This window comes from Varanus komodoensis, unplaced genomic scaffold (assembly GCF_004798865.1).
Source record: "Varanus komodoensis strain SLA01 unplaced genomic scaffold, ASM479886v1 scaffold5, whole genome shotgun sequence".
Classification (NCBI taxonomy): Eukaryota; Metazoa; Chordata; class Lepidosauria; order Squamata; family Varanidae; genus Varanus; species Varanus komodoensis.
This window is the reverse complement of record NW_025336087.1, coordinates 30,342,303-30,414,391: the sequence shown is the minus strand read 5'-3', so window position 1 is coordinate 30,414,391 and position 72,089 is coordinate 30,342,303.

Here is a 72,089-nt window from a genome sequence, read left to right as displayed (position 1 = left end):
TACCGGTATGTCGCCAACATATCCCCTCGGAGTCTCCTCTTCTCCAGGCTGAAGAGACCCAGTTCCCTCAGTCTTGCCTCATACGGCATCCCCTGCAAACCAGCCACCAACCTTGTGGCCCTACGCTGCACTGACTCCAACCTGGCTATATCCTTTCTGTAATGAGGGGCCCAAAACTGAACACAATACTCCAGTTGTGGGCGCACCAGAGTCGTGTAGAGTGGTAGTAATACCTCTCTTGATCTTGAAGTCACACTTCTGGCTATGCAACCAAGGGTGGCGTTCGCCCTCTTGGCCACCGCATCACACTGCTGACTCATGTTTAGCCTGCAGTCAACCAGTACCCCGAGGTCCCTTTCACAAGTGCTGCTCTCCAGCCACTTGTCACCTAAGCTGTACTTATGACAGTTATTCCTATGCCCCAAGTGCAAGACCTTGCACTTATCCACACTGAATGCCATCCTGTTGTCTCCTGCTCACTTCCATAGTCTGTCCAGATCCTTTTGGATCTGGAGCACCTGCTCCTCAGTTGTGGCCACTGCTCCAGTTTTACTGTCATCTGCAAATTTGATCAGCAGACTGTTCACCCCTTCTTCCATGTTGTTAATGAAAAGATTAACCAGGATCCCTGGGGGACCCCGCTTGTCACTGGCCACCATCCCGATGATTCCCTGCTAATGGTTACCTTCTGCTTTCGGTCAGTCAACCATGCCCTAATCCACCGGACAGTGCTTTGGTGTATCCCAAAACTCCTCAGTTTCTCCACCAGGATATCATGGGGCACTTTGTCAAAGGCCTTGCTGAAATCCAGGTATACCACATCCACTGCATCCCCTCCATCTAGCCATTGTGAAACCTTCTCATAGAATTCCACAAGGTTTGTCTGGCAGGACCTGTTTTTGCAGAAGCCATGTTGTGTGGCTGTCAGCCTCCCTTCCCTATCTGGCATCACTAGATCTCTCTCTATTATGAGCCTTTCCATTGTTTTTCCTACAATGGACGTAAGGCTAACCAGTCTATAATTCCCCATGTCCTTTCTACTACCCTTTTTGAAAATTGGGACCACTGATGCCACCCTCCAGTCCTCTGGAACTTCACCCGTTCTCCACGAGGTCTCAGAAAATGGAGGCCAGCGGGCATGAGAGAACCCCTGCCAAGTATTCTCGGGTGTAACCTCTAAGTACTCTCTAAGTACTCTCAGGTGTAACCTGTCAGGGCCTGGCACCTTTGTAATGTCCAATGCCCTGAGGAGCCCCTCGACTTCAAGGGGGGTGACTCTAATCTGTGCCCCTAAGTCCCCAGCCTCATCTAATCTCCTATGTGGATATCCCCCGTCCTGCTTTGGGGAGAACACAGAGGCAAAATAGTCATTTAGCATCTGTGCCTGTTCCTCATATCAGTCACTGGATCTCCTTCCTCCTTATTTAGTGGTCCCACCACTTGTCTCCCCTTCCTCTTCCTATTTACATACTGAAAGAAGCCCTTTTTGTTGATATTCTTGGCAAGTCTCAGCTCTTAGCCTTGCAAAGAATCCTTCAGCAACGGGCCTCCTCCTCCCAGTATACCCTTTTGTCTATTTCCCCCAGTACCCATTTCCTACGGAGGTTCCTCTTTAGTCTAATCCCTCTAACCACCTCCTTTCTCATCCATGGCAGCACTCTCCTCTGCCTCCCTGCCTTACTAACTAGAGGTATCATCAAGGCTTGCGCCTCCAAAACCTCCCTTTTGAGTGCTATCCACCCCTCCTCAACTCACTTACCTTCCAGTAACCTGTCCCAGGAGACTTTCCCCAGTCTGGCCTTCAGTTGGCCAAAAACATGATTGCTTCCTGCACCAGCAAATAATTATGGGGAAATTATTGCAGTGGTGGGTGCAATTTTACCATATCCTCTTCCTTTCATTGTTCATTGTTCCTCTAAAAACTGCTTTTCTTTAAAATAAGCTGTTGTTGGTGTTTCAAGAAACATTTATATAGAACATACAGTTGAGCCCTAAGACTTCCATATAGTTTAAACAGGTTCCAATGTTCAAATCTTCTGGAATAAAGTCAGTTTTTCCCTATCTTGCCATGTATTGCTGAGGCAAAATGGAATCCATCTCCTTCTCAGTCCATAAAGGTGATAAATGGTGACCAAGTATGCTCAATATCTAGATGATATTTTAGGCAGCCAACTTGCTGGATCAGTTTTTCCAACACAGCCAAATTCCATACTTTCCCACACCATTCACTCAGTTTAGGGATTCTGTCTTCTTTCCAGCTTCGGAGCAAAATTTGTCTAGCAGCCAAGAACAGAAATCAGATCTTTCTGCAAGTATTTAATGTTGATCCCTTAGTTAAATTAAGCAAAGCACCACCTGGATCTACAGAGATCAATTGGTTAGTGCTTTTATTAATTTCATTTTCAATCTTTCCTCAGAAGCATTGAGCAAATGGGCATGTCCATCAATGATGAATGTGTGTGCCTAAGGTTCCACACCCTCTCCAGCATAACAGAGAGTTACTTTTAATCATTCTTGCCAACTATGGAGTACCTTGATTGAACTCTTTCTAATATGTGCTGAGATTGTTTTCAGTGGATGGGCAGACCAATTTTTTAGTCAGTTTTTATCGTTTATTTCATACCCTAGATCTTGCTCCCAGGCTATCCTTAAACTTCTTAGATTGTAATTAGCAATATAATTTAGGATTTAGAAGGCATTTATAGATTTTGGGACAATTGTTTTAGAACCCAGGATGTAGCTAAGGAGGTGTAAGCTGTCTTCCAGCTTTCTGTACAACTAGTAGAACCTTTAAAAAGTGGAGTAGGCTTAGAGCCATATATTAGAGATATTAGAAATCATGTCTTTAATTTGTTGTCTTGTTAAACACAAGCCCTTTTGAAAAATGAATATAACAACTTATGTAAACCACATTGCTTCCAACCAGCTATTTTATCTTGGTGGAAAAAGAGGGGATGGATCAAAAAAGTTATAATGGTGAAATTTTGAGCATTAAATACTTGCCCCATTTCTTCCAAATTCATAAAGTAAATTAGAAAAAATGGTTTTGCAATGTAGCTATATTTCTGTTAGAGTTGGACAGTAAGATTCTCTAAGAGCTTTTTCCACTCTTCCCTGGAAAACAGCCTTTGCACACCTGTTAGTATTGGTAGTAATGACATATGTACTTACGAACTTATCTGTTTATATTTGTTTGTTTGCCTTTTAATTAATAATAAACAATTTGGTTGTGATTTTAATAAAAAATGCAAAAATAGCTCCCAGATGAGTGCAGCATGTATTTATTTTAGCATTTGCCTTTCAAAACAGAAGTAGCTCCACTTGAATAAAGCCCAACCAGCTGAATTTGGAGCAGGAAGGGACCATCCCTGAGCAAACCAAAACTCATGCTATTCAGCATAGTCTCTTGGTTAACTTTTAGGGGAAGCCTATTTCCAGGAAGTCTGGGTATATCTGGACCCAGCCTCACAACTACAGAGCTAGGCCAACTGTACATGTCTCTAGCTGAATAGCTGCACCAAGTCCATTCATCTTTCTGTAGCAAGAGCCAATTTTCTCTGCCGTGTCCTCTGAACACATGAGCTCCCTTATGCATAAGAATTAGCAAGCCTCATCGGTGGGGCAAACCTCTTTTCAGTCACTCTAATAGATTGAATGGGTCTACCAACAGATTTATTATTCCACTCTCTAAGCATTCTCTTATTCAGGGATCAGAACATGGTACTAATTGATAGCAGCAAGGGAGAAATTACAGTGTTTACAGATAAATATTTAGAGGTTGATTTCAAAATGCTCTGCAAGGACATCATGCATCTTGCCGATATTAACAGAAGTGGGCTCTTTTTCATAACAAGGATTGCTCTTTTGCTGCCTCTTGCAGACTGTTAAACATAATCAATAACACTTTCCAGCGTGATGCTACAGACTGAAGCAGCAGGTTCTTCCTTGAAAAATGCCTTGGAAGTGGGTTATTTATCAATGGCATACACTTATTTAGATGACTCGGAAAGCCTACCTAAGTTTGCACCATAAATGGAGAGCTAATGCCAGAAATTTATACACCATGGTGAGTGGGCCAGCAGCCAAGCCATATTTCATGGAAGCAATAAAACCATAAATGCGGGGGTGGGAGAGCGAAAGAGAAAAAGCAAGAGGTGTGAAAGTGCCTCTTTGATAAATAAAAAATCAATTTCTTTGAAAAGGCACACTCTTAAGCCCTAGCCAGCAATGGTTGGGCACATGCCAAATTATTATTAATTTGACAGGGCACTGAATAATCATAGGCTTCAGTTGCTAAATAAATGTATGGTCATAAAAACCAGGACACAAAATCCATTAATCTAGCTGGGATATCAATAAACAGTATTTGAGGCTGCAATTCTATGTACACATTACTGAGAGTAAGCCCTACAGAACTCAGTGGAAATCACTTCTGAGTAGACATGTAAAGCAGGGGTCTCAAACTCAACTGACCTGGGGGCCGCTGGAAGTAGAGTCTGGGGGAGGCTGGACCGCATCAAGTATTCCACGACCACGGTGGTGGTGGGCCGCTCATCCCACGGCTGGCCCGGGTGCCGCCGGCGCTTTGAAAGCCGCAGGGCCCCTCCCCCGTGCCCCGCCCGTCCCGGCAATTGGCCCGCGGGCCGCGAGTTAGAGAACCCTGATGTATAGGCTTTCACTAGAAATCTGGCGCTTAAGCATCAGTGCAATTCGGTCTTTTGAACATGCATGAAAATGCCTCAACCAGCTGGTCATCCATTGTTCAGGCTTCACTACACTGACTGGCAGTGGCTCTCCAAGACTGTGGGCAGGAGCCTTTCCCAGTGCTACTTGATGATGCTGCGGACTTAACTTGAATCCTTCAGTGTGCTGCATATGTGCTGCATGGTCTGCCACTGAACACCACCACCTTCCCATTTATTTGGCATTAGCTAATTCTCATCTACCTGATTTAGATATACAGTATAATCAAATAAGTTCCCTTTAACAGTAAGACTTAGAAACACTCACAGTTGTTTATGTCTTCCTTAGCCAACATTGTGTCTTACCGGTTTTGTTTCAGTTTTAACCAGCACTGTTGGCTTTTATTTTATTTTATTTTATTTTATTTTATTTTATTATTTTAATTTTAATTTTAATTTTAATTTAATTTTTTTATTGGAGTAGGGCAAATGCACTATTCTCTAGGAAAGTAAAATCACTTTCCCACCTGTGTGTTTGCACTGTTTCACTCAACCATATTGCCACCTAGAGGTTTTGAAGTGAAAAAGCAGGAAAAACCATTTTCTTCAGGTACTACTCAGATCTCAGTTCTGTGGGGATACTGAAAGTAGATTCAGTCAATTAACAATCTCCTGTGGAAAACATCAATAGTTGATAATTACACTACATTCACTCGTGCATGATATCAGTATTCTGCTGCATCACACCAAGTTGAAATGTAACAAGGTGGGACAACAAGGGGTAAGTTAGCTATCAGATTTTGGGACCCTGGCAGCTTTATCTTGTCTATTACAATCTTTCAAAGAGAAATAAATCTATGTTTCACATGAGAACCTTGATCCGCAATATATTTATTTAGAAATAAGGACGGGCAGATATGCAGACTTTTATGCAGACTTTCTTCTTTTCCAGCCTATAAGTCCTTTCCATGACAGCTCGGGGAATATTTTGTATTAGTAAAAGCACCCATAGGTATTTTTGTACACATTTTTCACATGGATACCTTAATAGGTATATTAATATATGCATGTTCCCATCAACTAAATTGTGTTTGTTTGCATTTTTGAGACAATTTTTCAATTGTGTTGTTTAATAATTTTTGTTCAATAAAAGCCCAGAAATGTACAAATTTATGACTGCAAATTGCATCAATTTCAAGGAAATGCAGAGCAGGTAAACTGTAAAAAATAAAAGAGGAGAGAACAAAGTGCTTTTTTAAACCTACCCCTATTTAAAAGAAAGCTGCAATGTATTTTCATCAAAGTATAAAGCTGGATAACCAGTACTGTATTTACATCAAAGTAAAGGTTATGCATTTCATAGTTGCATGACTAGCTAATGAAGGTCTTTTTCCAGTTTATTACTGTCTCTCTGTGAATCTGTAGAAGCTGAACAATAGCTGAACTTGGAATGTTCTTCTCACCTAGGTAAAGGTACACAAGGCATACAGAAATGAAGCCTGAAAGTTTGGGTCTCAGGGTGGTATATGATGAGTGATTCCTTCTGTTTTTAATGTGGACATAATCATATGGAAGAAGAATTTTTTTTACAGACTATTGTAAAATTGCTGCATTGAAACTATTTGCACAGGGTTGTTTTATGCATTTAATGTATATTATTTCAGCAATAATCTGATAAGATAAGGCAGTACTGTTTGTTGTCGCTTCTATCAAGTCATCTACAATGTAAGGCAATCCTATGAATGCATGTCCTAGAAAATGCCCAATCTGGCCTCCTGGAAGCATTGCTGTTTGCTGTACAGACACTCTCAAACACCATCAGAAGATTAAGGTGTGCATCCAAGTTTGGAATGACATTGTTATTCTCTCCTTATTACTGATGAAACCTTCTAGCAACTTTTTCCTTTGCAATTTGATTGATGATTTCATTGCGATGCAAAATGGATTGGATTTGCATCGTTAATCCAACAAACCCATTTATGCTTGACAAACATAAAGCTAGAACCTCATTAGTGTCTGTTAAAATATCTATTTCAGCTCTGTCCGTAGTGGATAGGGTCAAGCACAACCTGTTCCTGAGACACTTGTAGTTTTTCTGCATACAAAAAACTAAATGCAATTCAGTGACATGTTTCATCTGACCTTATGCACCATGGAGAGAAATGAAACAGTTGATGAGAAAATAGCTATGAAGCCTCCACATTGTTAGAAACAATTAGGAGGAAGGATTTTTGTGGAGGAAAATATTGGTGGGAAAAGAGATGAAAGCTTTTCTACAGAAGGCTGTTAAATACACTTATCTACTTCTGGCTTCATCACAGAATTGATCTAAATGAAGAATGTCTCCATTTGTGCTTTTCCACTACATAACTTCAAGGTGGCATTGCACTGTATTGGAATTGCATGAATACTTCACTTTCACAAATAATATTGTATTTTCCCTTATCTAAGAAAAAACCCACCCAAAGTATTCTTTAGATATAGAACTGAAACTGGAGGGTCTCATCACCATCAAAGAACCAGCAAACAACCATAAATAGGGAATGAGAAATGCGCTCTATATGCCTTGTGTAGGAAAGCTCAGCAGTTCCATTGCTGCTTATATTTCCATATTATGTCACCTGTACCTATTTATGTGCCTTCATGTATTGAGAAATTTAGATGCTTGAGAGGTAGAAAGATAGAATTGTAAAACCTATCAATTCAATGGGATTTACATCATTTTTTTCCAACAGACAAAATTCTCTGCAGCCATTTTTCTCAAGTCATAGTTATAACATGGTTATGTTATATTTCATGGTTATGTTATAACTCATGGTTATAATAACCATGGGTGGAGTAAAATTCTTCACTAGTGGGAGCTGTTCTATGTAGACAGCTTTCTGTTCAAATTATGCACTCAGACGCATGTAGCTTTAGCACTGTGAGATGCTGCTCTGGCCAGCAAAAGCTGTGTGCTGAGTGAGTCTGGTTTAAATGTGAAGCTGGCCCTGAGCCACATGGCATGGGCCACACATTTAGTCTCACTAGTGTCATTTTTAAATTCTGCTTTTAAAGCTTCATCTAAGCAGAATTTGCTCCTCAGTCCAGGGGAAAGTAGGAGTGGCAGGAGCAGAATGAAACCAAATGATAAATGGACAAGAGAGAATGAAGAAAGTAAGGGTAGGAAGGAGACAAAAAGATAAGGGAGTGTGGGGAATCTTGTGAACTCATGAAATAATTGCATTCTGGAAAAGCCACAGGTGTACAGACTTGAGATAAGTTAGTGTGCATTCATCATCCCTTAGCATCTTCTAGCCATCTTGATTTGGTTGAAAATAAAGGTGATTAAATATTGGGAAATGCCCTGATGTGTTCCAGCTTTGCAAGATAGACTGCTAGTCTGATCAGGATTTCTAACAACACAATCTTTTATCTTTCTGCTCAGAAATAATTTCCAATGAAATCAGTTTACTATAAGGTAAGTGAATATAGGATTACATTCTGAAACATTTTAGTGATTGTAAGTATTTAACAAGGGCTTGGTAGATATTCCAAAATGAGCATGGCCACTGCATAAAATAAGGTTTTTCAATATAGGGATGATTTTCTTCTGCTTTGCGTCTTCCAATCAATGAGGTGGTTTCTGAGCAGGGGGGAATCACACTGTCCTCAACTAGTCCCTTGGGCAGGAGTGAGAAACTTCTCACTTGCTGCATCTCCTTTGAGTTTTACTAGAAGTCCAAGACCCACCAACTAGATTCTGGTGCAAAAGACATATTTGCATAATTAAAGGATTCTAAAGCCAGCTTTAAGTACCAGTGAGTAGCACCCCTTTGCCTTTATTCCTAGTTACCCCAAGCTTGCTTCATTTCCACGGGCTTATTCAGGCTAGAAGAGAGTAATCTTTTTGTTGGTACATTTAAAATAAAACCCTTCTAATCGTTCAGAGATCTACCGGTACATCTAGCTCTAACCTATGACCACCCCTCCTTTAAGAGATTTCACAGTCATGTTTTTTTAATAAAGCATTTAAAATCAGACTATGTGAAGTAGAGGAAAGAGAGCCCTTTTACTCCCATCTAGCTGATATCCCTTATTCACAGTGGTTTAGGGTTGTAAACAGTAAAACTGACTTTTACACAAGGGGCACACAAGGACGTAGCGCAAGATTTTCCAAAGTACTTCAAGTACTTACTAATTCTGTTACTCAGATAATCCCCTCATCTTCACTTCTTTCTATAAGTGACACAGCATTCTCTGCAGAGGACACCTTGAAATGGAGGACTGTCCTCTATAAATAGAGGACTGCTCTTACTGTTGCTTTTTTTTTTCTTCCTGCGCTCTGCAAGTGAGAACAGGAGAACAAGCAGCAATCTTTGCAGTAACATTTGCCTACTGGTTTCAGGAGAGGCAAGTGAATGGGCAGTTGCAACCCCCCCCCCAAAAAGGAAGGGCAAAAAATGGAACTGTACACCTTCCGGGAGTGGCATTAATGACAGTCTCTTCCCCCAGAACTGGGGATGGCTGAACATTTTACTGCAGGTGCTGCTGTGAAGAATTTAGCAAAAGTCATACATGTCTTCACAGAAAGAACTTTAGATGACAAAAAATGAATATGAAACTGAAACTGACAGATTTGCCCATCCAGGCTACAGGGTTGAGTAATTAGCTTTCAAACTAATTTGCTCTTGTCTTTGGAAGAACTTTTAACCATTTAAATGCAGGACAAAGCAAAACGGACGGATATGTGCATCTCTGTCCTAGGCCCGCTAAAACCTTGAAGCAGCACAAGAAGGAACAATGGACTCTCCCTTGAACACATGAAGACTATTAATTATTCAGATCTGATCTTTTCCCACTGAATTTCAGTAAACATTGAGAGACTTTAGTTCCATAAAGGAGAAAAAACTGATTCCCTGTGAATAGCAAAAATATTTATAATACAGATAAATTATATCTAGGGGCAATTTTTCATATGTGGTAATTGCACATTTTACAAAGAAATGTTTTTGAAGTTGCTCTGGTCATACAACATCCATGAGGAAAGTATTAGTTGAGGAAAGCAGCCAAACACGTTGCTCTCTTAGCAGTAGTCTCCTATGAAAATATCTGTTGGGAATTTCTCTGGCCTCTAACCTCCCTCTGTATAGGAAATCATTAAAAGGAGAAGTCCCATTCTCAGAGGAAAAAAAATAAAAGCAACTAGACATTGGAAGTTCACAAAGATCAGCCATTTAACTGAATAGGACTCTTGCCATTTGAACATTTTCCTTTCTCACTTTAACACTTTGATGTGGCAAAAGTGATGCTCTGAGCAGCTAATTATGAGAATTATAGCACGCATAAGTGGTTGTGTTAGCAATTCATGTTGCCAGCATTAAACTCTGTGAAAGTGATATGATAGCCTTCCCTCTGTTGTTTGACAGGTCAAATATAGTTCTATTTTTTAATGTATTGCTCCATCAGTTCATGTAACAAATTGCATTGATCGGATTTTTATAACAATAATTACTTCATATTCCCAGAATTCTCACATAGTGCAAACATATATAACTTAGCCATTTTTTCTGGAGTTATATTCAAAGAAAATTATTGTGCACGAGTTTATAAAATTCAGCTCCCTATCACTATGGTTCCCCTTATCAACCCAACATCACTCCATGAAGAAACTTGTTCTAGGTCTTCTCAAAGGTCATTGGTTACTTTTTTATTCCACAAATGTAAATTTCTAACTCCTGTGTTGTGTCTTTCCTCCACATATTATACAAAAAGATCAGATTTGGCTGGTAGTTTCATCCCATGCTGTTATCTAGAAATAAAGTATGACAAAAGAGGACTTCAGTGTGTTTAATAATTTTGCACAAGGAATTTCTTCAGGGTCTGGCAACAGTCCCTGGAAAATAAAAGCCACATTCCCTGAGACAGACTTAAGCTATGACTACAGGTAGCAAGTCATATTGCTCAACATCCCAAATACTGTTTTCTCAATTAATTTTTCCTCTCTTTGCTCTGTTTCTGTGTGTTTCTGTTTCATGATGCTGGGTTGTTGTAGTGCCCATTATTGTTTCCAATTATAATTCAATATTAAATATTAAACACATTAAACCATAATCTTTAAGCCAAACAAACTAGCAATGTAGACCAGATTATTGGCCCAGAAAATAATAATTCTTTCAGAATGTTTAATCTAACCAAATAAATAAATAAATAAACAAACTTTTCCTAAAGCTAGCCAGCCATGATCTCTCTCAGTAAAATTCTCTCTTCTGCCCCTTTGTTTTGTCAAGGCAGCACATGTATGAGAAAAGAGTAAGATCCCATAAGAACACAAAACAACCTTGCTGAATCAGACCACATGTGAATTATGTCTGGCATCCTTTTTCTTACAGTGACCAGTCACATGCTGTAAGGCCTCAAATAAGTTGACCATTGGTCCTCTCCCACTGCCGCTAATGCTTGGTATCTGTTATTCAGTTACATATTTCTCCAAACCTACCATTTTTCCAGTTACCATAATAATTAGCCATTGATAGATCTTTCCGCCACAAATTCGGCTAATCTCCTTTGAAAGCTATGCAAGTAGTGGCCCTCACTATCCTGTCTTGCAGTTTGCTTTCCTCAAACCACAGACCATTCAGCCAATTTGAAATAGACCTATAAAGGAAACAGTTCATCTCTCCAGGCAAGGAATTCCCAAATGGTGTTCTAAATATCTCTGCAGGATGCAGAGAGTAGGAATAAATGGACACTTCCTAGAGTAGAGGGACATAAATTAATCCAATGAAGTTGAATGGTATGAGATGCAGAAGAGATAAAAAGGAAGTACTTTTTCACACAATGCATTTTTAAGTTGCGGTATTTGCTACCATGAGACTGCTTCCTGCCAACCTGGGTGACTTCAAATGAGCATTAACCAAATTCCAGGAAGAGAAGGCTGTCCATGGCCCCAAGTCCTGATACCCATATATTACATCCAGCATGGTAGACCAGATGCTGGGGAACATGAGAGAGAGAGTGCAATTTCTTCCAGGTGGGCTTCTCACAGACATTGAATTCTGAGAACAGAATGCTGGGCTTGATAGGCCTGGGGTCCAATTCAGCACATCTCAAGTTTTCATGAGACAAATCAAAATAGTTAAATAATTAAAGGAGGATGACTAATTTCAGGTAGGGGGCCAATCCCATGCACACACTGGACCCTGCAGAGCAAGCACAGTTGACCTGAAAGCAAGCTGAATTTTTCCACAGCAAGCACCTGCTCATTTTTGCCTTTTTTTTCTCCTTTCCCTTCCTCCACTTTTTTGTGGGGAGAGAGGTGATGGGAGGCAGTGAAAGCTGCACTGGACTGTCAAGGCTACCTGGGGCCTTTGAACCACATGTTTTCCACCTCTGACTTAAAGGTTCCTTTGAGCACATGCCAGGAAAGCAGACAGGATATTTCTGGTGCATCTCTGCATGATTGATTGCTTTAGCTTTGCCTTCTTCCTGCTAGGTAAGGCAAAGCAGCAGCCATGCAGAGATACAGTAGACTGTCTCCAGTAGGGTCAATGAATTCCATGGGGCCCTTTTATGAAGGAAGCAGTGAGTGAGGAAGCAGTCACCCCTTTTTTTGTGCTGAAATCTCAGCAAAATTTCATGCTCTGAGAGGAGACCACTGCCTGTTGCATGCGACTGCTCCAACCTGGCCCCCATGAAACCAAGAAGGCTACATTCAGCTCATGTGGCTCAAGGATTAGGGTGTTTGTCTAGAATGGAGGAGGATCCAGGTTCAAATCTCCTTTCAGCCATGATGCTTTGTAGATACCCTGGGCCTAGTCACTATCACTCACCACAGTCCATCTCACTGGGTTGTTCTTAAGATAAAACTGGGGTGGGAGGAATTGTGCATACAGTTTTGAACTCCTTGGAGGAAGGGAAGATAGAAATATAGTAAATGAATAATGAGGAACAGTGACATAGCCCCCTGTCTGTGAAATGGTCACAGGGATCTCTTTGGATGCTCTTGGGCACAACATGCCATAATAGACAGGCATGTCAGATCCAGCAGAACATTCTAGTCATCCTGGACTAGAAAGGGTTTGGGACAGACCCAGCAGGTAGACCCAGGTGGAATTTTGGCCTGATGGAGCAGGGCTGCTCTTAATTTCTCAGCACTACATGAGGTGGGATCCTCAGCTAGAAAATAACTCCTGTTCCTCACTCTAAAATTAAACCTTTTTCAGGGAAACCCTCTTCCTGCAAGAATGCCTTAAGAATTACAAGAGTAATACTGCTCTAGAGTCTATAGATTGTTCAAATGTAGAATATGAAAGTGGAGCACATCATCCCCCCACTTTTAAAAATATTCCATCATTTTATGGCCAAGGGTTATCCTTTTATTTAGATAGCAGTGGCACTTACCATGTGACTGCAGCATGCAGTAACTAGGGATAGTTGAGAAACTCACTGGGTTCACATTTTGAAGCACACGTACCAAATTTGGAGTTCACAAGCCTAATGAACTCGAATGCAGCTTGCAATTAAAACCTGTACATTTCTAAGGTTTGTGATGCACTTTGCCCAAATAAGCTGCACAGGAAACCACACTTCTGAAGAAAAATGTGTACCCAAAAAGTGTGCATCTTTAAAATGCGTGCAAAATGTTAGTATCAAACATAATACAAACCAGCCTTTATTCCATGGGAAATAAAATAAGTACATTTGCAAAGTGCAAAGAAAAATGTGAACTTTTGCACATTTGTGCATTAAAAACATACACAAGACTTCATACAAATATTGCTGTTGATGAAAAATATGGAAAATATCAAAATTAAATGGAACAAACATAAGTGAAAAAATAAAAAAAAACTGGTGAAATCAATTGATAGATTCTCACATTCCTAGAAGTAATATAACATGACAGTTAAATTCTCACCCTGGCTAGGTTAATAGGTACTCCAAATATATCCTTTATCATGACCTCAAAATGTACACATTTTCATTTTTAGCACACATCATTTCATTGGCGCTGAAACCAAGCCCGGATTCCTTTCCATCAACTCCCACTGTGCAGTGCAGTGAGAAAGAAAAATGCTGTGGCAGTGTTCAAGGAGCATTCTGTACATTTTAAAAATCAATTGCATATGCCAAAAGTAAATGAGGAAAAAAATTATGCATGCTATATTTTTGAAAGCTGGTTTGTGAATATGCATTGCTGCACATTTATGGACACAAGCCTGTTTCCTCAATCCATCAGAAGAGTCTTGGGAGAGAATCAAATTAATTGGAAATTGTAATAAGGCTTAGAGGAGGGACAGTTTAATAGACTTGCAGCTGACTGGAAGGCTGGTTATTAGTGTGCCTGAAATTACTAGATTTTTTTTTAGTGATGTACAGCATGTGCAATTTCTTCAGCAGCATGAGCAGCAGAACAACTTTAAATATGATGGCTCTGCAGATGAATGCTTTGGAGAGGATGAAATTACCAGAAGAAATCATCTTCTCAGTTACCGAGAAGAATTCCCCTTGGTTTTCAGAGGCATGTTTGACCCAGCAATGACAAGTCATGTACTGTAAGTGAGGCTGCCCTTGACAATTTGGAAATGGCTCTTATCGCAGAATGGCACCACCCAGCTGGTGCTTGCTGTACGGCAACCTGCTCACTTTGTGCTAGTGCTTAATCACTATAATGTTTCTAGTAGAGCTGGACAGGGAATTCCAAAATGGATACAAAGAACTTCGGATTTCTATCAATTAAAACACAGGTTCCATACTAGACCACCATCATCCAGGCTGCACCGAATTGTGGACCTTTAAAAAAAACTTTCTAAAATTGTACACAAATGGGGGGGGCTCTTTCACACATTACAATCTGCTCAGTCACCTGATTTTGAGGGGGGAGGCAGAAGGCGGCAAAGAACCTGCGGTTTCAAGGTTACCTAGTACAGTATCTCAGGCAGAGTGTGAAAGCAACCCACCTTGGAAAGGGGATTTTTTTTTTTTATTGGGGCAGGGGGAATAGATGCAGGAAGAAGTCCTTGAGCTGGTCAGGCAACAGCAGGTGGAACAAGCAAGCCAATTAAAAGGTTTCCAGCATTCCCACCATTTATTCTTCAGGCAGCAAGAGCCACCCTGCAGCTTTTCTGGCAAGGAAGGAAGAAGAGGAAGCTTCAGCTTGGAATCCACTCTTTACATGGTCAGGTGCCTATCCCAAGGTTTCCGTGATTCATACTGTCCCATGACCGTACATTTCAGTAAAAGAGCTGTACTTCTAAGGTTTCATTTTTGAGTTTGATAAGGAGAAGGAAAGAGGGAAGTTACCTTCTCGTGCTAATACATATGGCATTTAAAGACCTACATCTGCAACACATTACACATTGTGCAAAGCTTCTTTCCTACCTTCAGGTAGTAACCAAATCTACCAGCTGTTGTGAGCATAACTCTGCCCTTTCCCCCTTACAGATCGAGATCAAGACATGTTTCTAATTATGGCTCTTTATTGAGTTAAGCTGGCCAGCCAGAGTTGACTTTGTAACTATATATAAAAGTTGTTAACAAGAAGTTAACCTTCATCCTAATTTGAACATTTAGTTCTTGCCCGTGTCAGAAGTTGATTCCAAACTAATTCCCCTTCTCCTTGCTTTCCACCTGAGGCTGGCTCCACACTCAGGGAGTCGCACAGTTTGTGGCCCGATGGTGGGAATGCCAAGTGCTACTGTCTTTAGTCCACTTGTCAACTCAGCAATGAACAACTGGACTGATAAAATCACCCTCCCACCCCCCCTCCAACCTTCACCGTCCTACAGTCTGTCCCCTGGGCCAGAGGCAGTCTGGTTCTACCAGCTGTTTGGCTTTTCTTGCAGCTTGTTAGCTTGGTCATTTCTGCAACACATTCTGACTATGACTCTTCCTCTAGTTCATATTCAGTCTGAAATCTGAGGGCCCAATCCCTTCACTAGCAGCAAAAGTTGTAGGGCATTTTCAATAATCGTCAGGAGCAAAAGATGTACTAGTAAAGGTGGTGACAGCAGCATTTCTTTTCCATTTGTCTTGTTTCAAAATAAAGTTAGTCTACTGCTCTTCAAGAATGGACTCCTGCCATTTCTGATCACAAGGACTAACATATTCTGTGTTGATGCTTCACTATGGAATCATAGATTTTCCTGGGTTGATTTAATTGCAGTATTTTCAATTAGGTTTAAACTTCTTTTTGAATAGAAGGCAGCAAGCAAATATTGTAAGCAATGAGAGCTATACAACAGTCCATTGTCCTTTTTACTAAATTCACTAGTTCGTATCATATTACTTTTACTAATGTAGTGCAATTTGGGCTTCTGATACATGAAAGAAGACTGTCTTTTCCCACCTGTATCTCTGCCTCTGTTAAACACTTTCAGAATCCTCCTCCAGATTCCTTCCAAAGTAGGATATGTGAGAACAACCAAGAAGGCCTTTCCTTTGTGGTGCTCCCATTTATGTGGTGCTTCCCCACTGTCCCAGCCATGGGAACCTGGAACAGACAAGACAGCTTACTTTAGGTTTAAGGATTTCGTGAGCTGAGCTTCCTCCTTTGTGCATTCACAGATCTTTTTCCTTGCAAAGCATTTTTTATTGACCAAGCACAAAACACCAGAATGAATCTCTGAGTGCACACAGAGCAGTCTGTTGAACCAAAACAAGTAATCGCCTCCAGGAACTCTCGTTATGAGAATGCCTGGGCCCCATCCCTTCAGCAGGGGCCTTCTGAACACAAGCACACCTCTTCTCTGTGCACCCATCCTCTGATTGGGCCACCTTCTCTGCTGGCAAAGCACCATGGCGTCAAGAACCACGCCTGCCCAACCTGAGTCTGAGAAACTTCTCTGCTCCAAGTCCAACTGTACATCTTGGTTATTCCCAGAGACTGCAGGCCCACCTGGGGAGTCTGGCCTTGAGATAAGCACCTCTGCCTCTCTCATCTCAGTGTCTTGGCGTGACCTCGCTCCCAGCCCCACAGCCCTGTTCGGAGTCATGCAGTGCTTCTAATTCCTCTAAAGTCCCACCAGCAGTCCTTGAGAACGAGCACCCAAAGCAGCCAACTTTCTCACTCCCAGCAAAGGATACTTGGGAAGACACAAAATCAACTGTGTCAAAGATGATATACAGTTTACTGAATGCAGGGATAAACACCTACACTCCCCTTCTGTGGATTCCCTGAAAACGCCAGGGTTTCCAACAGCCTCCATAGCTTGACTGGGTGATCAATGCACCAATACCTTCCTGCAGGCTGTGAATGAAAGTTAATGTCTCTTGTCATAGGTTTTATATGGTTCCCGTCTTCCACTATTTCAAAGCCTGTCAGGTGTGCCCAGGCTTCCTCCCACTTCCTGTGAACAAAGCTCTATCAGTAATGTAATTGGCTTTGTTCCCACTGCAAAGGCAGGCCTTATCTACAGAATGATTGTGTAAGGGAATGTCAAGGCTAAGATCTCTGATGGGCATCTTAACCTGAAGGCCATGAGGCTTTGGCAGGCTTTCAAGACATTGTTTTGGTTTTTGGACACTGGAAAATTTCAGAATACTACATGTTGAACTTAAATAGCCACACTTCCTTCCTGTAGAGTCTGAACAATACACACCTTACATTCTTGGATTTTCATTTTGTTTTGTTTTTACATTGGTTTTAACCTTTTAAACATTTTATATTATTCTATATTCTGCTATATTTTATTAATTTAAATGTTGTAAATGACCTGGAGTATTTTGGCAATTGAACAGTATAGAAATATGATAGGTAAATAAATAATTTTGATGTCTGGTAAAATGCTTGCTATTTTGTAGGCTTTTAAGGTATCAGCTGAATTGTTCATAGCCTACAATGCCAGTATTCTTTATTCTACACTTGCTGCTGCTGTGGAGAACCAGAAAGCTTGTATTCCCTTTTATGACATTTAGGTTGGTCTAGGCCCAATTGCAGAAATTGTCCCCCCAATTTCATGGACTGGAACAGCTATCTCATTCTCTTTATTCCTGATACATCTTCTGATTCAACTGTATAGCCTGAAATGTTTTAGTAATTTTACATCACCCTGCAACTATTTTTAAGGAAAGGCAGGGGATAAACTTTCTAAATAAACTAACAGATGAGTGGCTCATCCACATGCACACACACTTTGCAATGTTATTTATTTATCTCACTGTGACAAAGTTCTATTTATATATTTATTAAAATATATAGACTGCCTGTTCCAGAAGAATGAATGAAATGAAGTAGTGGGTAGAAACTGAGTAAGTGATAGGTGGACACTGAGAAGTGAGCTTGAGAAGTTGAGAAGTGAGAGCTGAGGAAAAAAGAGTTAAGTGGTGGGAAGAAAGGAGGAAAGAAAGAATGAGACAATAGGTTGGGTCTTACAATAGCTGTTAAAGTTTAATCAGCCAGGTTAGGATAAGAGTATTTGTTATTTTCATCAATAAATATAATTACAGATTTTAATTAGTAAATGTGTTCTGGTATGGGGAATATCACCCCATGTGCTCACACCACCAAGAGTATAAAATGCAGGGTCTTAGTGCCCTGAGTCACTCTCTGTAAATCAGTAATTGAGAACAACTTAACTGAGCTCTGACTAGAATGTTACACTTCTCACCAGACATGTTTATCTGTGATTCAAATAACTTGAAATAGGAATAATAAGAGGCAACGAAGGACAGAGATTATAATCATCATCACCACTATCTTTTAAATGCATTCAGCATTAGAGATATCTTTAGAAAGGCAGCCTCTGTTCCGAGTTCTAGGGGAGATGAGGGTAGAGGAAAAGCAAACTCAGGTACCATTTGTTATTTCCTGATATTTTTTATTCCCAGTTTGGATAGAAACTATTCAGGGACTGGGGGAAGCCAAATAGTGCTTCTGGTCGTCTCTCAGCTAAACCAATCGAGTGGGGTTCTGACCTGGCGCTCTCTTTGCATGGCTGCTGATAGGTGCCTGTTGAAAGAACAGAGAAACCAGAAACAATATGATGTCTCATGTTACTTAACTCTGGTGGAGTTTAAATAAAAGTTTTCATTGTTATAGCTTTGATAGTCAATTTTCTACAGACACCATCTTTGCTTTTTCATGACACTTTAGAGTGCCTTCTCAGTTATTTGATGCATGTTCATCATGGCCTGAATAAACATTTTGCCATATAATTGATGTCTTTGGTGATACCTTACTGTAATGAAGCAGATAAGACTGAGCACTATTTCTCTTGTAAGCCCAAGGTTCATGTTGATAGCTCAACACAATAAAAATAAAATAGGTTTCATCTGGATGCTTACCATCTGCTAATGCAGAGACAAATGTTTGAAAAGAACCACCTACCAGATCTTTTAAAATTATGCATCCATTAAGCAAAACACTTCTGCAAGCTGCAATATCCCTACTAGAAAATGGAAGTTGTTCCCTTTTTATTTTATACACAGAGAGAAATGTCATGTTAGGGTGCCATTAAATTTCCCAGTTTCGGTGTGCTGTTGAACATAAAGTCTGGCTGTGATGCATATAACCAGCAGGGGAACATCAGTGCATGTTCCAACTGCAGGAAGCACTGCTGCAGTGCATAATTTTCTGTATGTGCAGTCTAATTCTGGTATGCCTTACAGATACGACTGTACAATGAAACTGTATTACAATGAAAATGCAGCTATTGCCCATTGCCGAGATTCCCAGTAGAACTCCCATGTACAAGAATGTACCATGTTCTCAGTTCCTTAGTGTTTTCTTTTGATATTAGATTATTTATTTGTTGGTGTGGCCACAATCCATCCCACGGTAAGTACTTTACATTGTTATCTTATCCATGTTTACCTGGAAATAAGCCATACTATGTTCATGTGGATGAGGAAAGAATTAGTACTTCACAGTTCTGCTGGTTCCACTGGGAAGGATTTAAGCACATAATTCCTTCACTGAAATCAATAGAATAGAATGTATGAAAGAGTACTGGATTGTGCTGTGTGTGTTTACTCAGGAGTGAACATCAAAAAGCAAACACACAGACAAAATTAACCACCATGTTATCACATAACAATTGCAACATCAAAGTGTAAGCAAATCCAACTCTTAATAACCAGTGGGGCTACTAAATGGTAACTTAATTGTGACACTGACTAGTAAAAGGACATGGGGATTTTATTGGCTGTCCATAAAACCACTGATGAATCAGGCACTATATTTAAGGTAATAAAACCTAAATTTTAAAGTACAGGGCATTATTCATCCTGCTCCTACAACTGGGAATAACTGCTAGCGCAATAGAAAGACAATGCCTGATGGCACAACTGGAAACTGGCCCAAAACCATATTTCTGGAACAGGACAAGCCAATGGAGTTCAGAGAAGGCAATGCCCCTGGGACATTCCAATGCTAGCCTGCGCTTTCATCTTAACCTGCGTATACAGAGCAGAGCTGCCTGATGCCTCTATGGAAGACACACTGATACGTGTCAGATTATGGTCAGTGCACTCTGGGGAAAACACACTCTGAGTCTTTGGTTAAGGGAGAGTGAGAATGGAAATGGGTTAAAGGGCTACAATGCATGCAGCTCATAGGGCTTCAGCCAGGCTGAACCAAATAGCCTGCCCATCCAGGTGAGCATCTTTGGTGCCGCCCCTTTCCATTTGCTCATTATTTGTTGACTGCTCTCTGTATTACATTTGCAACCCATTTCACAACTTTTATTTCGTTATTCATCTGTTTAATTTTTCTGGCACCCAATAGCTGAAGCACTTCAGGTGGTTCACAGAACAGTTCATAAAAATATAAACTAAATCCAATAAAAGCAGCACAACATTTTTCCAATGTATAAAAGTTAAAAACAATTTAATGGCAAAAACTATTTTTAATGCAAAACTAAATCTGTTAAATATCATTAAATGCTAGGAGAAAGGAAAAGTCTTTACCCAGCACCAAAAAACACCAGGAAGAGTTGGCCACACGCAGGCCTTGGTCAAGAGATCATGTTCTAGCTGTGGCTGCTACTTCCCCTTGTTTCCCCCTTCCTTGTTGACACCTGCCAAGCCTTTTGGGGTGGTGCTTGAGGGGAGGCCCTTGATATTGATCCTAATGTCCAGGTAGAGTCAGGTTGGGAGAGGTACTCCATCAGATATTGTAGCGACAGGTCATATAAGGCTTCAGAGATTAAAACAAGCACTTTGAAATGGGCATGGTGCATACAGACAGCCAATGCAGGTAAGACAGAATTGGTGTAAGAACCTGAGTTTTTCTGCTTCCCATTATTAATATGGCTGCCACATTTGGCTCAAGCTGCAGCTTCTGAACCATTTTCAAGGGCAGTCCCACACAGAGTATGTTGTAGCCATCTAACTTGGAGCACAGCCTACCAAAGCCAAATTATCCTTGTCCAGAGACAGGCATATAAGGGCTACCAACTGAAGTTAGTAGAAGGCAATTTTCTCATTTGATTCAGCTGCTGTAACACTGGAGTCTAAGTCTCAGCAGATGCCAAAAAATGTCCTGAAAATGTTTAATATGTTATAGCAGGTCTCAAATGCAAGTACAGTGTCCTTAAGGTATTGTGTAATAGGCTGGCACTTTGGCCAATTAAAAAACTCCACTAGATGACAAATGGGGATTGAACAGAGTCAATGACATGTTTCTTTACCACTCCCATTGTCCCTAACTGTACCTGATTATATCCAGATGCCATCGTTCAATTGCATCCATTAGGAGAGATTTTTCCCCCTCTGCCTTCCAGCTGTCTCCTGTTTTGTTTCAATGTGCCAGAGCATAGCACAGTCATATGAACTCTATTACCAAGAATATACTTAGGTGTAATTGTGGCAAATGCCTGCTCATTTTTGTATTATAGAGATCAACCACGTTCCATACCAGCTGGAAAAACCCCTAGTGTCCTCTGGAAGCAATCTGGATTCATTAGCCTCTGGGGATGGACCCTCCGAATTGGATCCCATTTTTGCAGCAGGCAGTGATATGACCATGACAAAGGGACTGGATCAAAGTCACTGTAGGGCTTGGGCCCATCCCTCCTGTAACACAGTCATCAAAGGATGTTGTCTTGGATTTTGAATCAGAAGTGGAGGAGGGACTGAAATTCACAGCTGGAACGCCAAGGCCAATGGACACGAGGATAACCCTGAAAGATGATAAGCATGAGACAGTTTCAAGTTTGGTGGGAAATTCTATTGAGCGAGCTGACATAGTTAGAGTCAGTTTATAACATCTTTAAACATCATTTCACAATCCCTACCACATCAGATTAAGAACATGGACAAATTAAGAAGTGGCAGATGTTCCATAAGGAGCATGATCCACTGGAAGGAGCAATACAGTCCTTTTGGTTCCAAAGGTATTCATTTCCCTAATTGCCAGTATTCTAACTTTCCTTGTATCTTTTGATACTGTCTTCTACCATACTCTTCCTCTGTATCATAAAACCAGCCTAGCTGGCTAGTCTTAACATAATAGAGACTTCTATTTAGAAAGCCTTTGTTCTGATCTGGTTGGTAGGAAAGGTTGAAGACCAGCCTATGACAATCTCTTCCCTTCAGATCACCTTCCCTGTGCCCAGCAGGGGTGTGAGGACAACATGTCTTCAGTGTGCCATGCTGCATGTTTTGGGCCAATGGCATGTTGGAACAATCATGGTTGTCATGGAGTCCATGAAACCCTGAGCCATCTCAGTCAAGGGAACTTCAGCAGGAAAATTAATGTCCCACCAAACCAACAACCTGGGCAACCTCAGCACCACAACTGAGTTCACCTCTGTCAGCTCAGGTGAGTGGTTTGTTGAGCAGTTGGGTAGGCAGTGCACCAACAGAATAGCCAATCTGACCTGCCAGCTTGACAGAAAATGGAAACATTCTAGACAACTAGTCAGCTGGGCTAAGATCCTAGAGAATTCTAATCAAGCATGGAAAACTCCATCTTCCTAGCCTTCAGGTCTGCCCTTGTGTGGAACTGAATGCCCCGGTAGGCACAACTGGGAGACATGTCTCAGTTACGTATGATAATAAATTAATTTTCTGTACCAACCTGGCATTGGAAAGTAGCATCCAAAGACCACAGTGCAAGCTCATAAGGTAAGCACTTAACCAGCAGGGGCAGCTCTTCACCTGCCTGAGATATTTCCACTTTCCCTCCTCACTCTATCCATCACTCTACCCTACACTAACTGGCCCTCTTCCATCCCAGGCACACATTTGGACATGAAGAAGGGACATCAATCCTACTCCAAGAACTCTGATTGGCCAAGCTGTTAGCTGGCTGGTCTTTGCTCTTGCAAACCCATCTCCAAAGTGACTCCTTCCAAAATGGAGTCCCCTTTGCTATCATCCCCTATGGGGTCATTGCTGTCAAGGAGTCACTGCTCAATTTCTGGGTTGGCAGAAAAGAAGTCCTCCCAGAGACAAGCATAGCTGGTTGGCATCACAGTCAGGCCTGCAGGACATTCTTTGCTGTTTTGTCAGCTATGGCAGCTTCCCCCAGAAGCAGGAGCAGCAGTCCAGTCAACAGCGAGCAATGTCTGGGGGAAGTGGGGCAGGGGCTGGGAAAGGGACTTGCCTTCCCTAGAGAGTGTCCCAATTGGTCTGAAACCAGCTTCCAGCTGCAGGTCTGTTTTATTAAATTTGTAGCCCATTTCAGAACTTCAGGTGCATGTTTTTCAGGCATGATTAATCCCTGTCACAGGAAATGATTCATTTGCATCCACAAATCTTGTTTTTTTTAAAAAAAAATCTATATTAACTATTTGTACTATATCTTTCAACTATGGAGTGGATAGTTGTGCAGGCAGCCTATCCCAAGTGCCCTGAACCCTGCTCACCCCAAGCTCCTGTAGCAGAAATGCATGAATACAGATTTAAGCTATTTCAATGTAATGTTAATAGCACATAGACCCTATGCACAATTGTTATTGTTTCCGCAAAATCTGCCACTTCTTTGGTTCAACTCAGGAGAACTTTCTTGTCCTTGTGAAAATGGAGAGGGGAGAGACTTCAAGTGTCTCAGCATGACTTTCAAGGCACATTAAATCTGTTCATGCGCACCTCTTGGGGACCGTTGCAATAAAACAGGATGAAAGAAAAAGAAAAGCAGCATAACTTTGGAAATTATATCAGTCTTTCAGTTGACACCCACATATCTCCAGACAGCAGTAAATGACATACTGACTGACATAATATATGACTGAAGGACATCCACCAATCTGAGAACCTGGAAATCAAACAACTGAAAACTGGTGTGTAATGTTAGCATTTGTAAATGTTGTGCTTAGAGTGTAAACATTGCCCTTGTTCACGTGTTTGGCCCTGTAGGTGCCAAATACATGAAGGGGCCTCTCAAGAACATACTGTCTTGGCCCCCCTGCTGATGTCATCATCTGAATGAGATAAGAGAGAGAGAGGTCTAAAGCGGGTCTTGTAGTGTGTGCACATAGGTCTACATGCACAATGTTTTTCCCTGTCTTTGAGTCCTCTTTGACCCTATGGACCCAAACTGTCCAGCCTTTGACAGTTCCGCTCAGTTATTGCCAACTCAAAGCTTTATGGGATTAGAATGGTTTGTCCAAGTGTATTTGAGCTTGCCCCTTCTTCTGCTTTCACCTTTCCCTAGCGTTACTGCTAGCATTATGCCTAGCATTATAGTGCTTCCATGAGAACCCTGGAAATCAGGAACCCATTCCCTGTGGAAGGAGCCCTAAATGCACTGCCTATGACCAGGGGAATATGGCTCATATATATGACAGCACCTGTGCATAATGAGAATGCCCACTCATTCATGACAGATTCCAGTTGTGAAGAGGGCTATTGTGAAATTAGAAGGGCTGCCCAAGTGTAGAGGCAAAGATTAAGCACTACACTCGGAGCTCTGCCTGCAGTCCCCATTCACGTCTAAGAGAGGCAGCTTTCCCTGCCAACTGGCTACTACAGGTCACAGGCTCATTCAGGTATTCGCAACCTGTGTGCCTCCGAAAATACAAGTTGCTTGAAGGGAAAAAAAAGTATGGACAGATCAAATATTCAAATATATACGTATTTTATCAGAAACCTATAAAGCAAAATAATTCGTAGCCACAAAATAATTTGTAGCAATATGTACTTAACAACAGAACAATTGCAGTTGCATAAGAGGGTGTTCTGCACACAAACCACACATTTGCACAGAGCATCTACATGAGAGGTAAATTAAGAAAATACCACAAGATGCTTTCAGGGTCTTTAGTTCCATACAATTTATCTTCTTCCATAAACTGATGCTGAAGAGGGAGCCTTTTGCTGGAATTATTTAGGCCAGTAAAATTAGGGACAATCTCAGGCAATTAATTCCTGGCCACAGGCCTTCCCCCTTTTCTTTCCTATTCCTGACTGGGCTGACTGCGTAGTTTGCCACCCACTTCCATGATCACATGGAAAGATCTTCACTAGGCAACCCTTTTCTACATACAAAAATCACAATGCATTTAATGTCTGGTACTGGACAGAAACAGACAACACTGAAAATTAAAAATAAACCTTTATTGCAGGCTCAATTTTGGTCCCAAATGTGTTTATCCCATAAAGTAATCAGGTTCCTTAAGGTGAATGTTATTCTTTACAATTATGTCTACTAAATCCTGGGTAAATCTCCAATCCTGTTCATAGCAAAATGGATGTAAAACCCATTGGTTCAGTTCCTAAAAGGTGAACAGAAGTAAATTCCAGAAAGTTTCCTGTCACCCTCCTTGATCCTACATCTGCCTGTTGTTGTTGTTGTTGTGTGCCATCAAGTCATCTTTAACTTATGGTGACCCTGTGGATGACTGCACTCAAACTGTCCCTTCTCTGACAGTCCCGCTCAGCTCTTATAAACTCAGAGGCGTGCTTCCTCTTTGGAACTGAGCGATTTCATGTTTGGTCTTCCTTTTCTTCTTCTGCCCGCAAGCTTCTCTAGCATTACTTTCTTCTCCAGTGAGTCTTTCCTGTTGCCTAAAGCATGGCAGCTTCAATTTCATCATTTTTGCTTCCAGGGAAAGTTCTGGCTTGATTTGATCTAGGACTGACTTATTTGTCTTTCTGCTGGTCACATCTACCTGCAGTTCCCTGAAAAAAATTCTCTGCAGGGGCCTTTTTGAACAATGTGCCATGGAACAGCGAAGCAGCTGGAGAAGAAGGATCTCTATTCAAGCCATTGGATTGGATCCAGATTTAGTCATGCGTCATCCCATTTAAATCAATAGGACTTAAGTTAGTCATAACAAACACCCAGTTCTATTCAACTGAGCACAGAGCAATTTAATTCTGAGTAAACAGACATAGGGTTATGCTGTTGGACAAGGATATTCTAATGACTTCAGAAATGATTCTTTGAGTGAACAATGCATGCAAACTAACGCCATCATCAATTTCTGTTTGTTAATTGGATTCTTTTTTGATGAAGATCAATACAAGGAGGAAATAGCATTCCCTTGCTAAGTATCAACTGTCCTTGGAATGCATCTTTCCTTTTAATAAACATAGTACTGCTGATGTTGTATAACATGCCCCCTTTAATACACAGAACAGTTGATACACTGAACATGTGAATTTTTGATAGAAATGCCTGTTGGTAGTTTCAGATTTCCCAAAGTAACTTACAATTTTGTTGGCACCTGAAAGTGATAAAGTATCTTGGTATATTACTGCCTATAGATAGTTCACTAATGGTCAAACTGAATCCATTATTGGAGGAAAACTCCTAACTCAGAAAGATTACTTAATTTAAGCCCTTGGTGTGATGTTAATATTCTTAAGATAAATGTCTTGTCATGGGCAGTTTATGCGTTACATAGTATACTTTCATGTACAGGTAGTCCCTGGGTTACAGACAAGTTGCATTCCCGAGAATGTCCTTAAGCTGAATTTGTATGTAAGTCTGATCACATATATAAAAAGGACATAAAACACTTATATGCTTTCCACTTTCGATATACACTAAAACATTTTAAACACAATGCGGCATTTTAATACTGATAATAATACAGTAATAATAAAGAAACTATGGATACTGAAGAAAGAAATGGAGAGAACATTACCTATCATTATTTCTTAAACACATAAGAAATTGGTCAGGGAAGGATAAATTGTTTTTTCTGTTAGAAGGTTCCAGCCTTTTTGTGTGCCAAAGAGTTGCCCTTTTTGCTCAAAGAGCAGCCAACAAAAGGAAAAAAAGTACTGGAAAAATGGACTGATAAACAGATTTTATTAATAGTTTTAATACCTAAGGGGTTGTATAGAGTGTGTTTTATCAACTGTCAGTCACAAATTATATTTCTTATATGTCTTGTATATTGTTTGACAATTTTAATGTAATAGGTTTAAATCATAATATACTATTCTTAATTATATGGCTTTTAATGCAAAGGTTTAGTTTAATGTTTGTTTTTAATGTTCATTTGTTTTTAAAGTTTATGTTTGATTGGTCAGAAGACATTAGATTGAAATAGTCAGAAGACTTATTCAATAAAGTTATTCATTCATTCATATGGAAGAAAGAGAATCTATATGTATGTATGTAGGTATGCAGTATAGTTCATTAGAACAGAAAGACAGAAAAGGTTACTAAAGCTTAACAGTTCTTGAGCTAACATGAAGCCTAACATTAACTGGATGATGATGGAGGTGGGACTGGTGTTGGAGAGGATGGACCTGGTGTTGGAGATTGGGGTTTGATTGTGCTGCTGGAGGAGGTGGAGGTTACCACTTTCTAGTTCTGACTTTGTAGCTCACCATTGCAGCTCTTCCCTCCTCCTTCCTTCCTCTCCTCTCCTCACCACCTGGTTTCTGACCTTGCAGCTCACCCAGCAGTGACCTGCGCTGAGTGGCACCTGCATGCCCTGCTTGCCGCTTGAGGACAAGGTGGAATTCCAGGTTTGCTTGTTGATAAGTGCAGGTCATTTGTGACCCAGGCATTTGTAACCCAAGAACTGCCTGTATTCCAAGCAGTTGAAAATGTTATGCAGCATTTCAGAGTTTATGGGGAAGGTTTCCTCTCCATTTTTCACTGAATAAGATGCAGATTTAATTAATGAGGTAGAATTTAAGTTTTCAGCTGATAACATAAAGTATATTTTTTAACTAACACTAATACCGGAAAAAAAATTCTGCTCAATACTTCTCTGTGGTTTGTTTTGGAATCAAGTTATTTGGTGCCCCTTTCTGGCTGGGTGGCTTTGGGGTCTAGATATATTAAAATGAAGGGAATGGCTCCCCCAAGGAACTTAGAAGGGAATGCAATGGCTTACCACCTGCAGTTCGATCCATATTCCCATGCTAATTTAGCCTTACAGGATAAAATATGTGGCCTATGATGAAATTTGTACCTTATATCACCTAGCAGATTTGGATAATGAATATCTACCATTTTCAGTATTGCAGATTAGGTATCATTTATCATCTAGTACTAGTTGGCAATATATGCAGCTTCAGCCCTTTTTGGAATCTGCCCATCAGTAATGAGTGCTGCAGTTCCTTCTGTGCTGTTGGATGAATTAATCAGTTTCCAACAGAATACAGCTAGTCCCATGATAATGCCGTATATTTTAAAAAATCTTCTGGAATGCAGTAAAGTACATGTTCCGAGGGTCATAGATGAATGGTATAAGGAACTGGAGTGCTCTATTCAGTTTACTCAGAGGAAGCCTCCACTAGGGATGTGTGAGGAATCCATCCAGCCTGACTCCCCGGACTCCGGCTTGCTTTCTTGTGGCCATCAGTCCAGCTTGGTGCCGAATGCACCTGTTGGGAGTAAGCAGGATGGCAGTCTTGGGCCATTGTCTCCACACACTGCTGGCTGATGTCAGAAAGATCGGGGAGGATGGGCTAGGCCAGGAGTCTCAAATGCAGGAAGGAGATGATTATCTCAAGGCCAGGCACTTTGCTGAGCCAGACAGTTCCTGGGAACGACCAAGATCGTTCAGTCAGTGAGGGGTCTCTGAGTATGAGGAATTCTCAGAAGCAGGCCAGCACCCCCCACCCCATGGCAAGGCGTCAGCAATTGCATGAGCAGCACATGGAGAGGAGGCTTGTTTGCCTTCAGAAAGCCCCTCCTGAGGTGAGGGGGCCCAGGCATGATCATAAGGAGAGTTCTTAAAGGGAAATACTAGATTAGGTTCAACAAACTGCTCTGTGCATGCTTAGAGGTCCATTCTGGGCAATTTGAGCATGGGAGCAATAAAGAAAGTATTGCAAGGAAAAGGTTGGTGGCTTTTGACTGCTCAAAGGAGGACCCTCGATTCACAACAGTGTCAAGCATTCACACTGGCGCTCACCAGGAATCAAGCCTTGCACAAACACAACATCCCTTTTGGTGGCATATGATTTGCAGCCTTTGTGCTGGAGTTCCACAATGTTTGCAGATTTCCTCTCTTGGCTTGGCTTGCTTCTGAAGTCAGGGCCAAGCACAAGAGGAAGTCCAACAAACCGAAGAGAGATGGATCCCAAAAGGATCATCACAGCGCTAACATCCATATCTACTGTTTCTGTAGATTTAAAATTGAGATTGATGCTTCATGTATTTGGGGCACCACTGAGGCTCCTGAAGAAGAAGTTGGCTAGCTCTGCCAGATGCTGGCAATCTTACGAGCTCAATGATTCACTGAGATATATAGTATGGGTATCCTGTAGCAGCTTCTTTTTTGGTTGGAAGTCATTGCTCATATCAGTTTTGTTCTTGAAAAATCAAGATAATAGCAGATGTACATGAATGTTAAACTATATCCCTAAGATGTCAGGATGTACAACGAAAGTGGATGCTGAGTGCTTTTACAATTGCAAAGAGACTCACACTTGGAAGGAAAAACACCCACCATCTATCATTCAGTGCACTGAAGTTCTTATTGCCTTTACTACACTTGAGCGTATTTCCTACAAGCATGGAATTCATATGGATGCTTCCTTGTTTCCTTTTTTTTGTTTGTTTGTTTGTTGCTGTTATCATTATATTGCAAATAAAAATATTTGAAAATGCATAAGCTGAGTGTGTTTTTTACACAAATGTTAAAAAGAGAATAATGTATTTGTTTACCTCAGTTAAATCCTCAATACATCTATATTAAATCCACAAATAAATTTCCTGAATGTTCATGGTTAAGAAATGTAATAGCTGAACCAGCATTTTCCCAAATGTGGCATGTTTGTTTCTTTGACTGTAACCATATGGCTACATTTGAGCTAATACTAGGCCACATTTTGCTAATATTATTTCTAAGTGAAAATCAGATTTCAACCTAGTTTTCCCAGTAACCTTTGATGTGGTCTTGCAGTTCAAATAAAAGAACTTCAGTTTCAAAAAATGACTTGTGGTAACTGAAGCTTGAGCCTCAGTATTTACCAAAATGAAGTTTAAAGTGCATGCTAAAATTTATCAACTTATACAACATTTAATTTCATACAACAGCTCACAAGGGCAATGCAGCACCCAAATGTTAAGGGATGAAATTTACCTAATATAAATAAAGGTGCAGGTAAAACATTCTGCAGCAGAACACAATTATATAAACCATGTAAATTACAATGGAAGGGTCTTATGAAAACTAAAGCACAAATTCCACACAGCAATTATAAGCTAATGTGAAATATAATTACTCGGCCTTACAGTACAATCTTGTATATATCTACTAAAAGTCCCACTGAATTAAATGATATTTTCATCTGGATAAATGTATGCATAATGGTTACTTTAAGCTTCTATTAATTTAGCATCTGCTTTAAGTTTTATATTTGCTGATTGTTGATATATGCTACCACTACTATAAAAGAACCAGGTGATACTCTGAGGAGAAGCAGGTTGAGAAGCAGTATTGTTAGAGTTTAGAATTATTATTATATTTGCATCATGCTATTTCTCCAAGTGGCTCAAAATTATCTTCCTCTTTTATTATCCTTACAACAACCTTGTGAGGTATGTAATATTGTGATTTAGAGACTGGGCCAAAGTCAAGTTTTGTGGCTGAGTCAGGATTTGAATCTAGTTCTCCTTTTAAAGAGATCCTGTTTGCAAAGATCCATTTATCAGATAGATGGGAAAAGTCTCCCGTGGCATTCTGAAATCCTGAAATTCACTCCCTTGTGGGCTTGGTCCACATTTCTCCTACGTTAGGGAAGGGAATAAAAATGCACCTTCTTGAGTCAACTTTTAAAAATTGTTATCATATTGGTTTATTATACTTTTATATAATCCCTGTTTTATTTTCATGTATACCACCTGAGATGGTTTCAAAAAGCTAGTCTAGAAATACCATAAATAAACAGAAAGATAACTATTCAACCCATGTATGTAGAAAGTTCCAATGGAAAAAAACACCAGTCCTTCAACTTAACCACTGGCCAAACCTGTGTCCCTATCACCTGTATAAGAGAGCTGCTTGTTAACATGTATACAGAATTCTGAATGTTATCTTGGTTGCTCTTTTCCAAGAGATTTCATTAGTACTATAATTAGACACTGGAGAATGTGACAAGGAAATTAATGTCAAGATGTCCCCCTGCTTGGAGATTATGTTTCTTATAAATGCCAGGAATATTGAAGAGTTTGCCCTCAGAATTGCTGACCTCAGCACAGTCAGACATGCTTAATAGGAATATGGCAGCAGATTAGCAGAACGGGCTATGATAAGTGACAATAAACAAATAAATCCAAATTGTTTAGTGGAATGATGCTTATGAGCAGCCTTAGCAATACAGTTTGCACTGTATTTTCCTTGCAAGAAAGGACAGGTATGCTTTTTAAAAGATCAAGCTGAAAACTGAAGAACTCATAAGGGCTCTCAACTTCTCACTAAACGGAGGCTGCAAGATAACACCACCATCAAAATGACCGTGACCGAGCTCACAGGGCTTTTGTAAGCATCACTACAGGTTGCATAATTTTATTATTTGCTCTCGCTCTGCTTTATTATTTTATGCTGATGCCCTCATTTTCCAAAATGTTATTTGTAATTTTCATTTTTCAAATCATTATAATCATGATGCCCTCAAATTTATTTTGATGACAGTCTAAAATCTTTTAAATGAATTTATACAAAGAGCTGATGAGAAATAAATAACACCCAATATCTAAGGCAAGACTAGCCTTACAATAAAGCCACCACTGGTCTACATTTCTCATTCATGTCCTGAGCTCCAGAGCCTAGATTGCTACTGTTCTTTTTGTCCTTGCTGTTATATTTAGGTAAGATATTAGAATGATTAGGGAGAGCCTCTTTGTGTGCAAGAAACAACCAAACTTCAATCTTTCTCTGTAGGCTTTCTCTTTAGAAAAATATTTTCAAATGGGTCTCTTCTTTCTCATCAGAGTTTTATGTATTTTGAAAGTGGTGCTGACAAATACTCTTCTACTTCATTGTCACTTTTTACCTCTATAAGTAACAATGGGTGGTGTTTTGGTTACAATGCACTTCACATCTACTGGGTTCATAAGGCACTGCATGACATGGCAAGGTTTGTCATGTTGTGAGAATCTAGATTGATTCCTGCAGGGAGTTTGAGGACAACAAACCGTCCTAACAACCCATGACTTGTTCTAGGTGCCATTTTATCTTTGGTGGGCTGTTATATCATCTGAACCTGGGCAATGGAATCCATCGTGGGTACCAGGAATCAGCTAGCAATTAATTTGGCAAGAATAGCAGAAAACAAACGCTTGCCATTCTTGCCAAGTTTGCCTGGGTGCCTGCCAGTGCCAGCCACCCCACAGGGACCCAAGCAGCATTTGAGAGCAGCTGGCACTGGACTGCCTTCACCATGATCACAATCCATTTTCAACTCAGTGTAGTTTGTACTTTCCCGAAACTGCAAAAGGTAGCTGGTCAGCCGGCTCTTCCAATCCCCATTGCCAGAGCTACAGGGAAGGGGATTGTTGAGGAAAAGATGAGTACATTTTTTCACTTTTCCAAGCACTTAGACTCTTGGGGAAAAGGGCAAAAAGTGCACCACCCAAGGACTCTTGGGACCAAAAAAAAGCAAAAATCACTTCATTTGCTTTTTGACAGTGGGCAAGCAAAAGCAAAGTGAAAAAGAACCTAACTGGAACTTCTTCAGAGTATCTGGGGGGGGGGGGTGAGGAGATTACCTGCAGCACTTGCCCTGCCCCCAAGACATTTCGCCAGCTGAGGCTTCAAATGTTCACAGTTGTGCAAAAGTAGCCTTTTTGGATGCAAACCTATTTGCATACATTTTATGCACAAAAAATTAAAAATATATCTGCCAGCCTGTAAGGTTCTACTTAGGTGCTCTGACAGGGCTGTCAGTGGCTGTCAAAACAGGGTTTGCAGAAGCTGGCTGTCAAGTTAGCTTTTGCAATCTCTGGGAAAAAGACAACATTCAAGAAAACCACAGCAAGTCTAACACAGCTCATAATCACAGCGAGCAGGAAGGAGACAAGCCAATTCGGTCATAGTGTCCCCTGGTATAGCTGCAGGAGGACGGATGGGGAAAGAGGGATCTGTCGGGCACAACATAGGCTGCTTGGACAACAACTAACCTTATTGTTAGGGTGAGGGTGAGCTAGGGTGCTATGAGAATGCACCCAGGGTGACCTGCTGCATTTCTTTTTGAAAGGAAGAAAAAATATTGGTAGAAGTGCATAGTCATCTAATGAAAGGAAGGGGAGAAAAGTGGAATGAACCAGCAGATAGGTGTTGGGAATGAAAGGGGCAGTCATTCTTGGCATGCTTTTCGAGGTCAGCCAGATTCAGACCCACCAGATGTGGAGGGGCCCTGGGAACCAGAATCATCAGTCGCTGAAATGGAAGAAGTTCATGGTGGAGCTTTTCTCAAGGCACCTTACCCAGGTGTTCAGGCGGATATTGAGAATAGGATGTACAACTGCAGGGAGGAGGCACAGAAGGACTCCTGCAGCCAGTCCAGTCTGACACAACCCTTGACCCCAAGACATGGAGATGGGAGACATGGGCTAACCAGCTAGAGGGATGATAGACAGAGAAGAGTCTTGCCTATTTCCAAAAAGGACATCCCAGAGGGAAGGGCCCCCAGGACACACAAAAGGAGGATTCTTGGAAGGAGTTGCTAGATTGGGTTCAACAAACTGCTCTGTGAATGCTCAGAAACTTGTTCTTTGTTGATCGTGCTTACTGGATGTGCACTGGAGAATAAAGCGCTCTCCTCAAAGAACAGTCAGTTGTTTCGGAAGTGCAAAGGGGGAAACCTTCTTCATTACAATAGGAAAGGAAAGGAAAAGACTGTGAGGGATGGAGCCTGCAGTGACCTGATGTGCAGAAGGAGACAGATGAAGGCGCAACCTGGCAGAGCAACTGGGCAGACCCTGCCACTGCAGCCCTCATATAGCTAGCCATGCGGACAGCAGCCTTCATGTGACAGCGTCCATGACAATTTCTGAAAAGTCCAAACTTATTCACACACTCAAAAACTTTGGAGAGCCTTCAGTGGAAGTGAAAATAGAGTTCTTACCATTTATACTTGTACACACACATATTAGCACATCTTGGATATGATCATTAACATACATTATCGCAGCTTCTGCTCAGAAAAATCAAGCCAAATCTCAGCATTAGGCTTTTGACCTCATCTAATATGATTTCATAGGTGGGACTTTTAGTAACAGCTGTTGAAGCATAAAAGGGGGCAGATGGAGAAAAGAGGCAGTGAAACAGCAGGAGAGCGAGTGTCGAAGTAGCACTGAAGGTGAATCCTGGCAGAACAGACTCCCTGTGGTTGTGGGTTTCCCAAGACCAGGAGGTAGGCCCATTGCCTGTTCTGTGTGGCTTTGTTGCTACTTTGAAAGAGCTGGTTCATAGTCAGTAGATCTGCTGCTGCTGCTGAGGTCCAAGCTTTTACCAGATGGACTGAATCACCAGCTTTGGCCTTTCCTGGACAGGGTTAGATTGACCCAAGTGGTACTGGTGCTAGTGACCTCAAGTGATCCAAGTGACCAGTGACCCAAGTGGCACTGGTGCTAGTGACCCCATATTGCAATGCATTCTGGGTGGGGCTGTCCATGGGAAGCTGCAACTAGTGCAGCATGCAACAGCTCAGCTGTTGTCAGGAGCTGCCCCCTTTCAGGATGCTGACGGAACTGCACAGACAGCCTGTTTACTGCTAGAACGACTTTAAGGTTCTGCTATTAAAGTACAAATCCCTAAACAACTTGGAAGCAGGATACCTGACAGATCACCTTCTCCCTTAGCTACCTGCCTAGTTACTGAGGTCATTAGATGGTGCGCTTTTGATAGTTCTGCATGGTCCTAAGGCCCATTTGGAGTCCACCTGGAAAAGAGTCTTCAGTGAGGTACCTTCACTTCTATGGAACTCTCTTCTTCTGGATGTCAGGAAGGCACCATTGTTTCCAGTTGTCCTGAAACCTTTTTTATATTCAGAGTCCTTCCTTGGTGAACAGTCAGATTTAATTGACTGTCTGTTTTAATACAAAATGTATCCTTTTTGTCTTTTTATTGTTTTATTGTGTTTTAAGTTGATGTACAGCACCTTGGTGCCTTTTTAGTAACTAACACAGTATATAAATGTGTGTGTTTTGCATACACATGCAATAAATATAAATGTATACATAAATACATTATATTATACAGTATATTTATACAGTATATAAATATAAATGTATATAATAAAATAAATGAATAGGAGTAGGGGAACTGAGAAGGCACACTTACTCCTGCTTTGGATCTTAGATGGCACTCCATCGATTAACTGGTTCCACGGTTACAAAATTTCCCCTTCCTAAAAACTCATACAGGGCCTTTCACTCTGTCTAAGGGCTGGACACCAAGCAATCTATTCTCATGGACTGGCCACACCCTGTTCCATGAGGCAAACTAGATAAATGATGCTGCATCTTCTCCGTTCACCCACTTCCATTCTTGGGGTCCTCTCTGCCAGGTGTAAATCTTCCTCCCAACCACCACCAATTTGCCTGAAAATTCAACCTTAAAAATTAACATTCAGCCTTGAAAGAACAGTTATAAAATTCTCTCTGGGTCTTTCCAGGTATCTGCTTTAGGTCCTAGTGGCTATTTGTAGGAATAAAAATGTGAAAAGGCAAACATTTTAAAATAAGAATGAATTTACAGAAAAAGCTCTTATGAACAACAGAGTAATAAAACAACCAGGGGTAAACACATCAAGCTGGCTGTCTCATTTTATGCATATCCTTTATCCAAATAATGTACTGCACCTTGGTCCAGCTTCTCCAGTCATTTTTCGAGTTACAGCAGCTCTCTTTTTCCCCTTTGGGACCTTAGATTGATTGATTGATTGATCGATCGATCTCTCCCCCTCCCTCTTCCTCTCTCTCTGCTTTTCTGCCATTCTGCCTTGTTTTTCATCTCTTGAAGTTATCATTTTTCTTCCCATCTCCTAACTAATCAGGAAGGAAGTATTCATTTCAGCAAACTAAGTTTCCATTTGTCAAATTAAAACCTTAATTTCTCTTCCTCTAATCTTCTACTAAACCTCACAGTCTTTTGAGCCAATCTCTCCCTGCTCTCTTCCACTGACCTTTTATTGAACTTTATAAGCAACTGAGCACAACTTCTGGGCCAGTATATTCGAACAAAATTTCAGACTTCTAAATTATCAACCTTTTGGCTAACATCACAATATCCTAAAACCAAACTAAGTAAAAAAAAAAATGGAGATTTCTGAACCTTCTCAGGTTCAGTTATACATACGAAAAATTCACCTTTCCAATTTTTCTCCAATCACAAAGAAGTCTGGATTTCAGGATTTGTTTGATCTTTTCAAGGACCTGTAAGTGCCCAAAGCAGCTGAATTTAAATATTAGGGAATAGTAGCTCTGAGTTAGGAGAGAAAATGAGACCAGAAGATAAAGCAATTCTATCATAGTCTTATATTTCTTTAAAGCAAGGACATCTAACTTGAAAGTTTGCTGATGGAACTGAAAAACACTAGCCATCTCAAAGAACGTAGAAAACAAATTACTTTTAGCAGGCTTTACATATTATTGTTATTATGGTTTTCATGCATACAATTAGCAGGCAACAAATGTGGAAGCTCTTAAACACCAATACATATGCCAGCTTTTAAACAGTGAAGTGTTCATGGAATTAAAGGCCCAGCACTTGTTTCTAGTGCTAATTAGGTCTGCTTCTAACACTTGCAGTTTCATAAATGGAGATGAATCTCCAGATGGTGGTGGTGGGAATCTACATATTGAAACCTGTGAGGTGAGCTTTTCCTGCTAAGTATTGCTATTAAACTGAAGGAAGCTTTGAATGCTTCACTGGAAATTGAAGTAATGTTATGATGGCCGAATGCTACTTCCCATGTCAGAGAGGCACTCTATCTCTTGATACCAGTTACTGGAAATCACGCATGGAAGGCCTCTTGCACTCATCTCTGCCTCTGAGTTCAGTGCAAGCAGTGTGGGAACTGAATGCTGACTAAATAAGTGTTTGCACTCATCTACCAGCTTTAGCTTTTCTCGTTTTATTTATTTATTTATTTATTTATTTATTCTGACACTAAAGTGCCAGACAATGTACAATTGACTCAATCATTCCTTGCTTGGACTTCTCATGAAACATCTAAATTTCATATTCAAAAGGGAGGCTTGCATTTGCCTCACAACAGTGAGAAGTGCAAATCTGAAGTGCATGTGAATGCCATGCATTTTACTGTGCTTTTCCTACTCAGACATCAAGAATATAAAATGTAATAAATAATGCACAGATGTACAAGTCAGTCTGTCCAAAGTTCAGTGTAACAGGAAAACTAATGCAATGCTGAAATTTTACTGCTCGTCTTCACCTACTAAAAAGTGTGGTATATTTTTCTGCAACTTCTACAGTAGGAAAGAAAATCAGCAAATTTTTTGCAAAGAAGTGGGCAAAGAACATCCGTTATTTTTCTTTACAAAATTAAGCCTTCTGCACAATAGCAGCAATGTTAGAATCTTTACACACATTCCCAGCTGGGCAGCCTTTCCTCAAGTGGGAATATGTGACATAGTGATGAAAGAGCCTTATGACACCCGGAGAGCAAAAGGTTTCAAATAGTCGCTTAAGCAAGGAAGTTCTATTGCCTACCTTGTCAAATCAATAATGGAAGTGCAAATTATACCACATTCCCTTCCTTCCTCCAAAAAAATTTCTCCAGATTTCTTCAGCCCTTGCCCTCTCCAGGGCATATTCAGTTCATCCTCCAAACCCCACAAATGATCAAAACTAGACATATGGATTAAAAATGAATGAAAATTAGGAGGATGCAATGAAGGACATGAAGGGCAATGGGAAACGATCAAAAAGCAAATGCGTACAATAGCTGCAGAAGAGCGATTCACTACAAATGAGAAGCAGTATAAAAAAATCTGTTAATAGGCAATAAATAAGAGTGCTGGTAGGACATCTGCTAGTGCAGGAGATTACTTGTTAGCAAGGCAAGAGGGAGACTTAATACAAGGCAACTTGCAAATCATTCCAGTGCCTGGTTTTCTCTGTCATGGGGATGTTCGTAAAAGATTAGAGTTCTAAAGACAGCTTGCTTGCCAGCTGGATAATATCCTGTCCCAGGAACTGGGCACCCGCTTCTTACTGTGTTTGACTGATGCTTTTCAAAATGGGTTTCCCAACAATGGCAGCACCCCCAGAAGGAGAATGGCAACCTATTTCTAGGGTCCCTGGATGCTGGGTTAGGCTTGGGCTTCTTGAGACTGGAGGGAAAGTAGGTAGTGCCTGGACAGTGTGTCTGGTGCACTGTGCAATACAGTACTGGATCAGGCCCTCATTTTCAGTGCTAGAGTGAATGCTTAATTATTGTTCAGAATTGTACAATTAATTGCCATTCATTGCTAACAGCAGCTCTGATCCAAACTATACTGCACAGGAAGCCATTTGTCCCTTAAAACCAATCGTAAGGGCAGTGCCTCCCTTTTACTACTGACTCTGTCAAGTCCGTGGCCTTCTGTGCTGACAGTCACGCTGCAGATATCCATATATCCATTTGTCAAGCACCAAGCTATTAGGCATCGCACATGATCTCACCCTTCCAACAGTGTCAAATGGGCATGGGCAGGAATAGCTTGCACCATGATATTCAGTAAGGAGACTGCATTAACCTACATGTTCAGTTCTTGACATCCTCTCTCAGGCAACTTCTGAGCATTCCCACAAAGGAGAGCCCTGGCCAAGCTAATATAATTCTTTATTAATGCCATCTTCTTAGCAAAGGTTTTCATAGTAATTATAATAAGTAGTTCTTTAAATGTATATATCTTAATAAAGTAATGAGTTCTTTATGTCTGGAAAAATATGCATAGCCATTACAGGGGAAGGAGAAAATGTGTGTGTCTTTCAGGCTCTGCATGCCAAATTTCCCGTGCATGTACCTGAGCAGCATGCAGTATATGTCCTTGAGTCAGTCATTGTCATATTTTTACAGCCAGCAAGCTGTGTTTAGAAAGCAAGTGTTTATTATTTCCATAGTACATATTGTGACACCAAAGAGCACGGAATGAACCCACTCGGAATAAAAATCACAGCATCTGGCAGTGCTGCATATGGGAAAGAGCTCTTTACCATAGTAGGGATCTAAAATGTATCCCTGGATCGTAAGAAGCCCATGCCAGTACTGAAGGGCCGCTTAATTCATTTCACCTCGTAGGAACAGAACAGAACAGAACAAGAGCCATGCTAGATCAGAGCAACAATCACTCTAGACCTCCAGTATGTTTTCGCTGTGACCAGCCAGTCGCCCATAGGTCCTCACAAGTACAATATGAGTGGCACACACCCTGCTGTACAAGTTTCCCAGAAACGGGTGCCCACATGCCTACCACCCCTGGTATGGGATGAGGCACATGGCCATAAATAGCCTTCCCTTCCAAGGATTTGTACAATCTCCCTTTAAAGCTGTCCAAATTGGTACTTCTTCCGTGTCCTTTCAGTTTCATGGTGCGGTCAGAGGTTCTAGTACTATGGCAGGGGGATAAAAATGTCTCCCTATCCACTTTATCCATACCGTGCTTAATTATAAATACCTCTATCATGTCTCCTTTTACTCTCCTTTTATTTAACAATTTTAACTGTTGTAACCTTTCCTCATAGAGGAGTTGCTCCAACCCTTGATCTTTTTAGTTGCCCTTTTCTGCACTTTTCCCCACTCTTCAATATCCTTCTTAGTGCAACTATCAAAATTGCATACAGTATTCTAAATGCACTCACACCATAGATATGTATACGGAAAAGATGATACTGGCAGTTTTATTTTAAGTTACTTCCCTAATAATGCCCAACATGGAGTTTCCTTTTCCCACAGCAGCAGATCATGGGTTGACATTTTCTTGGAGATGTCCAACACAACCCCAAGATCGTTTTTGTTAATCAGTCACTCCTCGGTTGAACCCCATTGGCTTGTATATGAGGTTGGGATTTACATGATGCATTATTTTATATTGCTTATGTTGAGCCACATTTGCAATTTTGGTGCCCATTCTCCCAGTTCTAAGAGACCCCTTGGGAGCTCCTCACAATCACTTTTGGTTTTAACCACATAAATAATTTGGTTTCATCAGCAAAATAGAGCACTTCACTGCTTCATCCCAAACTCCAGATCATTTATAAATAAGTTGAAAAGCTTTGGTCCAAATACAGATCCCTGTGCAACTCCACTGTTTGCATCCCTCCTTTGGGAAAATGTACCATTATTCCTATTATCTGTTTTCTGTTCTTTAATCAGTTACTGATACCTAAGAGGACATCTCTTATTCTATAACTGCTACTTTTTCCAGTCTTTGATGAGGGACTTTGCCAAAAGTCCTTTGGAAGACCTAGTAAACAATGACTACTAAAGGCTAGTAAAACAAGACTTACCTTTGTAGAAGCCATGTTAATTCTTTTTCAGCAAGACTTGTCCTTCTATATGCTTACTGATAGCACAAAATATTTGCAACCTTCGGACCAAGCAGGTCATTTAACAAGCGGTACACAACCTCAGCTGGATATATGTCTAATGACTGACTCCATAGGATCCTTAGTGAAAGAGAATATTTGATCACCTCAAGGAATGGGCCCCTTCTGAGGGATCATTTTTGTCTTCAGAATGATGACCTCCTCTCCCAAGACCTCCACTCTCCATAACAGCTATCAACCCAAAATTGGTTCCTGAAGCTGTCTCTGGCCAATCTCTCTGGCTATCTTAACTTCTACAGGTCAGCAACCTTGGCTTCAAGGGAATGAACTTGTTCCCTAAGCACCAGGAGCTCAGTACATCATGCTCACACACACCTCATCTGTCCATTGGGAAGACAGTCATACATGTGGCACTCAGTACAATATACTGGAAGGCCCCAAACCCCCTCTGGCTTTCTGCCTTCATAGCTGGGATGCTATTGCTGATGTTATTGTTTGGCATTCCATTATTTGTTTACCTGGAAACCTAAGTTGTTTACGCAAGATGGGGAATTAACTTACAGTTGTTAATTAGAGTTTACAGTGACTTATTTTGAGAAGTTTATTATTATTGGCCTCCTCAGCCTGTTGTTAAACTCATAAGGTTGCTTAACTCATTTGTTAACTCATACTTGACTCTCAAAATTGGGATGGATGCACTTCTTAGCTTTAGTTTGTGAGCTTATCTATAAGCCCTAAAAACCTGAACCTACACTGAATCCAAACTGAAGCCAGCCTTCACCTTTTTTGTTTATTTATTTATTAGATTTTCATCCTGTCCCATTAGCCATAAGGCTTCCTGGATGGGTTACAGAATTTAAAATACACCAAAATACAGTTAAAATAGCAATTAAAATAATAATAAAATCTAACAACTCAACAGACAAAGTCATGCCCTTGTAAAATTTCACAGGCCCATAATTTATCCAAGAACAGTACAAAGGCACAACAGCAGATGATAACCAATTGTAAGATATTTAAAATTATTAAAATTATTCAAGCAATTAAAATAATGGGAAAATACAGTCTTTGCCTGGTGCCAAAAAGAATACAAGAAAGATGCCGGGCAAACCTCTCTGGGGAGCTTGGGTACCACTGCCAAAAAGGATCTTCTCCTTGTGGCCACCGTCCTTATTTCCTGAGGAGGGGGCTCCTTCAGAAGGCCTCTTATGTTGCTCAAAGGGGCTAAGGAGCTGCGTAGGCACATGTGGGAGGAGGCACTGCTTTAGATACCCTGCTGCCAAGCTATTTAAGGCTTTAATCACAAGTGCTAACACCTTGAAATGGGCCCTGACTTCAACTGGTAACCAGTGGAGATGGTAGAGAACTAGCTGTATATGCTCATATCTGCCAGCCCTTGTTGGCAGCCTTGCTGCCCTACTCTGGACCCCTTGAAGTTTCCAGACCATCTTGAGGGGAGCCTCACATACAGCACATTGCAATACTCCAGATGAGAGGTTACCAGGACATGAATAACCATTGCCAGGTTCTGTCTGTCCAGGTACGGTTGGTAAATCAGCCTTAGCTGACAAAAGCAGCCTCTTTCACTAGCTGGGCCTGCACAGGGACACTTCCCAGTACATATCTGTGTATTACTTTTTTCCCTTTCTAAAGTTAGGTTTAGTTTAACTAAGGACTCTGTTTGAGTAGGGCTTCAAGAGCTATAAATTCCTGCTGGATTTCCCACCAAGATTTAGCACTCCACTCTAAGTTTGTAAAGGGACTCCCTTCTGGGATGCTGCCTCCTTTCTGGGTCCTTGTTTTGGCTTCAGATGATAACTGATGAGTTTTAGATGATTACCTGGAATAATTAATATAGAAGTAAGTAGATCAGTAAATGGCATTTACCTTTTCCTTGAATGGTCACTTAACTCACTTGTGTGCTGATACTTTGTCACTGGGGCTGTGGCACTTCATAATGGGGGCTCCTCACACTCAACTTATTTTATCTTATCTATCCTATACAGCCCATTCCTGTCTTCACACTATCCTGTATGGCAGCTCAGTAAAGCTTCAATGCTGAGGAATACCCTCATTGACATAGAGGGATGGTGGAACTCGTGCTCCCTTTTATCATATGCTCATTGCCAAACATTTCAGTTAGAATCTCTCTGGGTTTCTCCCATGTAGGTATGAGGCAATTCACAATTGGCACCAATATGAAAACAACTGACTTCTGCCTTTCATATTTGAACTGCCATATTTAGTAATGGACCTGGGACTAAAGGGTACTGTTAGCTTCACAGCATGAAAATGCCCTAGAAGCTTTTATGAACTACTAATTAAAGGAAAAGGTAGAGGATCTGCTCGAGCTGCCTGGACAATTTCAACTGCCATACTGAACTCTTCTCTGCTAACTACAAAAGATCCTGGCTGCAAGGCTCTGCTGGTAACTCAATGCTGCTACAAATCCAAACCTGTCATAAAATACAGTGAGACACCAGCAAGACACCAATAACTCTGGGGAATTGGCAGTTATTTGCTAAGTTTCAACATATTCCAGCACCAAAATGTATCGGGTTATGATACCATTGTTTTTACCCCAATCATCTTAACGGTGACCCCACACTGAAATCTAGAAGCCAGTGACACAGCATAAAATTCCAGATGTGTGAACTGATTCCTCTGCCACTTGGAAGCCTACAGTATCAGAGGCAAAGATGGCTAGTTTCAGAAACAATTTACATTTTGACAATCTAGGCATGCCTAATCAGAAATAAGCCCCTGTGAGTTCACTGGGACTTACGCCCAAGTAAATGTGCCAACAAATCAGCTAAATAAATCAGTGAAACCATGTTGTGGGCTAGGAAACTATTTCATGAAACCATGTCACCTTGAATTAATGGATCAATTTCACACATTTTTTATTGAATCACTTTTTCTCAACAGCTCTAATTTTGATGTGTTTCAAAGCAAAATTTGAGTAAAAAGGAAACCTGTTGACCTAATACAGTCATCAACCATTCCCTCTGTGGAGAATTTTATCCAATTTCTCAGTGAAGCCAGATTAGCAATAAACCATCTTCCACCTTATTCATACGACTGTTACTAGGATCATGATCTATTTCATGAAAAATAAACCCTCTAGGTAAATAAAAAGCAAATATTTGGTTTGCAATCACAGACATGCTAAAACATGTCTAAATACAGAGATACAGAAACTAAAAAATCAAAATGGAATATTGTACAGATTGTGAAAAGCATGTTAACTAAGCATGTTATTGAAAAGTTACAACTATGCATAGCTGTGGAATTTAGAAAAGAAGGATCTTCTTTAAAACACCAACTTCTGATGTGGTGCAAACATTTGTGTCATACCAAATTCTGATAGATCAACTCCAATGTTGGGGCTAGTGTTATTTATTTAGCAGCTGCAAGTGTTTAAACCTGAGGATTTCTTCGCAAGTTTTCCAAAGTTAAAGAAGAATCTACACTGCAACTCCGTTGGCTTTTATTTATCAGATTGCTCATATCAAGAGGCGAATGTAGCACTCTTTGTGAAAATAAAGGGCTAACCACTTTCCTAATGTTGCATTCAAAATGAAGAGATGACAAAGATGACAGATGGGACAGAAATAGAGTTGCTGTCGTTCAGTAAAATCGCACTTGATAATCTGGCTGGGAAATAATCACTGTAATACAAAAAGCTAATGGTGGGCAAGAATTAAAGCCACGGGGTCACATAGTGCTCTATCCTATGTGGATGGGAGAGATCCAGGATGAAGACATTTAAGATCTCACTCCAAAGAAGATGTGAGACATCTAGGAGCCTTAGATATTATAACATTTAGCGAAAGTGGGTGTATTTGCTTGGGGTTGTCTTGTTACAGTAGTCTATGAAAATATACCATGGACCTCAAGAGATAGGTTAGGTTAGGTCAGGTTTGGTTCAAGTGAAGACAAAAGCTCTGCTATAGAGTAAATGGCATTCTGTCTTTGTAGCTTTCTGAAACTAAAGAAGAGTGAGTGGCTGAAGGTTCAACAGGATCAGATCATGAAAGGAATTTTTGGACTGAGTGTCATATAATACACTTTTAGGGAGCATCATTCCTGAGGTTTGGCACTCAGCTGGAACTACAGAAAATCAGAGTGCTTTTCTGCCCCCATCAGCCAATCAATGTGAACAACATGGGAATCAGCAGCACATCCTTTTTGGCTTTTGGGGGGTCTGAAACAGCCTTTCAAATAGCACCTCTGAGCTTGAACAGGAACCCCAAGATGGCATTATTGTATAATGCTGTTGTTATATTTGGAGGGGTAGGAGAAGATAGAAGGACCATTTAAAGTTGGTCAGACCTGCTTGCCCAATCTCTTGATATCTTCCTTTGATGAGGGAGATTGATGACAAATTGCTCTCAATACTGGATTTTTCTCAAGGTCTTTGAATGGGACAAAAGTGTGCTTTCCCTTTTGCCAGCTCAGCCTAGGTTTCTGTGTCTGTGTAAAGAGGGTAGACTAGAGACTGAGCTGGCTGGTTGGTGTTTGCCTCTCTCTGGAGATCAGATGCAGACAGTGGGGTTTACCTTGGAGTGTCTGAAGGGTGAGCACTCATCGTACGCTCACACGCTCAACTGTATATTTGTAAATAAATTCAAATAGTACAAACTCCCTGCATGTCTCCGGTGATGCCTTTCCAAAGGAAAACAAACAAAGCTGAGCACTGCAGCCTTGGAACTACTTGTCACTAAGGCTAGTGGGGTAAGTATCCCTGTTGCTGACATACTCAGAAGCCATGCCTTCCCTTCTTCTACTGGTTGTGCAAGAGAAGAGACATGCATGCATACTAATACCTGTGAGCCGGCCTGCCCCACAGGAAGATCCTGATTGGTCCCAAGGCTCCTCCTTCCCTGAAGGAGTGCACATGTTGGACCCCCTCTCATGCAAGTTGAATACATGTTCATCATGTGCAGCAATGGACTGGGTGTACAAGGCACCCCTACTTCAGTCTCCTTTCCTGAAAACCACCCAGAGCCTATGGGAATGGGCTGGCATATAAAAATTAAAATAAATAAACAATGTACAATTGTACATCCCTTATATGATGTGCAGAGTACCTTCCCCACCCTTTTGGATCTATGAGCAAGGCTCTGCTTTAGGGATGCTTGGTTTATGTGACAAGATTGTTGAGGCCTGCTGTGATAGCAGTATCACAACTGTTTTCCAGGGTTACATTGTGAGCCAAGTATGTCAAATATTAGCAGTATCCGTAACTGTGAAAAGTGTACTCTAAATCTGGCATGTGGAAATTTGACATAGCAATGAATAGATGAAAAAAGAATATTTGTTAGAGGAGAAAAATCCCAACCAATTCCCAGAGGATCCAAGTATGGGAAACAAGACATAGGCTCTGAGTGCTACAGAGTTACCCATGCTTCTGCTGCGGTATATTACAGTCTAATACCGGGAAGCTTGCTTCAGCTTTACTGAATGCAATTTCTTTTCTGTGATGATGCTTCCAGAGTTTCATTTTCCAATCATTTGGAAAACTAGTTAAAAGCTATGCATTAAACCTATCACTTATTGTAACGTGTAAGGCTTGAAAAATCACTGCTTAGTATTCAAATCGAAACAGAGGGTTGAATTTTTCTCTGCCCTGTGCACAAAGCAGAAAGTACATTTAAATTTACTTGCACAGCAAGTGTTTTATCTATGTCCCTTTGTTTGGCTTGGAAAGAATCAAAACCCATGTAAAAGGAACAATGCTTTCTTGGGCTGGGTTTAACAGTTATCACAGCCAGTTCCCACAACTCTTCAGTGTTTCTACCCATGGATCCTTCCCAGCACATATACAGTACACACAGATGCAAGGAGGAAGGATCAAGGGGGACCCTTTACATGGTAGCTTCTTGCCCATTTTAGATGTTATCATATAAGAGATGGCAACAGGCCACGCACTTACTGGTTTGTATTTCACACACACACACACACACACACACACACAGAGGGAGGGAGGGAGGGAGAGAGACAGAGAGAGAGAAAGATCACATCATCTGTTCCTAAAAGTTATTTTCAAATCCTTCATATCAAATGTATCCTTCCACAGGTAGAAGTCATCCTCCATAAATGGAAATGCTCTTTGCAGCTGGTACTAAACCAATGAGTGGACCAAGTCAAACAAAAGCCGCATATGTTATTTTGCCTATGCAAGAGATCCCACAAGTTCTTTCTCCTAACATGAGAACCTGGCCATGCATTGGCTCCTAAGCTACATTCAAGGGGTGCAGGGGGCTGGTGGCATATAAAGGTCAGAACAATCTGAACACACATTGTTCGGTGGATTGCTTTACCTAATATAACCCTGTTTAGTCAGTAAGACCCATCAGAGGAGTACTTCCTGATCATACCACCTGCAACTTGCAGGTGGTCATCTAGCAGCAATCCACAAACAGGCATTCTACACTGCGGAATGCCCTCCCCTTGGGATGTGGGAAGCACCAACTGTGTCATGGTTCAGGCACAAGTCAAATGCTTTCCAGGTCTTCCCTGACTGCTTTCACAATCCGAATTGATAATTAAAATATTCTATACTTTCAATTTTAAAATAAAAACATTCTATATATACTGTCCATTTTACAATGTTTTAACTGTGGTTATTCTGCTTCTTTTAAATTAAATTATTCCAAACTTAACTAAACTTAACTTCCACAAGTATTTGTGGAAGAGTGATAGCAGTTGCATTCTTTCTGGTTCACTGATGGGACCCAAACCCATGGTTGCTTGGTTGGTTTTCCCTTACAGTGAGATCATCCATGTACAGGACAAATACTATGTTTCCAGCAGCTTTCAGGAATTTTTTTAATCAGCATTGTTTTCTCGCTGAACCTCAAAGATTATGGCTTGCATTATAATGGCCATGCTGTGCTTCCTTCATCTTTTTCCTGATGTGGTCTGGTGCTTTTAAAAAATCTCCAGTGCTAAATCCTAAGAAGAAAGTTGTGGGAAGAAGCCTGCCATGTATATAAATGCTGTTCTGCAAAATGAAATTAAAAGTAAGGTAATGAAGAAACCAGTTCCAGACCAGAGGATGTCCAATGGGTATTTCCAATGAAAATGAATGTTAGTATACGAAAAGGGTGGTATTGTTTTCTGTATTACAAGATGACTCTATGATAGGATAATTCCATCCCTGATACAGGCTCCAAACAGCCCTTTACAGACAGAAGTCATTTTCACTCCGGTTTTCAGTGTACCTCCTTATAGCTCCAAATCTCCATTCCTCAGTTCATGCTACTCTGCATGGTTCACCCAGCTTACAGAAGTAGCTTTTCAGAAAGCAAATGAAGAATGCAGGAAAGCCCCCTGCCACAAACAGAATTCTGTTCACTTTCGTCTGGATCTCAGGAATTGTGGGCCAACCTGTTTAGATCATGGGCAAGGAGATAGGTGCCCACCAAGAGAAGTTTGAAAAACACTACATGCACTCTTACGATGTAGCATATTTTTATCCAATAGTAGCCAGGACTTCACTGCTATCAAGTGTTTCACGAACGTTTGAATAAAAGAATAATAATGTAGGTGACTGCTCCCAGTTGTGTATCCCATGAGCAGTATCTATGCCTGCCAACATGCCACTGGGACCCACCACTAGTGTGATGAAGGCAAAAAGGGGATTCAATCACCTGCCTTGATCCAGAAACCAGTATTTCCACTTGTGTTTCAAAGGGTTTACTCTAAGTATGGCTAACATTGGTTACATCATATATTGGCATGCTGGTGGGAAGAATAATCTCAAGGGAGTTTTAAGAAGTAGGCAATATGTCATTTCTTGCCAACAAAGTTATTACAGGCTATGCTTTCTAACCTAAGCAAGAAGTCTGTTATATGAAAAGTGCTGCAGAAACCAATGCTGGAATGGGTTTCTAAAGTCAAATGGAATTTATGGAATGAATGTTCATGTAACTTGCCAAAAAAAAAAGTACACTCTACCTGGCAAACTGGAAACAATTATATTTACTGTATACCTTCAGTGTTGTATTTATTGAAAAATGAAAACAATTGCTTTGTTAGCAAAGAAAGGAAAAGACAAATTTGGCCAATTGAAAATATCCTTGAGCCCAAGCTGAAAACATGCTAAATGTGTTTTAAAGCCACCAAACTCAATTGACCATACTCGATTATAAAGTGTTTCCTGTTCAGAAAATAATGAGAATTGATTTTCCCTAGGTTAGGCTTGTTGAACCTCTTGCAGCCCAAGAGCAGAATTTATTTTGTAGATGCTTTTGGGATTCACCTTCCAAGGCTGGGTGGGGTCAAATGCAACGGGAGCAAGGCCAAAGCATCTGTGTGTTTTAGCACAAAAGTCTTGCTGCTAAACTTAGAAGAGGCATTTCAACCATGCAGAACTATGCAAAAAGCAGGAAGCCATCAAAAGACCAGCAGCCTGGTGCAAGAGGGAAGGGAAGGGAGGAGAGGGAGCAAGGCCATCTAGGGAACTCCAGAGGTCCAGACTGGCCCCCCAGGTGGACTAAATTTGACCCTCAGGATAACACCCTTTCCTTGATGCTTGCTGGCACAAGAATAGCTAGCGTATTTGCCCCTTTGGAAAAGTATTAACCAGAACATCAAGAGTGTTGCATCATGTGAAGAGAATAAATGTTTATCAAGAAGATCCAACTTCTGCCTGGGAAATTCCCGATGCACAAATGCAAACCCACCCCCAAAGGAAGGTTTTTGGTGGTCAGAAGGAAACCACCGTGAAGCCACAGTAGGCAAATTCTTTCCACTGGTTTCTGTTGCAAACATGCTCTGAGGGCAGGGGGCATTGGGTGGGACTTTCTTCCAAGGCTGAAACTCAAACAAAATTTCCCTAGACTTTTCCTTGAGATAAATATCAATTTGAGCTCCTGTACACATCCCCTCACAGCTCCCTAACCATGGGCTGCAATGCTCAGTATTGCTACATGCTCCCCCCCCCCCCCCAAGGCTATAGCTCTCCTTAGCAGAGTGACCCACCCCCACCTGCAGCATGAAACTGCTAATGCAATCATGTAACTGGCTATTTTTAGAATCTGCATTTAGTGGCCTCCTCAGACCATTTCTGCAGAAAAGCAACGGCCACCTTTAGACAGCCAGGTGTAGTGCTTTATTTGTGAAGCACACAGCTTGCATTTTGTTTCTCCTCCTAACCACCATTTCATGCCATGCAACCTCTTCTACATTCCTGATATGTTACAATAATAACAACAAACTACTGGCAAATCCTGATTCAAAGGAAAAACAAGGAAAATCCTCTGAGCATGCACCATGTTGCATTTTAGACTCACTTAAATCGTAGCCTCATCATGACTACAGGAAAAGAGAGGGGGTTGGGCTTCCCTCAGCACCATCTGCTTTCTGGGTGGCCATTTAGGGTAAAGGGCCGGGTTGGGGGAGCTGGGTTTTGGCACCAAGGCCCAGTGCCACTACCTCCATGGCTCCGGGTAGTAACATTTGTGGTGGACTAAGCTCTGTTAGGCATGAATGCAGTTCAAGACATAGACCTCATCTTAATACGAACTGCTATTGAAGAGGACTGTAGTGAAGATTTATTTAAGAAGCTACTATATATTTCCGCAGATTCCTGCTTTATTTTACCTTATTGCCATTTCTGTAATAGCATTATCTAGATAGAGATAACATCTCTCAGTGAAATTTGGCCTACCAGAATGTCAAATAAATTGGGGTGGGAGACATTTTGTTCTTCGTCTAATATGTCCCACTTCTTCCTAAATCCTGGTGCACCAATTGCACGGTGATGCCAATTTTAACTGCGAACTCTCCACATAACTTCACCAGTGCAGGAGTTCAGTTGTTCAGAAATAGAACTACAGAAATATATTTGTACTGCCACTCAGTGGCCAAATGGTATAGGGTACATTAAGAATGGAAGGTAAAGTAGGCATACTCACATATGGGGACCATGTGTTTACATCTCTGTTTGCCAGTATTGCCCACATCAATGAAAAAAATCATGGGCAAAAGCATCAGAGTTACAGGCACGGTCAACATAGGCATATTTTAGTACAGCTACTTATATCTGAAGACACCACACTCAAGAAAACACGACAGATATGGGGCTGTATTCAGTGCTGCCCTTCCTTCCAGCAGCAGAGCAGACAACATTGGAAGACAGAGTTCCTCCTCCATTCAGAGCATCTCCCCCCACCCCGCCACTCCATGTCACCAACTTCTGCTCCAGAGAGGCAGTGCTGAGCAAATGGAACTTCACTTGTACTACACTGGATTAAGCCCTGTCGTGTATAGAAGGCACTGCTCCATGTTCTTGTTTTTCTACACGATGCTGTTATTCTACTGTTAATTCATTGCCTCTAGTTGGCATTTGTTGCAGAACTGAGACCTGGACAATTTACAAGACATTTTCTTCCCTACTTTTCTTCTACATAACCTCTAGGTAGCACTGTTGTATAGCAGAATAGCACAAATACACAAGAGGAAATTTGGCTTTATTTGGCTTTTACAGATAAAGCCTCATTTTCCTCCTCCAATAAAACAAAAACAAAATTGCCAAGTGTGGGTTAGACACAAAAATGGAACTGAAAGGTCACAAGATTTTCTAAAGAGACTGCAAACAATTGCAAGTAGGAAATGATGAGAATACAATAAATGCCTCATATAGAAAAGCCCGAAGTATCAAGCAGATGTAAGCACAGTGGGTTACAGTCCTTGGAGACCACCCCCAAGAAGGTGTTTGAAAAAGATTTTTCTTTTCTTATCTGCATTGACAATTGCAAAACATTTTTGAAAGTAGAATGTGGTCTATTGTATATTTTCAGTACAGGCACAGAATAATTTTGTCTCTACAAAAGAGAATGAAGAAACACAAACTGAAGATGAGCAATAGCAACATAACACTGAGTCAGTGCTGGGTAAATTCTTTTAGATCCCAAGACAATTTCTACTGAAACAACAAACATGTGGAGGTACAGCATTCATTAACAAATTTGCCACTTTTGTTTTGGTTTAGTAGTTACTTTGAACAAAAATCTCAGGATCAAACTATACATTATATTAAAGATGCACTGTGCTCTCTGCATCTTATTTTGAGTTACTCTATAGTTAATATGCAGTTCTGCAATCAGAACTGGGACCATTATGGACTGGAAAGGGAGGTTTAATCCTTCCTTCTTCATTTGCTCATGCCAGCGAGCATGAGCTTTAATTCTTTAATTCCCACATGGGGTGCAATGAGGATGCAATGGCTGGTGAAGGAAAGTGTAGACTTTCCCTTGCCATTCACAGGGTCTCATACTGGATCGGGGGCCCATGCACTGCTTTCAGAGACGCAGACACAGAGTTATGTGCTACTCTTTCAATGCAATGGGTAGGTTGGCCCTGACAACTGAAGCTATTAGACACCAGCTTGAAGCAGCAGAGGGCTTAGGCCAAGTGGTCTTTAACATAGCATTAAGGTGCAGTCTGTTAATTCCCCTGTAGAGCTTGGCAGACTGCACCAATTGCCATTTTGAATATATCAGCAGTAGAGATACATTTCTGGTTTGACATGACGCATGAACTTTGAGTTGTCTTCCTCCCTCAAGCAATCCACATGGCAAAACAGGTATATCTGCAGGTGCCATATGACAAGGCTCCCCACCAGCACCCAACCAACAGGACCAGCCCCTAAAATGCAACGGCGGCTGTCATGACATGCATACTGGGTCTAGAAAGTTGCAGATTTCTAGTGACTGAATTAATTGCCTAATTCATGTGCAATGTCTCTGTCTTCAAGACATGCCTGTATCTTCACTGTTCCTTTACTGTCACTGATGAAGTACACTGAGCAGTTAAAAAAAGAAAGTTTCTGCCACAAGAAATCTGTAAGTTTTTAAGAAGTTGTAGAAATCCTTGGTTTTTTGCCACCTGAATTTTTTAGCAGCAGCTTTATTGCTTACTATGGATGCAAGCAACCAGTGCTTTTTTTGTAAAAAAAAAAAAAAAAAAGGTGCCAGAACTCACGTCGCCACCGGCAGTAAGCACTCAGTGCGCAACCACACACACCAATCCCAAGCTGAGCAGCGTCCCAAGCTGAGTGGCACGGACACAAAAGCAGCCCGCAGGAACTATGTTAATGATGTTTGCTGCTGACCTGCTACACTGACAGGCGATTCAAAATCACTTTGTAAAATCCATTGGAAAAAAAGGTGCCAGAACGCCATTCCAGTGCGTTCTATGACAAAAAAAGCCCTGCAAGCAACTATACCAGACTTTTATAGAACTGTGCCTTCATAGTCCCCTGTATCTCAGGCTCAGAATTCTCTTAATTTTGCCCGTCTCTCAGTGTCCTTTCAGAATATACCATGGAAGCTCCCTCCACTGAAACATTAGATGAGGGGAACTGAGAGGTGAGTACAAATGTAGAATGAAAGTCAAGAGGCAGCTGGCAGGCACCAGTAATTACATTCTGGCTGTATTTGTTTGTGTTGATCATTTTCCCTTGGTCAGCAGGCATCTAAATGTGCAGACTATTGACTCTGAATTTTCTTTCTACTGCGCTCTTTAAAACGTTGAACATTTCGCAGGTCACTGCTCACTCAACTTCTGATGATTTTGAAAATAGAAATATCACCTGGCATCTCATCAAAGATGTAAATGCTGCAGTTGCCAACAGAAGCACACTCTCACACATTGCAGGGACTCTGTGTTTTCATAATATGCAAGGATCTAAACCATGGGTCCTCAAACTATGGCCCATGGGACGGATCCGGCCCACCATGGCCATCCATCCGGCCCCTGCCACTGTTCGCCGCCTGCGCACACGTGCTTGCTGCACAGGCGGGGAGGCGGAGGCTTGCTCGCTCAGGGATGGTCTCCGAGCGAGCAAGCTGCCACTGGCCTCCTGTACGCACGTGCTCACCACTGCCTCGCAGCGTGGGCAGGGAGCTGGTGGCTTGCTCGCTCGCTCGCTCGGAGATGGTTTTGGACTCCCTGGGAGATCTCTGAGTGAGTGAGCCACCACCACGTGCACCCAGTGCCACCTCACGCGTGCCCGACGGCACCTCACCAGGCTGCGCCCCCAGGCACCCCCACCTCACCGGCGGCCCGTGAAGGTCACCGCAGCCTTTCAACTGGCTTCCGATTGAAAAAGTCTGAGGACCACTAATCTAAACCCTCTTCTTTTAGAGGAAATAAAACACAGGTAAGGATGAAATGAGCTTTGTGGGTGAACATTTCATGCAATAGTTCCTGACTATAATTCTCAAGGATGTGCTCTGTATCCCTCTGCTGCTGCATTTCCATTATTCCCCATGAAAAGCAAAGCCATGGCCCTCTAGATTTTTTGGACTTCACCTGCTTCCAGACTCAGGCAGCATGGCCCACACTCAGGGATTCTGGGAATCTTAGTGAAAACATCTGGAAAACTCCAGATTAGAGCATGCAGGTGGAGAGAGGCATCTCCTTTACTGTTTTTCATGAGGAATATAATTCTTTACTTTCTTGAGATAGGCATCTCTCAAGTCCTAAAGCCATCACAATTTTTTTAAGATCCTGTGTTGATAGTCAACAGTGGAAAACTGTCCATTGAAAAGTCCAACGAAGCAAACGTGCCCTGAACAAAAGTAAAGTATGTATAATCTGTATATGTATGCCCATAACCTGAAGGTTGCACCCATTAATTCCTGAAAATCTTTGGTCATCTTCAGAGGTTTTCCTTCAAGTGACCCCACCAAATCAAGCTAAGGAGGCAGCTGCAAGAGAATGGGTTTTCTTGGTTGCAGTGCCATTTTTATGGAAAGCTGTCCCAGGGATGCTTGCTGGGCACCACACTGGGTTTTCCCCACCCCATGCCAGGCAAAAACATTTCTCTTTTCTTTTCTTACAAATTTTACTTTTTTACTTTTTGATCTTCCTTACTGTTTGTTTTATTGTGTGAGTCACCCTGAGAATTCTTTTCATAGAGTGGGATACAAAATAAATGCAGGCACATCCTGGCCTGGATTCCTGAGTGCCGGGGCAGATGCAATCAGCTGAAAAACCAGGTCTAGTTTTGAAAGCTGTTTGCTCTGCAAGCAGGCAGAGATTTGCCACACTCAGCTGGAGTGGCAACCAATTACGAACTGCTGAGAGGTGTCTAGCAAAAGCAGCACTCAACATTTGGGGTGTTGATGGGCACTGGGGGCTCACAAGATCTCACTTCAACACCCCTGTTGTAACTACTCAGTTGTGTATATACAAGCTTACAGCACATGAGAAATCTCCATCAATGAAATGAAATGAAATCAGTCTGATAGCCACTGTAGCATGTGCATTTCCTCAGGAGCTATATACTGTTGCATTCGCTACAGCAACGTATCTTTGTCACATCTTTCACCTGTTGACCTTTTTCACTCATTCAGTCCAGTCATGTGCTGAAAGGGAGCAGGATCATGCTCAAGCATGGCCCCCAACCCAAGGTCTGAAGTCTTCAAATGTGCACGGCTGCATACCTGCCTGCTTTCACTTTCATTGATTCTTCGGTTTGTGCTGAATGAAGAGTGACATGACAGATAAGATTCGACTTCAGCACAACAGCCTCCAAAAGCTGGTAATGCACTATTAAATCTGTGGCTTACCACTCTTTGGGGTATTTTCTCATGTATCCCAGTGGTGATGTTTCATTCTTACTCAATGCATTGAATAATGTATATGAGATCCTTCTCATTTTAGACTACAAGAAGCATCAGTACACCTAAGGTAAGCCATCGTTGTTTGCATAAGACAGACCCAGAATCTAGTGTTACTCTGGCCAGGCAACTTTCTGAGTAATGCACCAGATGCACATTTCATTCAGCAGCACTTATTTCTCCATATTATTCATAATGCTATATATTTTCAATGAATCTCTCTCCAGTGTAGCAACATGACCTCAAAGAAACTCATAATAAATTATGAAGCCGCTAAAAATAAATTAATCCCTCAAACCTTTTAAATTGGTACCCATTTAATAACCACCAATATCTCTTAGGTGAAGAGGGCATAGTGCCTTTTTCTGCAGGTCCTTTGCATGCTGCTGCAAATCCAGAACCAAAATACAGGGCAAGGAGAGTCCCCCAAAGCTATTTTCTCCCTGCTTACTAAGCTGCTTCCTAGAAATTTATGAAGTCTGGTCACTCATTAATAATAATATTAATAACAACAACCAGGGAAGGTAGCACATTTAACATCAAAGAAGGCCTGAAATTTCTAGCTCACCCACTGCATATTTTTCTGTTATGGGTGCAGTGTAATATTGGCCAGAAGTGCCTCAGACTTTCTCCACAGGATCTTAAGATGAATGACACTTATGAATGAGTCTGCAGAATGCTTTTGTAGTTAATCACCACTCAGATAGGCCTCTGCAGGCATATTGTCAAAACTAGCAATTTTGTCATCACAGCACATTTTAAAGCTAGATGTTAGCTTTCAAATATCGGAGGCTCAAGACTTACCATGTACAAATGTGAAGAAAAAAATCACATGTGCAGTTTCAAAAGATGCACAGGAGACGTGACAGCCCTTTTATGTCCATGATTGCTCTACTGGGCCTTTTAAAGTGTTGCAAGCAGTGCTGCCATCACTGGGATCCATGTTTTGTAAATAAAGGCCTGGTGCAAATATGGATGGGCTCATGAGCCCATGAAGGGCGCAATGGCGGAGAGGGGGCTATTCAGCCAGGGTCAAGCCAGGGCCAGAAAGGCATTTGTTTGTCAGATGCACGTGAGACGTCAGAGATTTGTCACTTCTAAGTTTATCCTGCACAAGTATCTTTCCTCAAACTCAGATGGTTGGGTGCCTTCCACGTGGAAGCACAACAAGGGCAACTAAAAATAAAATAGTGCCTTATACATGGGGTGTTCTGGACATTCATTCATTCATTCATTCATTCATTCATTCATGATGCCCTTTAGTCAGAATGACTCTGTATATCTATAGATATACAAAAGCCAAGACAAAAAGAAGGAACATTGACAATACAATCCTGTACATGTTGTGTTCAGTGGAACTTACCCTCAAGTGAAAGTGCACTGCATTGCAGCCTAAGTAAGACTCATATTCTTGACGTACTTAAGCCTCTGAATTCAGAGCTTTACATGTATCTTGCACACAGGATGAGGGCAGCAGCAGTGGCAGTTTCTGCTGCCACCATTCCTCAAGCCATGCACCAGACTTTTTATTGAAATGGTCATTTTCAACCACCAGGAGAAAGGAAAAGTGGCTGGAATGCAGAAAGGAATCAAGGAAATTGGCTATGTCCATTCTCCTCCTTCCAAGCCAACCAAGACAAAGACTTTCTAACAAAAACACTTTAGTCTTTTGTAGTACAAAAGAAGGGTATTGCAGAAGTCAGTAACACAAGAAACAAGCAAAGTTGAATACTGGTCAGTAGAGAAATGTGGCTCCATGTCATGAAGTTGATTCCAAAGTGATGACCCCCTCTTTCCCTCTAAACTGAAAAGGCCAAACCATCAAACTGTAGGACATACCTGGCTGGCTAGTATTAAGCTTGGGCAGGCTGATCACATCCTCAAGTGTCATCAGTGTAACGGGGGCCTCCATGCAGACAGGGAATAAGAGGAATCCTTCTCCAGAACCCCAGCTCAACTTCCAGGCAGGCCAGCCTCCCAGGTAAGTGCGGAAACGACCTGTATTCAAATGTGCCAACCAGCAACCATGGCAGGAATTTCAATCCAGTAAGCAGCTGTCATTGCTACCGGGTCAGCAGGGCCATAAAAGGGGACTCTGTCATGCTTCTGGGTCAATTCCCCTATTGCTGTGATCAGACTTTATTCCCAAGAACAAAAATACAGTTTTTCTCTCTTACTTCTGTCATGTTTAATTGAGCAAAACACACCAGGATCAGACCCCTTGTGTCCTTCAGTTTCAAGATGGGTGTTCCTACATAAGGGCCAGTTTGGGAACCACTGGTCTAAAGAACCCAGAATTATAGTTCTCTCTGTGTGGTGCAGGTTTATCCAGAGGTATAACTGGACATCTTCTCCAGCTGTGCAGCAACTCCCATGTCTCTGCATGATTTTTATGGAAGGAACCTGATAGGACTCACAAAATAGGACACAAAACACATTCCCTGAGTGGCTGCATTGCAAGGCCTATTCAGGCATACACTGTACAGGACTGGCTCTCAGCTAACTGACTCTTTTTCATCATCAAGCCTTTACTCCAAGCATTGCAGCAGAGAGAAAATAATTGCATGTAATGTATGAAATATTCCGCAGTTCATAAAAAAAATATTCTAAGATGCAAAAACAAAACAAAACAAAAAAGAATTCCACATTGAAATGAACAACATAAGGAATGCTTTACAGGTGGCATTCATCATTATGATGCTAATTAAGAAGTCAGATAATGACTGAATTAAACACTGCCACAGTTCTTCTAGTTCTCGGTAGCGTTCAGTGCCACTATGCTGCAGAATTTGGGAAACCTTCTTTGAGAATCTTAGGCCAACCTCGTGGCTCTTCGTCTGCACAGTTTAACCAGTATACAGACAAAAGACCCTGATTCTTTGCTTTAAAGGGAGGTCAACTGAGGATAATGGGAAGAACATAAATAGGTGGAGATCTATTCTCTCTCAGTGAGACCAGCTGCACTAAAGGTGGGAAAATGAAACAGAAAGACTATTTGGTGATGGTTAGGAAGGAAAGTGTATAGATTTTCTGTACTATGGTATTATGCACCATCATTAATGTCTTTACTATATAACCATTAACAACTTTGTTGTGAAGTGCTTTATGCTCAGGAATAGCATTGGATAATATAAGCATACTTAGTATCTATATAACAGATGTCCCCCAGCTGGGTTCCTTTCAAGTGTTTTGGACTACTTCTCTCATTATCCCTAAACACTGGCCATGCTGACTTGGACTGAAATTCTTTTTGAAGCCCATACAAGTCATGTCCACATGGTTTGCCTTTGAATGCAGGATTTTTATTTTCAAAATATCCAGCATGAGTTGTCCAACCAGGACTGGAGCTTTGATATCGGACTGGAAGTCGAGGGTAAAAAGCCTTAATTAATTCAATGGTGGTCTCATCCAGATCAGGAAGTCTGCTTTAGCAACTAGGATGTAGAGAAAGCTTCCATCAACTTCAAAGATATGTGTCCAGTTATTGGTAATGCCAACAGCACTAAGAAAGGTGATCATTGATTATAAGTAATAGAAGATAGGCATGCACAGAGAAAAGCTTACCAGACATGTCTTCCCTGGGCCTTCATTTAAAAGAACTACTACTACCTTTACCTCTTACCAGTACCCAGCAATGGCCATATTTTTCTTCCATAATGCCTGGAAATTGATGGAAATTCCATAGTCCAGAAAAGATATAGCTGCCTTCAAGAAGCCACCAAGAGGGTTTGTTTTGTTTTATCAGTGGGTCTTATTTTCATGTTATGTTGGTGAGCAGTTTAGGAATGACCATCCACTTACCTCAAAAATGGCAAGATTCTTTATCAAATGTAAGAAATCCCATAACTTATCACAGTAATTTATTCATTTCAGACATTGTTATGCCTTCACCATATCAGTGATCAGGCTGGCATTCAGAAACAACTCGTGTAGGATCATCACTGGGGTTACATCCTATTCCTTCTTTTACTACAGAGGATGCAGTATTTCAGCAACAATCATCCTCTTTGAATCAGCAGGGGTCAAATCCATTTTACTACTATAGGCATGCCATTGCCTTAACAATCACTTTTCACTCAAATATATTTGCCTCTCTCGCCATTTCATTAATTATTTCTGCTACTAAAATATTAATAGATTATTTGAGGAGTTAAAAGCTGTTGAAGAATCTGCAAAACTGAGGTTGGAATTCACCCGTGCCAAGTCACTTAGGATTTGATCCAAAATGCATCAAAGTCACTCCACTTGGAAAATGCTACAGATGTAAATCTCCTCAAATCCCAAGTGCCGAAGAGCAATTACAGTGATTTGTTTGGCTTCATCTCTTCTGAAGCCACAGCATGGGCCATGAGCTGGAGGGAAAGGGGGCACAGCCAAGCAGCCATTAAATGAAGAGCAGATGCTGGCAGAATGTATGTTTCTTCCATTCTCCTCAGCTGACCTCACTTTACAGCAAAGGATCAGGGTCTTTTCTATGTATTAGGATCGCCCACTCTAAGAGGTAGGTGGCATAAATGATTGGAATGTTTAGCAAGGATATGTGGTACACTCTTCCCAAGACTGTACCATCTCAGAATTGTGCAGTTTGTTGTACTCATACACTAAATTTTCCCTGCACATCACTAAGAAGGTGGCAATGAGGCTGATGTGGGGGTCCCATACAAGGGGTCTTATGGACAGGGTAAGCTGCATGTGGTTTGGATCAACAAATCATCTGGCTGGGCCATGAGTCCTCAAACTACGGCCCGGGGGCCAGATCTGACCCGCCATGCCCATTTGGACGTGCCATGCACGTGCCCGCCTGCTGCCATCCACCTTGCCCCATGCACAGGGAGGCAGAGGTTTGCTCGCTTGGAGAAAACGATCTCCAAGCGAGCAAGCCGCTGCCTCGTGGGCCTGCCTCGCGGTGCATGCCCACCCCCGCCTCGCCTCGCCTCCCCTCGCCGTGTGCCTCGCCCCCACCTCAGTACACCCGCACGCGCCACCCCCGCTCCCTTGCTGGCCCGCACACACCTCCGGCACCACCTTTCCGTCCCGTGCCTGGCACCGGCACCTTTCAACTGGCCCCCTGGTGACAAAGCTTGAGGACCCCTGGGCTGGGCCATGCTGGAAGATGGAGGACTTTCTTCTGTCTAAACTGGCCCACACTGCACCCTAAGCTGGCAAAAGGCACTGCTGGTCAGGTGAAGCAATTGCCACATATAGAAATGGTCTATTGACAGATTCACATTTCTGTGTTTAAGAACTGCCAGCCGCAAAGAAACCTAAGAATTAAGAAACGATTCAGACACCTGTGCATTACCCACAATCCAACTATATCCAGCATGTTCCAAGGATTCCTATGGTTCTGTACCATTAAGCAAAAAAGTAAAAGGGACGTATGTCCATCAATGCATTGGAGTGGAGAAAGAAAAGAAAACAGTGAAGCTATTATTTCTGCTTTTAGGCTTCCCTACTTAATATTCTCTACGTACAGCAGTGAATGACATTGTGCTGCGATAAATGGAAAGCAGCACATTGCCAGTGCTTAGAAGACAAAATAGAGGAGAGTGAGGTTTACATATTATAGAGGTGTTTTAGAGAGCATATTGATTGTTGCAACAGTTGAGGACCAGTGTTACTAACTATATTGAAAGCTAAATTGAACTGGACTCCCACTACAGTCATTTTTAAAGGTATTTCTGTAATCATTCTGTTGCGTGCTTGAGAGATTTACAGCCTGAAGGTAAATGCACCATAAACACTTGATACAATGTTGTTCCAATGGAGCATTTTGCAGCATATTATTATAACTGGGAATTGTTGTTTCCTCATTTCTCATTCTTATCCTACATTTTACTGGCTTTTTAATGTGTACTTTGCTTTGGCAAATGAGATCATTCCTGCCCTTCTCTTCCTTCTACTGCATTTCTATAGCAAGCTCCCAGTCCCAAAGGCTTATGCTAATTTTTGGTCTGCAAAGCATGACAAATCATTCATTTTTAATGTACCAAAATGGCATACCAAGTTTGCTTCTGTTTTTAATTACCATGTAAAGTGGCTAATTAGGGGAAAAATGGGAAAGCCAATTAAAACTGAAATTCTTGAAATAAAGACTATTTACTTTGGTTGGTGACTTTACAGATTTTGCATTCACTACAGCTACTCAAAATATTGTTCTATGAACATTAACTAAAAGTCATACATTTAAAAATGTTCCTGTGCAGAAATAGATGACAATTTAGGTACATTTATTGCTATTAAGATAAGGTCATATCACATGCAGAAGTCACTCTCGCCAGATTTGCTTGATGCAATAAGACATGGAGATCACCTGTCACACCTTAAATATGCTAAAGGGCCCACGACTTTCTGATAAGCAAATCAGCAAAAGTGGACTAGATAGAAAAACTATTAAGTGGATCCAAAATTGGCTACTAAATTGGACACAAAGTGTGCTCATCAATGTCCCCTTTTCAAATTTGATGGAGATAACTAGTGGGGTTCCACAGGGTTCAGTTCTGGGCCTAGTGCTCCTCCATATATTTATTAATGATTTAGATGAGAAGTAAGAATGAGATTCAAGTGCCAAGTCCTTTACCTAGGAAAAGAAACCAAATGCATTGATGAAAGACAGGGAATACGTAGCTCAACAGAACTGAAAAAGAAAAAGACCTTGGAGTAATTGTGGACAGTAGGCTAAATATGAGCCAACAATGTGATGCAGCTGCAAAAAGGGAAAATGCTATTTTTGGGTTGCATTAATAGACGTATTACTCACAAATCACAAGAAGTAATTGTTCCCCTATACTCCTCACTAGTAAGACCTCATCTGGAATATCGTGTTCAGTTCTGGGCATCAAGATTTAAGAAAGATGCAGGTAAATTAGAAAGGGTCCAGCAGAGGGCAACAAGAAATGGTCCAGGGTTTGGAAACATTGCCCTGGGAGGAGAGACTGAGAGAACTGGGCACGTTCAGCCTTGAGAAGAGAAGACTGAGGGGGGACATGATATCCTTCTATAAGTACCTCAAAGGCTGTCACAGAGAGGAAGGTCAAGATCTCTTCTTGCTGATGCCAGAGCGTAGGACACGGAATAATCAGTTCAAGTTACGACAACCCAGATTCAGGCTGTACATCAGGAAAATCTTCCTCACTCTCAGAGCATTACAACAGTGGAACTAGTTGTGAAGAGAGGTCATGGGCTCCCCACACGGGAGACATTCAGAAAGAAACTGGACAGGCATCTGAGTGGGATGGTGTAAATTGGTGTCCTGCATCAGCAGGAGCTTGGACCTGATGTCCTTTAGGAACTCTTCTGGCTATTCTATTCTTTGATATGCTACAATCCATCATGGTGTAAATAAAACATGGTGGGCTGTAGTGATTGCGCAAACTGCCCTGTTGTCTTACATTACGAAGGGGTGGGTAAAAATCAAAGTTACAGTCCAACGATTTGTTGAGGTGCATTCAAGGAATTATCTTTGCCAGAAGACTTTAGTCATTTCCCTCTCTAGTTTATTTACTTATTTACACCAACATGCATCCCTTTTCTGCTACAAGCTACTTCTGAAACTATCTGTAGGCAGAAACTGAGTAATTCAAACTTGAGGCTAATTGCAACTGGCCTGAGCCTGTTTGGAGATATTGTGCAAGGCTGAATTGAATGAAGTTAAAACAGAGAGAAATTATGACTTTAAATCTGATAAATTAATCAGTGCTATATCCATCCTTCAGAATGCAATAAATCCCATCCAGTACTAAAGATAGGATAAATATACAGCTAGATTTCAAAGCAGAGACGCTGAATATGGGGACCTCCAGGTATTCTTAGACTGCATTTCCCATTTCTTTCACCATTGTCTAAGGTGGTCAGGACTGATGGGTATTGCAGTCCAGCAAGTTCTGGAAGATCTCATATTCCCTATCCATGTTTTATAAGTAGAATATTGACCCAGTAAAAACCATAGGTCAATGGGATGAGTTTTCCTATCCATTTCATCAGAATAAGCATTGCTTTCCAGTCTGGTTCTGAATTCTGTAGAGCATCAAAATCAAGAAGAACTGACATGAAGACTATGAATCTTTTAATGGGCTCTCACTATCCCTTTTTTCAGTCTGGAATGGTGACCCTACATAATATTTAAAGTGCTTGTACTTATATAGTAAGACCTAAACAGCTTGGGTCATGGGTACCTGAAGGACCACCTTCTCCCTTATGTCCCTCTCCATCTCTTAAGATCAAGTGAGGAGATCCTTCTTGAATTCATCCCCCAGGAAGGTGAAGTGGATGGTGGCTAGAAGAAGGGCTTTCTCGGTCATTGTGACCCACCTCTGGAATCGGCTCCACAGAGAGGTATGCCTGCCATCGCTCTTATTATTTTTTGTACCTGACAAAGATGTATCTCTTCCCTGGCTATTTTAATAGTTGATTTTAGTGGAAACTTGATTTAAATTGACTCTATTCCTGGTTTATAATAGATTTTAGTTTAAATTGTTTTATTCAACGATTTTATGTAATATTTTAATTTTGTTTGACTGTGTTTTTATATTTTGGATATGTTGTCAAACATTTAATGATATTGATTTTATCCTGTTTTAATTACTGTAAGCCACACAGAGAATCCGGGTACGGGCTATTGTAGCAGCATATAAATTGAAATAATAAATACGTCAATAAATAATACTCCATGGCATATGCTTCCCTTGGCAGCACACCTCACAGGTGAAGATGAAAATTTAGTGTACAATGACCAGAAACATTTGTATAGCCGTTGCACAGAATAAACACAATCTGCCAGCATTTGTTTTGTTTCCAGATATTGGGCTGGTACGCAAAGAAAATCAAAGCAGTTGGCCAAACCAACAAAAAGTATTTGCTGCGTACAGCAGTTTGCAAGTGGCAGGCACAATCTCCTCTAGAGCATGTCACAGCTGTCAATAAAACTCAGATCTGAGGATTTGTAGAAACCTGAAAGGAATCATTAATTCCACAAAAGAATGAAGAAGGATCACCTTGGAACAGGCAGGCAGTACTTAGCTTGTCTTTGCATGCACACTTTCTCTCTTTCTCTTCTCTTTCTTTCTCCCTGTTATTTTGCCAAACAGACTGATCTGAACATGGGACTTAATTTTTGCTTCTTGCAGGTCTAGTAGTGTCACCAGCAAATGCTACTTCATGTTCTTTTTTTTAAAATAAGTGGACACCATTAAAGACAATTACAATTATAATATAATATAATTTATATTTTTAAATATATCTTCATTCCTATAGCTTTCGGTCATACATGAAACATATACAGTAGATACACATTCTCTTTTATCATAGCAAAGAGTCTATCCTTCTGGCAATATTTATTTCATAGGAGTATAAGGACCACCTCCAATGGGAAAAAATGGAATGGAATGGAATGGACTCCTGTTAAATACAGCTGTTTACATGAACATCTGTTACGTTTGGTGATCAGATAATCATAATTCCTACCTTACTGTCTTTGCTGATTATTAAATGTTAGAAAGAGTGGAGGGCAGATTGATCATGCATTTTAAAAAATTATTTTTTCCCTTGTTCCACAGAGAACAGTGCTCCAGGACCATTCCCATGATTTTCAGTGGAGCTTGTGCCTATAGGAACAATTTTAGGAAATTATGCTGTGGCTCCATAGCTCATAGAGTGTGCTTCAGGGGCACAAACCCCATGTAAATAGCTGATAAGTAAAAGCATTTTATTTATTCACAAAAAGGATGCTGAAGTGGATTATATGTCCTGTGCAAGCTGGGGAACACACACCAGCAGAGAATAGATGGTCCCTGCAGTACATCCACTTTTCCAGCAGAAAGTCCCACCCAACTCCTTATTTATGTTTTTATTTATTACATTCATATACCACCTATTCCAGTGCATAGAGATAGCATGTGTCAGAACAACCATGCTGTTTGCTGCTATGTGAAAAACTGGGGGAGGCATTTTGAAGGTTGTGGAACTCTCTTGGTATAAAGTATTGTTATCTACCTATGTTCAAGAATGGCACTAGTTCCAAATTCAAAGAAACACATTTTTAATTTTAAAAATATAATCATGATAATTTTGGTTTTTATTTCTTTGTAGAACTGGCTCTTTGGTAGTAAAGGCTAACATATCTATGCTACCTTCCATCAGAATCCGGTTATGGTCTCTTTGGGACTTGAGTGGCCTTATTCAGCAGTTCCCAGCTGCCAACCTGTCCCAGAGCTGAATCCCATATGACCTCCAGGCCATCTGCATAGCAGGTGAAATCTGACATGAGAGCAGTACAAGCAGGTTTGTCACAAGACTCGAACATGCACCCAGTCCTGTCTACACTGACAAGCAGTGGTTCTCCAGAATTTCAGTTTTTCTAGCCCTCTTTGGAGATTCCAGGAGTTGGAACTGGTAGGTCTATATTGTAAGCATCTGCTCTACCACTGCACTTCCATAACATCCACACTGTCTAAGGTGCAAGTTTGACCCTGAGTTGTCTTGCACTTCCTTTAAAAAGAAAAATCTGTCAGTTTTGGTCTCTCTCAAGCCTTCCTATTTTCAGTGCTGAACTTGTTTTATTCCATTTCTGCATTATGTTGCAACCTGTGCATGTCTTCAAACACAAATCTCCTTCTATAATTGCAAGCAATTTTCTCTGATGTAATGCATCCTTGGACACCTTCCTCTAATGTTTTTCAAATATGCACATTTTGTAGATATTTTTGATAAGAGATGTGTGAGTACTGAACAATAATTGTGTTCTGGTTCATGAACTGGTTGGGTACTGTCAATTAGATAGGTTTGCAGCAAAATGGAAACTGAACTAATATCTCCCCTGCGCTTAAGTAGTGTGTGTAAAGGGATATCTGTGAGAAATAGTCTGATGTGAAAGGAGACCCTGTTCATGTAGGACTCTGTTCATGCATGCAGAACGCATGCAGAATTGAGACAGCAGTCCAGTGGTCTCGGAATCGTATTTGATCTTTTTATATTAGTTTGCAACCTTTTCACCTTTGTTCACCATTCAGTGCAAAATGCGAGGCATTCATTTTGGTAGCAAGGAGAAATAATCGCTAATGGAGCAGAGGCAGAGGCAGGATGGATTTCTGCAATACCACAGAGAGCCCAGGAATTCTCCCTTACTGATCAGCAAAATCCGAAGAAAACGTTACAATCGTATTCCTGTTAACTTCTCCTTTGTTCAAACGGGGGAATTTGTATCTGCTACAACGAGGAGCTTAAGATGGAAGGAAAGCCAACTGCGGGTTCCCTTCTAGGGAAATATCGCTATTGACATATTGTGTGTTTGAATTAATGGTACTTTTATCATTTCTGCTTTCGCAGCTCTGCGGGGGTAGGGACTTTTCTGGCTTCCCAGAAAAATAAAGCATGCATCTGCTGCGCTGCCTGTTCGGCTGAAACCGACAGACAAAAACCGCAGTCATTTCTCCCCTCTTCCTCCTTTCTCTTCCCTTCCCCTCCCCTCCTCTTCTCTCATTAGAATGCAAAGCCTGTCGGAGGTTCCCTCGCAGCCTCCCGAGCTGAAGGGTTGTTCCTTTGCAGAAGGGTTATTCCTTAGCTGTTCTATTTATAGAGCTCATTCAGCAGCTGCAGGGATCTCACCATTTGCTGTTCAGCAGTTTTCTGCTCAGCTAGTCTCCGGGGGCGTTAAAACAGTTTCATAAATCCTGTGAATGACAAGCTGGGGGTGGGGTGGGGGTTGCTTGCAATATTTTCGGGGTATTAGAAGCCCTGAACATGATTTCTTGCACAGGGTTTTTTAATAATTCACAGGATGGGTTGGGGATGTAGCATTGTGCAGCACAAGAAAATGAAGCTTCCCTGCGTTTGCTTTTGTTCCAAATGCAATCTGTCAGGTGCTTCATTAGGTTGATTCTGCCTTCTTCATTCTTGTTAGATAGCCGGATGGGCTATATGGAGATGGTGAGAAATGGGTTTTCAAATCCATTTCTTCACACAGATGGCTGTCATTCTGATCACCTTTACCGCAGAGAAGCTTTTCCAGATTAATGCCTTCTTGTATTTTAACAGGCGGACATAGTTCTGCAATGACCGCTCAGCTATTCACAGTGTTGAGCGAGTGCTGTGGAGCAGCACCAAAAAATGGGGCGACGGACCAGCAGTTCAGTGTTGTTCATTCCCCATTGTTTGGGAAAGGGGTGGGAACTCAAGATGGACTTCACATTAGGATTACCTCTGGAAAAAGCTACCAAAAAAGGCATGTGTTGAAAGGCTTCCTGTCAAAAGGAGGAAACAAATGAAGCCTTCCTTATTGTGGAAATGAGTTTTAAATAAAGCCCTTTATGACGTATTGGTATGACATGAGGAGGCATAAGAGCTACAAAGGGTGTATTAGTATCACGTAAAATGGCAAATTTTCTTCAGTCAGGCAGAGCAATAAAAGCTGTAATCTGATACAGACCTACCTGTGAATTCAGCCCACTGAGTAGAATTACAGGGTTCGATCGCAAATTTAAAATGTGTACCCACTACCCACCGCAGACACTTGTAGGACAAACTGTCTTGCTTCCAGTAATGAACAAAGAAACATGGAAGGGATATAGAAAGCATGCTGTGTATCCCACAAAGTGATATGTCTTGTCATAAATAGAGTGGAAATGAAGGTTCTTTCCAGAAAAATTCAGGGGGTTCTGCTGGTCTTGTAAGGCAAAGCTTAAAACTATTTCCAGCAGGTCTTGTTAGCCAGAGGTTTTAAATGTTTCTAGAAAAATTCTGGGGTGCCAGGGACAAAGGTTTTCACAAAGCCATCCTAATTGTATCTTCACCTACTCCCTCTGTGTTTTATGATCCAGTCCGTGGCAGCAATGGCATTTCCTTCAGCCATTGCATTTTCCTTCCGGGCTGCTCCTGGACGTTCCCAGGGCAATGCTTCCTGTCCTCAGTGCAAGGATCGGTGGGAAGAAAAGAGGACAGCCACCAGCGGTTTGTGACCGGTGATCACCATTACCCTTTAGGGCAGCCAGATGTCCTCTTTTACAATGGCTACTCTATATAAGTGGTTCTCAACCTTTCCACAGCTGGGCACTGGCAAAAACATGAGAACTGCCTCGGGGGCTGAGGCAGAAACAAAAAGCACCAGACACATAATACAGTATTCTGTGTATTAGTTCCAAACACAGTACAAAAAAAAACATTCTCCAAAACAACCAGAAACCAAGCAACAACAAAAAATGCCAAAAAAAGAACAAAATACTGAAATTGGCATAGCATGGCTCCCAGTCGACTCCCACCAAGCTGTCTCTCCCTTTGTTGGCTCCCCAGTGGCACTGGTGCATCCCCCCCCCCCCCCAAACATGATGCCAACTGAGGAGTGGATCACAGCCAGTCCCCACCACCAGTCCACAGCAAATGGGATGTACCCCCCCCCCACCCACCACAGACCAGCAGGAAATCTCCTGCAGACCAGTGCCAGTCCATGGGAATCACTCTCTATATGAAGGGCTGCCAGAAGACCATCCTCTGTTTGAAGTGCAGTTTTATCCAGTTCTGGTTCTAAACTTAAACACCTCTGGAATTTGTAGTTCAGCTACAGTATGCTGAGCAAGTCAACCAGTAAAGCAGAACTTTCTGGATTCCTACCTGTCATGCAGCAAAGGCAGCTGCAATGGTTTTTACTAATGCTTCAGGGGAGTTATATATCAGCTCAGATGGCCAACATTTGTAATTTTATATGTTTTACAACAGAGCTCTGGTGTTCCCAAGCTCTCCTTTGTAAGGAAGGTTTGGCCCTGAAAATTGGAGGCCATGCTTAACATAAAATTGCTGATTAACTGCAGTGCTAGAAGTCTATCCTTGATAGAAGACTACAGTTATATTTCTTCCTGTTATATTGGGGAGGAAAGGGCCTGGGAAATTGCCTGTATAAATCTAACTATCAAATTGTAGGTCTTGTCTATCATGGCATAGGTGCATCTTTGCAGAGCAAACTGGCTTTAAATTCCACCGGTTGTACTGTGTGCTTTACACTGACTGCATCCCCAGATGTTTCCATGTGTAGGCTTCCAGAACCTGGTGCCCTCCTAATATTTTGGAAGATAGTTCTTACTATTCCAGACCTTTCACCACACTGGCTACAGATGATAGGACTTGAAGTCCAAAACATCAGGGAGACACCAGCTGGGTAAAGACTGTTGCAGTGCAACATGTATTTCAGAGCGTGGAAATTATTACAATGAACTTTGCCATCATGTAACAGGCAAACCAATTTAATAAATAATTATATTTTACCCAGTAAGTAAAGTGATGCATATTCATGTCAAACCCATTCAATGTAGGAACTGAATATAGCTAGAACTGGGTGAGGTGGAGGAGAACACATTATTTTGACATTCTACATCCCATGATTTCACTCTAGTGATGGCACTTCTTTTATTTATTTAAGCAAGGACCATTTTGTGCAACATTCTTCTGGAGTCATAATCTGAGCCAATATGCTCCCTACTTTCCTAGGCCAGGGTACATGGGCCAAACTAGGTATATTGTTAACTCAATGACCGCAGTTGATATGCCAAGCTCTTAAAGGTTAGAAGACCAGCCATGGTAGACCAGGGAGAAATCTGAAGTGGTGCCTGGAAAGGGGTTAATCTTTCTAAGCTCTATCACTGTGATGCTGAATTGTTAAGATTTTAAGAATAATGAAGATGTATATGAGCAGGTACTACTGGCAGATCGAGTTACCATCCACCGCCCCACCCCAGCTTCTGCATGCATACCAGATCTGCTCCAGGTGGGTGGGGAACTGTCTGGGAGAGATTTTGGAAGCAGGTGAGGGGCCTGTAAAAGGAAGAGGTGGAAGGAAACTTATTCATATATTTTAGATTATCCCTGCAGATTGATTAAATGTAGAATGTTAAGTTCTGTACCTATTATGATTGTGTATTTCAGAACTTGCTAGATATTGCCTTTAATCTGAGTGTTGTCTTTTTTAGCATATCTAATTTTGTAATTACGGAGTTTTTAAAGTATGAACAATTTGTATTTTCACAGATCCTCCAGATCAAGAGATTTTCTTGGATCATGTCAGGAACTTGATACTTATGCAGCTGTCTTTTTCGTGTTTTGACTTTTTTCTACAGCTGTTTTTGATTCACATTTCTTTTCTAGGATGTAACTTTTTCCCCATGCTGCATCCCTAATAAAGATTCCATCCCTAAATGGCTTTCCTTCTGGATAACAATTTCAGAGGGCTAATTTTAGTCAGAACTATGGGATGGGATGAAAGTGTTAAGACCTTTGGTGGTTCCTTTGATTTCTGAAATCATCAAAACACACAAACACATTAAATACATTTGCTCTTTTCAAATGTTCTTTTCTTTTGCCCCCTCATGCTTTTCAGGTTAGTGTGCAAGAAATGAAAACTTTGCACATTGCATTTAAAGAAGAAAAAAAGAAATGAGAGTATAGTTGGAGTTAGCTAAGTTAGAATACAGCTAGGGCTAAAGGAGAAACTTGAATGAAAACTTGTTTAATTTCATATTTTCAACTATGAAAGCCAAAACTGAGTTATCCTTCAAAATTTGCACTTCTCTGAATTTTATAATAGAAATAAATTATTTCTATTAGAATTTATATAAAAATAAATTCAGATAATTCCTCCATTCAAAACAATGTAAGCAAAATGTGTTTATTAGGGGAAAGTGCACAAAGATATATATTGAAAATATTTTAAATTAGTAAAATTGCTTGCAAAAAGTATTTTAGGAAAATGCATGTATTCAGAAAAATGCACACAAAATTTAAATTGAAATATATATTTCAATATTTAAAAAACATATTCAGTGTTCAGGAAGAACTGGATTTGAGACTGGCACAAGTTTCAAAATTCAAAATGAACTTAAAAATCAGAGAAAAAGAAATAGGAAGAAACCAAAATTACACATTTGTCCATCCATAAGTACAGCATGGAGAAACTATAACAGCTACTCTTTGGGTTTCTGATACAGAATTGACAATTGGGCTTTCTCCTTTTAGGATAATTCTTGCTTCCATTGTCCTCACTCTATATATTTGTAAACATAACATAAAATGTTGCAAAGATGTCCCAGGTCTGCAGTCTGATCTTATCCAAAGGGAACTAAACTCTGTACCATTGTTCCCAGAACATCTCACTGCTTTGGGAAGTGCAGATTGCTTGTCAGCCTGTAATATAAAAGCAAGGAAGAAGATGCCCAAGTGTCCCATCTTCCTTCCGTACTGTACTGTGTGTGAAGTGAGATTCATAAGATCCATGAGCCCCAAATGAACCCTTGAAACTCACATATCTTATCATGGGCAATACAAATCCCACTTCAGCTATTATATTACGAGTTGGTAATAGAGAGTGAGGGACTCGTGATTCATCTTCTGCCATTTGCAAATAAACTGAAGACAACACTAGGCATAATGGCAGAAAATTTGATTGTTTAAGCCTAATGACATACAAAGTAGAGCATATGAATTTTAGGCAAAAGGGTGTGAATGCATGGAGAATGCTAAAATATCCCCTTGCTGTAGCTTACCTTCCTGCAATCCTTGTGACCAGCTGTTTTTCTCCTTAGCCACACTCAGTACCAGAAATGAAAGCAGCTGATTCTAGAACACATTCATATTCTAAGTGGAGCTGAAGCAATTTGTTGTAAATGAATAGAATTCCCCAAAGAAATGTACAAAGAACTTGAACTGTGATATTCTATCATAAGAATCATTTCTTTCTACGAGATATCTATATAGCAATTGGGACATTATATTGTCCACATATCAAGTTTCAGTCATAAGTATAAAGACAGCAATTGCACAGAATCTCAATTTGTCTAGTCAAAAGAAAGAGCCATTTAGTTCAGTGGGACTTACTCTCAGGAAACTGTATAGCGGGTCATACTCTAAGGGAATGTTACTTGTAAGTCAATAACTTACCTGCTACTTAACTGAATGGG